The sequence below is a fragment of the Amphiprion ocellaris genome, chromosome 20, assembly GCF_022539595.1.
Source record: "Amphiprion ocellaris isolate individual 3 ecotype Okinawa chromosome 20, ASM2253959v1, whole genome shotgun sequence".
Classification (NCBI taxonomy): domain Eukaryota; kingdom Metazoa; phylum Chordata; class Actinopteri; family Pomacentridae; genus Amphiprion; species Amphiprion ocellaris.
Window position 1 is genome coordinate 15,923,386 of NC_072785.1, and position 71,336 is coordinate 15,994,721.

The 71,336-nt window shown below is 41.7% G+C and overlaps 4 protein-coding genes across 5 annotated transcripts; 1 reads left to right on the top strand and 3 right to left on the bottom strand.

Annotated features, from left to right (window-relative positions):
* Positions 1-6,680: 6,680 nt before the first annotated feature.
* On the bottom strand, positions 6,681-17,160 carry exoc5 (exocyst complex component 5). The gene is made up of 18 exons (XM_023293704.3): positions 16,957-17,160; positions 16,472-16,566; positions 14,478-14,625; positions 14,168-14,362; positions 12,694-12,758; positions 12,426-12,454; positions 12,202-12,311; positions 11,971-12,015; positions 11,726-11,866; positions 11,564-11,646; positions 11,268-11,477; positions 11,010-11,157; positions 10,812-10,920; positions 9,356-9,476; positions 9,151-9,237; positions 8,879-8,987; positions 8,461-8,676; positions 6,681-7,910 (listed from the first exon to the last, which is right to left on the bottom strand). The coding sequence occupies exons 1-18, from the start codon at positions 16,981-16,983 to the stop codon at positions 7,722-7,724; spliced, it is 2,127 nt and encodes a 708-aa protein (XP_023149472.1). The 5' UTR covers positions 16,984-17,160; the 3' UTR covers positions 6,681-7,721.
* Positions 17,161-17,206: 46 nt separating this feature from the next.
* Positions 17,207-25,558, top strand: ap5m1 (adaptor related protein complex 5 subunit mu 1). Its single transcript, XM_023293707.3, has 8 exons — positions 17,207-17,424; positions 20,404-21,064; positions 21,156-21,383; positions 21,494-21,633; positions 22,944-23,029; positions 23,125-23,237; positions 23,463-23,559; positions 23,646-25,558. Exons 1-8 carry the CDS (start codon positions 17,357-17,359, stop codon positions 23,726-23,728), a joined length of 1,476 nt encoding a protein of 491 aa, XP_023149475.2. The 5' UTR covers positions 17,207-17,356; the 3' UTR covers positions 23,729-25,558.
* Positions 25,559-25,694: 136 nt separating this feature from the next.
* Positions 25,695-29,307, bottom strand: LOC118469137 (uncharacterized). Its single transcript, XM_035940721.2, has 6 exons — positions 28,672-29,307; positions 28,485-28,567; positions 28,239-28,298; positions 28,069-28,143; positions 26,862-26,976; positions 25,695-26,758 (listed from the first exon to the last, which is right to left on the bottom strand). The coding sequence occupies exons 1-6, from the start codon at positions 28,883-28,885 to the stop codon at positions 26,571-26,573; spliced, it is 735 nt and encodes a 244-aa protein (XP_035796614.2). The 5' UTR covers positions 28,886-29,307; the 3' UTR covers positions 25,695-26,570.
* A 2,345-nt stretch (positions 29,308-31,652) lies between these two features.
* slc35f4 (solute carrier family 35 member F4) lies at positions 31,653-51,822 on the bottom strand. 2 transcript variants are annotated; one of them, XM_023293713.3, is made up of 7 exons: positions 51,396-51,822; positions 35,071-35,371; positions 34,454-34,673; positions 34,236-34,361; positions 33,936-34,128; positions 33,019-33,108; positions 31,653-32,453 (listed from the first exon to the last, which is right to left on the bottom strand). In XM_023293713.3, the coding sequence occupies exons 1-7, from the start codon at positions 51,805-51,807 to the stop codon at positions 32,212-32,214; spliced, it is 1,584 nt and encodes a 527-aa protein (XP_023149481.2). In that variant the 5' UTR covers positions 51,808-51,822; the 3' UTR covers positions 31,653-32,211. The 2 variants fall into 2 exon arrangements, with proteins under 2 accessions (XP_023149481.2, XP_035796611.1); XM_035940718.2 differs by lacking the exon at positions 51,396-51,822 and adding an exon at positions 39,562-40,189.
* Positions 51,823-71,336: the final 19,514 nt, after the last annotated feature.

A 71,336-nucleotide genomic window follows, 5' to 3' on the forward strand; every position in this document is an offset into this window, starting at 1 on the left:
CAACCGATGCTGACTGAAATTGCATCATTTGGGTAATTTGTCTGATTTTGGGGAGCTCCCTCAACCCCTGTTTTACATGCAATAAAATACCCAAAGCCCTGTAAATATTTGATGTGTAAAATTGCTCCTCATTAATAAGATATCACATGATATTGTATTTAAAGCTGTTAGGAAAGTAAAGACTACGCTGCCTCACGTGCCACCCACAGGACTCTAACACCTCTTGATTAAGTCTAATCACAGATAACTCCACCCTCAGTATATCCATACGTGCACCCCGCTGATAGAGAGTGTGACGGTGTTCATATAGCATCGGTAAAATCTAGATTTTTAGCAGAAACTGTGGCTGTCTAGGATCCCTCTTCCTGACCGTTAATTTTGCTTTTGGGGATTTTGGGAATCAGCACTTCATGAATGAGAAGGAGAAGGAAAAGAGTCGACAGGAGAGACTCTCTCCACTCTGTCGCTGCCTCTGCTGACTGATGAAGATTAAAGAGACAGAGAGAGAGAAAGATTATAGAGGAGCAGAGATTGACTGCAAGAGAGAGAGAGAAAGAGAGAAAGGGTGAAAGGAGGGAGGGAGAATGGAAGATAGCAGGCTATGACAGAGCGAGTGAGAGAGAGCATTTGCATAATGTCCTCCACCACAGTAAGTCCCTGAGGCTAGCCATGCTGGATAACAGAGGACCAATACTCTTAATTCAATCTCTTTATTTTTCTAATACTTCAGAAATTAATAATTCGTCCCCATTCCACCCACAGCCACCCCCTCTCGTCCACAAAAACCACCGTGAGCGTCGAGCTGAGCTGCCTAAGTTTGTAACTTTAACCCAAGAAATTGATGTGAGCAGGCCTTGAGGCAGACCTGCTAATGAATGGATAGAGAGAGAAAGAAGAAAGTTAAAAGATGGTCTTTTATAAAGTAATTTAAGAAAATCCTGTTAGCTGGATCAAGTACAAGAGTATAATTTCTTAAAATGGGAAAAAGAGGAGCTTTTCGCGCCTCTCCCGCACACTTAATAACAAAATTAAGGAGGTAAAAAGATAAAGAGACGGAATCAATTAGGCCAGGGCTGGTAAACAGTGCTAATTGTAGAGAGGGTGGGATGGCCCATGGAGGTGGGATGATGGGTGCGATGCTCAAGTGCTAAAAACCCTCGGGCGGCTTAATGCCACACCACCTCCCACACTGACGTCCCGGATGAGAACTGGGCTGGGTGAGTCCAGAGGGGGAGGAAATCCAGGTCACAGATACACCTGCCCTTATTGTCTTCTTAGACTTTTAAGAGGAGAAAAAGTGGGAAAGAGTTCCAGGAGTGCAGAACACTGTGCACCTTAAAAATGTATTATAAGATTATTTTTTTCTGCTTGATTTCACTTTCATTGCCTGTAGTTTTTTTTAAAACCAGTTCTTGCTCTCCTGTAGCCTTCATTCAGCCCTAAGACACCAGGAAGCTCCCTTCTTTTTCCCTGCTGCTCCTGATGACACGATCATTCCCCTTATGGCAGAGGCGTAGAGAGACACCCATCAAGTAGACAGCCTGTTAACCAGGCACTAAACACACTAGAGATAAGAGGAGATTATCAGACTGTTATTGTTCCAAAAGGGAGTCCTCTGTCACAGAGACCTGGCCTGGCTCAGTCAGTCAGAGAGATGGATTGATGGTGCAGAATGTGCTGCTGCTGCTGCTGGTGATTATTTAGGGAAGAGGATCCTTCACTATCTCTACCTTCTGCTGTAAAATACCATCTTGGTAGCTTCGCCTTGGAGGCAAAAAAAAAAAAAAATCAGCTAAATATAGATCAGACAGGTATATTTGTTTTTAAAATGACAGTGCAGTTTTTTCATGATTTTAAGTGGGTTTAAGGTTGTTAAAATCATCGTGTTCTACACAGATTCACATACATAAATCCTGCATCCACTGGTTCCAACTATATATCCTTATATGGCATAAATGCATATCATATATAAAAATATTTACACCTTTTTCCAAGTTGAGCTTGGTGCATCATTTTTTACACTTTTTCTCAGAATTTAATCTGGTATTTTTATAAATCTATTTGCACAAGTTTGTGGACTCACCAGCAGTTGCCTGTTGAAATTATATTAAAACGAGATTATTATTTATTGTTGGTAATTACAGTATTACTCTTCGCATGTTGATAATGTAATCTGCAATGATACATCCAATAATTTGTCCTATTTATTTAATTTTTTTAAATCAAGCCAGGTCACCATTAGTCATATAGCACATGTTAAACGCTATATATTTAGCCAAACTGCTTTCAATATAAACTGGCTAAAGATAACAAGAAATAATATAATTAAAAAACATTTTTTTCAAGATTGGACATTGTATACAATTGCAGATTTTTTAAAATGGAATAATTTTCCATTAAAATATGTTTCTGCATATAGTCATTATTTTAAATGGATTTATATGCTACTGTACATTTTATCCGTATTTTTAAGAGACAGTCGGCACGCAGTAAATTATAACCCATGTAAATTACTATGAAATCTAAAAAGTAAAACATTTGAATATACAGTGGCAGATTTTTGTCTGAATAAAATGAATGTATCTCAGCTTATAGATCTTTATAATTTGTACCTTTACCTCACAGAAAAGTGACCCGTTTGACCTTTTATCCAGTGTCTCACTTGTGTTCCACTTCCTCAGTAGATAAAAGTGAGGATGAATGGTCTCTGTGGGCATACCAACACTGAGCATTATTTGATTCACACTCCCCTGGGTGTTATGACTGGGAAATAATTGTACGTATTTGTATTTGTTTCTTTTTCACTGCGGTGTGCTCTGGGAGATTCTTAATACCTTCTAGAGATTATACGGTAACTCCCAAACTCCCATGATTATAATTAAGCCTGACTTGGTTATAAAATGAGCAAATAGCAATTTAGTTTTGCATCGTGTGAGGGAGCATCTCTGTGTGTTCCTCTGTGTCTCCATACATCTTTACATTTCTAAATATACTTGTGATGGTGCTTGTGAGTTGAATGTGCATCTTGTTTGTGTGTGTGTGGCTGTGTGTCAGGGGAAAGTGCTGCAGAGGAAAGCCATATATACGGGAACGTTTGCTCAGGCATAGAGACTGCTATCATCTTTCTTCTGGCAAAAAAAAAGAAGACAAAAAAAAATCACAAACATTCCCCCATCCATTCTCTTTCTCCTCCTTATTCTCTATCTTGCACTCACTCTCTTCAGCTTTCTTCCTCTCTCTTTCTGTATCACTTACAAAGGCAGCCGTTTCCTCCAAAATGAGGCCACGTACGGAAGGTATGCAAATGAAATCATTGCTCGTGGATTAGAATGGGACACCATATACCCTAAATCATGATTGTCAATCATGGCTGGGGATTAAGGGATATGGGCTCACAGACCTAAAAAAGCAACATTTCCCCCCTCAGGCAGATCCCCATTGTGAGAAGCTCTGAGGAAGAGAGGGCTCCACAGGGGAGGAGAGCAACACTGGAGCACTAGTGCCCCCTTCTGTCTGATGTTCACTGCACCGTTTCATCATCAAACACAGCCAGTCTGAACAGAAATAGAGGCTGGCACACACAACCCTATTCATTTACATTCGACGTAGCCGCAGGCAAAAGCTTGATTAGACAAATGCACATGCTTTGGTGATGCGGTGTTTCATCTTCAGTGGAGGAGAGAGAGACCTCATTTGTTTCTCTGGCATGTGTGCAGGCTTGGTTCAACATCAGTGGGTTAGGAGGGCCATAGGCCTGACAAACGTAACAGATGTTTGTTTGCCCTGTGAGTGAATGTGTTTAGCACTGAAGTCCCTTAACCATCCGAATCAATTTGTTTCTTATAATGTGTGATTTTAAGATGTGGTGCATACAGTATGCGGTTTTAGGTGCATTTGTACTACTAGGCCAGTACACCATCAGAGGTGTGTGTACATCATCATGTATTGTTTATTATAACAGCTAGAAGGCAAGGTGCATTTTGGACTTTTCATTATACCACTACTATTATTGCTAATCACAACTAATGATGCACAATAATTATGAAGCATAAAATCATCACATTCAAAGGTATAATAATATGCTATGAATTGTGTTAATATTGCTGCAAATCAGGCTTCCTGCTTCGTCTTTCAGAAGTGGTGCAGCTCCTCACACGGAGACATGTTTAGTGGATTGTGTGTGCAGACCCTGGAGCCCTCAGCTAGAGTGCCAGTCTGTTCCTGTGGAGCAGTCAACCAGACAAACCCAGCCAAGAGAGAGCAAGGCACAGGCACCGGGCCAGGAAATAGCACTGGAAAACACTCCACTACGGCAGAGAATTAATAGTGTTTTTATAGGAGATGGGGGAGGGTGGAGGAAAAAAATAGGACCAACACACTACTTTAAGCGTCATCAAAAGGACGGTTGCGTATGATTGCAGGAGTCGAGGGAGGGTTTCGTTAAGCCCCACCAGACTAGACCTCGATAATAAGAAAAGTGAGCAAAGGAGGAGAGTTGGCACCGGTCACATCCTGCACAGTGCAGCCCTCAGCTGCCCAAGACTGAAGGTGGTGTGGCACCTGTGCCTTTTTGGCCTCGGCATCATATGGGCAGGAGGTCAAGGCCAGGGCAACATCTGCATCACATCAGAGGGTCTGGCTGTGTGCCCACGCCACAGAGGAATCCTAAAGAATAGATCTGAAAATGACCACAGTGTTTTTTATGAATATCCACCACAGACGTATTTATTCACCCTTATAAACTAAACTCATCAGCATTATTTTAATGATTTGGACATATCTTACATTTCAACTAATCAGTAATCAAACAATTCTGCATATCTACATGATTTATTAATGTCAAACATTGTTAATTTTCAAAGTTTTAAGAGACATTTACCCACACACAAATCGAGTGAAGATTACGTGATTAATTTTGGCATCTTTAATATCCTCGACTGTCTCCTGCAGCGAGTCCACCTCAGTCATCTTTCCAACGGTCGGTAAAATAAACCAGCAAAATTGATATGAGCCATCAGCACACTAAAGAGCAAATCATTATGCATCATTAGGTGAAGATTTAGTTTAAACGTGTTTAGCAGGAATTAAGCAAAGCTGTTGTTGACATGGATTGACTGCTGTAATGCTTTATTGTCAGTGCTCCAGGAGGCAGAGAGAGGGCCGGCCTAGTTGGTGGAGCAGCAATGCGCCGAAAGCGAGGATTTATGGGATGTTGGGAGGACGAGCCCGGTCTGCAGAAAGAGTGGACAAACTGGAAACTATGGTTGATGATTTGGCAGTGGAGACAAATTGAGGGAGATGCACAAAAAAGGGTAAACAAATGAGGGTGCATGTGGTCAATGGAAGAGAGGACACAAATGCAGATTTCTGAACTTGAATATGGATGTAGTGATGCTTCTACAAGCTGCTGATGCCCGAATCTGCAATGAGAGAGTCCCATTTTAAACTATAGATCAGTGCTCTAAATAGCAACTTCAAAAGATTTGGGTCGGAGCCACACTGTAGCTTAAAAGCTAAATTTGCTGGCGGAACAGTGGAATTTTTACACCAGCATCCTGAATTTTCAACTTCAGGAATCAACCAGTTTTGGTAAAAATAAATGCAGCTTTTTACTGACGCTGCTGACTGAACAAAGCCTGAACTTTCAGTTATTTTCCCCCTTTCTACGTTGAAAAAAGGCACAGAACAAAGGCCATCACATTCCAGATTAATATTTTATGTGTGATGATAGAGGTCATGGTTTTATTGCTAATTCAGAGCTGCTGGAAGAAACATCCTGCAGGGTGGTGATTGCTGCATTTAACAGGGAGTAGAATCATACATGGAACAACTTGTCCGTGGTCGGCTCAACCACAAGTTTTCCTCTCCTGTCCTGACACCGGTGTGTGTTTGTATGGGCTGGAGTCTTTATGTTTCTGAATGTGTATGCAAGAGCTGCTCAAACTGACGAGTAAGAGAGGACAGTCTTATCCAGCTCTCCAGTGTTGACAGTATTACTAATCCCCTCCACCTGCTCAAACACCCACCCCAAAAAACACATCCCTCCCCCTCTTCCATGTGCCGGTGCTGGGAGTCCCTGGGGCCAGGCTGCGCCTCTGCCTTCGTCTCCACAACAGTTATCGTCTCTGGCCCGGCTCCGCTCCCCCAACCCTTTCCCGCGCCACGCACATTAATCGCCGCAAAAACAAATAGTTTTCAAATGTTTGGAAAAGACTCGCTGTTTGCATCAGGGCCTAACAAAATAATTTTTACAAGCTATCCAGTTGTGATTAGGGCTGAGAGAATTGAATTTATATGGCATTGATAATATTAATATTAGCCTAATTAATTATGTTGTTTGAACTTGCACAGCACTGTGTGTACCTTCTACACAACACTAACCAGCCGGCGCTGGAACTGAGCTCTCAGCCGTCTCTATCTCCCCGGCTCTCCCCCAGTCCATGACTACTGCACACAATTCATCAACTCGTAGATATCTAATCCCCTCTGGCTCTGCTCACTTCCTGAAGTCTAAGAAAGAACTTTACTCTGGTGGCAAGAATTCCTATGAATACTTGATGACTTCTATAGAAAGGAGGAGCATTTCATCTCACTTTGAAAGTGACATTTGCAGAGAGAACTGCCCAAACTTTCTATTCATGGCTCCACATTTATGACGGATATCCATAGATAGACAATAATAAAATGCAACATTTTTTTATTGAGTCTCTAATCAAGGTAAACAGCAGTACAGAGGGAGCAGCTTTGTGTAGGAGACGGTTTCAGGCATCGGGGACATGGTCGACCTTCTATCTTGGTGCAGAACCTCCAATAAGCCCTGTGTGAAGAAGTCCCTTCTAGTTTGTTTCCTTAATCATCAGAGGTCAACATTTCAGTGGCCCCTGACCCAGAAACACTGCAGATCAGGTCAACAATGTCTTTGGACTGTGCACACCACTAGATGAGCAAGTGTTGATCTGTGCAATTACAGTGACACATAGTCAGTGAACCATCACAGCAATCATCTGAGCCATGAGGGGACCACCCAAACCTCCAGAGAGGTTCTCAGACCTGTTTATACTTCAGATCACACTTCTCTGTGATGGTCTCTTGACCTCTACTTTGTTGTCAAGGGTCAGAGGTTACAGAGGTGGTCATGTGTCTCTCTGTTAACCAGACAGAGCTCTATCTCATGCTTGGTCAGGCTTTCTCTGCTGGGTCTCCTACAGTTCATTACAAAGAGTAGCTGTTCCCAATATGCAGCGCTACTGCAGGGCCGACTTTATAGCACGATTGTTGACAGTCTCCCTTTAAAGCAGCTTCAGGGTATTTTCCTGTGCACAAGTGCAACCACAGAATTTATATATTTGGCACAATCAAAAAAGTTGTTTTGTTTTTTTTAGATAAGCATCAGTATTGTCCATTTACTTATAATATGTTGGATATTGAAGCCACATGGATTGGTGATGGATTAGTATTTAAAAACAAATGAAATCCTACGCCAATAGACATTTAAATTTCTTCAGCTTGGAGAGATAAACATTGACCAAAAGTAAAATGCACATTTCCCACATTCAAGGAGCAGTGGCCTTTGTCTCCATGATGCACAAAGCAATCCCAGTATAGTCTGTACGCTGGGGGCACACTGATGCATTCTCTGAAGCAGTAATGGGTATCTTCAAGGTGCATCGTCTCAAAGCATAATTTACTGGACGGAGCGCAGTGAGGTGTTGAATCAGTCATTAACTGAAATGTCGGCCCAGTCTGGCTGAACGGTAGTCCACTCTGAGCTGGACAAAGGCATGCAGGAGGTTCCGGTCCAGATTGGTGAGCTGCTCTCCGGAGCAGACCTGCTTCAGGTTGTCAGGAGCGACCACCAGCAGGTTACAGAGGGCGTGGAGTGTGTCGAAGAGCTGCAGCACCAGAGGAACCTGGAGGACAGAGAGGCACAAAACGGGTTATACCTTATAAAGACATCGTAGGTTTTACACAGCATAGATGCAAACCAGTCATGACAAGGACACTGCAAGGCGAATCATAAATGTATCAGTAGGACTTTTAGTGCACTCAAGACAAAACAGGAGTTAAAACTAGTTTAACTTCATCATTATTAAATAGACCCAGTCCTTTCTGTTGACAATATGATTGAGTACTAGCAGTTGGTTTGTTATTTGAGCATGACAACTATCAAAAAACAGTTTGATATCTTATGCGAAAATGATCTTAAGTCTTTTAACAGCTGTCTTGACAAAAAAGCCACTGCACATCTTAAATTTAGGAAATTTGCAATGATAGATTGACAATTTTAGAGTAAACCAAAATAAGTGCTTAAATAATCGATGATGAAACCCTCAATCACAGGGCATTCATTTGGATCGATCTGACCAGTTTATCAATACTCAAATAACAGGTAGAGTCTTTGTACACAGAGCCACGTTTGCCCTGTGACCAGTGCATCCTGGACCTATGCCCCCCGCTCACCCTGAAGTCCTTGGCGCATCGTCGGTATTCAGCCACGTCGCAGATGGCCAGCATGCCTCCCATTGAGCTGTAGCTGTATTGCTGTAGATGCTCGTGGATGAGCCGGTGGAAACGGACGCCCAGCTCCGTCAGCACTGTGTCCACATTTTTCCCATCCATGGACTTCCGCACGTGCTCCACCTGCCGACTGACGTAGGCACATACCTTGGAGCACGCCTGGCAGACGGAAATACGCAAAGGGAAACATAGGAAACATGCTCATAAAACTGACGAGCCAAAGGCAGATTAAAATCTATCAATGTAGTCGAAGAACAACAATGGAACCACAAGTATCAGCTATTTACAAGCAGCATTCGCTCATTTGCTCCATTTTGCATATGAGCTCAGGCAAAGGTTGCTGAGGCCTTTCATTTCTTACCGTAGTGTACTGGATCATGACATTGTTCTCATCCTCAGGCCTGAAATCAGTCTTCTTCTGCTCTGTTGCCAAGATGTGCTTCATCTGTCCCACCATGCAATTCAGTGTTCTGTGTTTATCAGAAAAATACATCAGATGGAATGTCTTGTTTTAAAGACCATTTGTTATTCCATTTTAGGTTTCACATATATATAATATATATGTATAAATATAAGTTTAAATGATAAAACACTTCTTATGGGAAAGTTGTTTGCAACTTGTTATAGACTGACCTGTCAATTCCTGTGTCCAGTTTCACTTCCATCTGTTCAATCACCTCTTTCTTCTTGTGCAAACACTCTGCCAACTTTGGAGATGAGCTAGAGACAGATTTGGACAGATAAATTCAAATTCATTCCTTTCACCTGAAAATGATGAACTTTTTAAAGAATTAAACAATATAATAGGTTATATTTTGAGCTTTAAACCTCAACTGACCTTATTAAAGGCATAAGCTGGTCATTAAATTGCTTGTCAAACAAGTGGAAGATAGAGTTTGCCTGTTGAACCACATCCAGGAAGTACAGGTTGGCATTCTTGGCATCAGATGAGGGAATCGCTGCAGATGGAGGAGAGAGAGAGAGAGAGAGAAAAGTCAGGCACTAAACCAAAAGGTGGCTGAAAGCATGAATCAATATGATTCACATTGAGCAGAAAACCACTGTTGCCTGCTGTCTATGGCAATGCATGAAACGGAAATTTTCATTCACATTAATGCTCTGCTCCAGCAGCAGACAGTGAGGAGAAGGTAATCAAACCACAAGGACATCAATGATGTGTTTCTTTAATGCAGAATGTACCTTATGAATTGAGCACTGGGAGATACCAAGTACATGTTTCGTTTCACAGTTGCTGCCTGAAAATGATAAGCTGCCTCCTTATTATACAGCCCCATACAGAATGTAAAGAAATGCCAGAAGCACAGCCTGCTTTGCATCAAGGTAACTTGGGTATTTCACTTTTTTCAGTTTTTTAAACTTGTTAACTGCCATAAAATCTGTTGGTCATAGCCTAGAATTGTATCCATAGCAACAAGCTTCATGTAGTCTCTGACAAAGTAAAAGTCTACAGGCAGCAGAAGGCACATAAATGATGTCACAACTATTTTCCTTTAAGTGTCAAAGTAAAACAACTGCAGTGACGTCACTGATTTGGATGTGGCCTGGCAGGCGACATGCTTCAACTCCTACATTGAATGTTTTACATTTCAAAACCAAATAAGTCACATGACACCACAGGATCCTCCACATGCAGCCAAGAAACTGCTCACTATTATGCAACGATGAATTTGCAAGGCCATAAGTAACCAGTAAATACATCACGCAAGCTGCAAAATTAAAAAAATGCAGCAGGATGTACATAAAGAACTCTCTGTTCTGGCCTCCACTGCTGTTTACTTTTGTTTAGTTAAACTTGGGTGTCTTTATTACAGAATGTTAAAGCTAAATGGAAGATAGAAGCACAGTATTATTATTTAACACCAACATTGTCTGTTACTTCCTACTTCTCCATCCAGTTTTTGTCTAACATCAAAACTTGCATTGTGACTAGAGTATCACGGAACTTGCACTGCTGTTATTTACCCATCAGCTGTTTGATTAGAAAGTTTCTCCTATGATTTGACAGGGACTGGCAGAAGGCACAGTTAGTTTTAGATTCTTGTGAGGGTGGACTGTGCCATCTGGAGGCCAGGCTGAACCTGGCCTTGGCATTCTGGCAAAGAACACACATTTGTGGCCTGCATAACTGAAGGGATCCAACCTCTGGGTCAGCTACAGTAAGCAGCAGTGACTTTCTTCCCATTGCAGTTTATTGGATTTATGTTCCTAACAGTAGGTTAAATCAGCACACACAAAACAGACATTGTAATTATAATGAGCTTAGTTAGATGTACCTGAGAGACCAATCTCCAAGGCATAGTCAATATGTTCCACACACAGATGGTCAACCAGCAACAGGAAGATTGAGAAGGCATTCTTGGGCAGGTCAGAAGGATCTGAAAGCTGTGTAACACCAATGAATAAGAAACATTTTACTTCCACGAAGGCACTACATTTGCTCCTTCAATCTACAGAAAGCACAGTAGTCTCACCCTGTGACATCTCTCAAAGGCATGACGTGTCTCCTGCAACAGGTTGACAACAAGCTCAGGGGACAGAAACGTCTCCCCATGGGTGTCAATCATGGGGCCCAGGGGAAGGTTGGTGCGCTGACGGATCCGTTCCTTCAGCTCTTGAATACTGTAGGGAGACAGACGCTGACTATTTAATTATTCAAATACTTTTTATAATATTTAATCTTCTCTTTGTGTAAATACAAGTGCATAAAAAATGAATGCTCAAAATCTGACCTGCCAGTGCCAATTGGGCGTTTCTGGTGGTTTTTGGAGTCATAGTATCGCTGCAGAATCATGGCACCACGTGTGCGAAGGTATTCCCTCTCCATGTCAATGTAACTTTCCAAGTATGAGGAAAAGATGCTCTTTATCAGCTTGGAAAGGAAAGTGTGCTTGTCTGAGCCCAGGTTGAACTCGGTCAGCTTTGTGGCTAATGCTGTGGTCCTGGAAAAGTCAAATATTCAGACACAGAGATAAGAACAATGGCTACTGGGCACACAGGAAGTGAATCAAATTACACAATTAACTACCTGGTGTAAAGGTCATAGAGGTTCTTGAGGTATTGCTCTACATCAGAGTGTCGAGTCTCATCCAGTTTTTCCCTTACATGTGCCTGCAAACACAAAGCCAGTTAAACAGAACCACATACGAGACAAATCGACTTCAGAAATGGTTCATCGCAGTAGAATTACCTGCAGTTTGTTCTCAAAGATGTTCTGGATGAGTTTGGCCATGACAGTCTCTGGACTGCTGAAAACTTCGCCCACCTGCTTGTTGACCCTCTGGCAGAGAGCTGCAGTGTCTTCAAACACATCATTCCTAATGTAGGCACCCTGACAAGGACAGACAGACAAAGCACACAGGGAGACAAAAAATGTAAATGTTTTGTCTGCAGATATTATTGGCCTAAAGTTAAGTGGAATTTTTATACACTCACTTCCTGACACTGCTTGATATAGACGTCCACACAGTGTGCATAGCCCTTTAACAAAAGACACAGATGTTACTTTTTTGGCAACATTACAGACCATCACTGTGCAGAATTTAAAGACAAGCAAACACATGTTCCTACATCACGTATGAACTTAGTGGCAATCACATTAGCACACTAAATATAGACTAAAGATTAGGTAAAATGTTCACACTAAACATGTCTCTATTAGGTCACCTTGAAATGCAATAGAACTGCTGCAACCTCCCGCATACGTCCAATCTCACCCCTCCGTTGGGCTGCAGTGAACTCCTGGATTAACTGCCGCTCCAAATCGTGGTATTTACCTAGTTACATACGCAAACAAACATATGCAACATATAATATAATCTGTAAGAAACATTTATTATATTCATTATAGAGACAGTGTAGAGTAGCCTGCAGTTCTGTCACAGACTTACTTGCTATTTTTGCCTTGACGTCTGCAAATCTGTCATAGAAAAACATCACAAATGATCATGGAAAAATAACAAACTATAAACAAAAACAAAGTGAAAAAATGAACGGGAGTTTTTATTTTTAGAAACGATGCTGAAATAAAATCCTGCAACATTTGATATGTTTTTGCTGGGCTTACACTGAGAGGAGTACACGACATAACTAATACACCACCTTCCTCTTGTTCGACAGAGCTCTTGTCTAAAGCTGCCTCCAGGGTGCCTGACTCACCTGTCGAATGGCAGCTCCTGGGCAATGAGATGCAGCTTCTGAATGATATCAGCAGCCTCCTTAATCTGAAGAAGAGAGGGAGTGTGAGTGTGTGAGAGAAAGATGTCAGGTGGGGGACAAAGAGAAGAGAGCACGACGGGACCGTGTGAGGTGGACATCCAGACAGAAAGTGGCAGAAAGTGGGCAGGCCGCCGGCAGTGTCTCCACTTGGGGGATCATCATCTTAGAGCAGCCCTCCTCCACCTCCCCGTGTTGAACAGGGAGCTGATAACAGACAGGCTGCGCTCACCTGGGCATCGGCAGCAGCAACAGCAGCAGTCCTGACTTAGCAGCACATCCAACTCTTTATTGGCATGCCTTTTCTGAATGGGCCGTAATCCCACAGGAGTCTAAATCGCCTTCAATAATCTGTCCGGCCAGGGATATCTGTCTAAAAAAGGGGGCCCTGTCGAGAACCCCTCTCCCCCCGCCCCTCCTGACATACATGCTGGCTGAAAAAGCCCCAGACCTACGAAAGGCCCGCCGTCCGCAACTCCTCTGTTCCCGCAGATGCCTGCCTCAGCTAACATCATTACTCTGCTCCCGTGAGGAGGATCCAGCCTTTCTGCTCGGCGAAGGTTTTCTAAGTATCTGTCCCCCAGCTAAGATTAGCTAAATCCCATGTAAGTAATGTAGCCGTCTCCCTGCAGTCAGGGTTTAGCAGCACTTGTCTCCACGCTGGCGGCCCAGCCCTCCCTTTCAGAAGGATTAGCAAAGCCATCCCCCTTCAGCTATTCACTTGCAGCTTTCCTCTTTCCCCCTCGTCTGGAGGTATGCTCAGGAAAAGGAATCTGGCCAGATATTTCTGCATGCCTTTCCGGAAAACTAGCTCCATCTCCAGCTTTCGTCTCTGGGATTGACCCCCAGACTCCCTTCTCTGCATCCCCTAATGATGTTCCTAGTAACAAGAATTAATCTAAAGCATCCCGGTCTCTCTACTGTCACAGCAAAACTGTGGAATCAAACTTTTAGGGATCGCTTGTCTAACATCAACACGGCCTCTGTGTAGACAGTAACTGTGTAAAAGTGCGTCTCATCTCTCAGCATGCATGTTATCACTGCCCTTACATGTACCATCTTGCTACAAGCGCTTTCCTGCTGTAATGCGACATAAAGCTGAAGACCAACCAAATTCTTGCTCCTAGACAACCTACTGTAAATGCAATTAGGTTTGACATGAGCATGTTGACATCCATGCTAGTCAATCAGCCAGCTATTGTCAGACAGCAAATGACAGTTTATTAATCCAAATTAGCCGAGGGATCCAACTAAAGGGATAAACTTCACAAATTAATATGGATGGTTTACCTCGTAATCCTGTTCATTCTCACCTCCAGCAGTATCACAGCAGGAGCCCTCATCAGTGGTCACACATACACACACACAAACACACCTCCACCGATATGAATGAAACAAACATGTGCAGCACACTCACCTTGTCTGGGTTATTGAAGACGTCACTGCGTAGGTCTCCATCCAGGAACTCATTGAAGTAGGTCATCAGGCGCTGAGCTTCCACAGCCCTCTGGCGAGGTGTGTTCACCCCCTCCAGTTGGTCACCAAGGTGACAAACCTTGGTGGCCACATAGCTAATGTGTTCATCAAGCTCTTGGAAATGCTGGAAGGCCACCTGAAATAACACAAACAAAAGAGAATGTCAAATAAAAACTATATAATGAATTCTTTTTTTGAAGCTCAAAGATATTAAGGTGGGGTCATTGGGTTCATTTCACCAAAAAACACACCTGGTTGCTTCGCTGTAAGTCTTGCACTTTGTGAGCAAATTCCTTGGCCTCGCGATGACACTGATGCTCAAGCTTCTCCACTTTCCGCTGGATCTTCTCATCCAGTTGCTTCAGCTCCTCGATGTGGTTCTCAAACTCTTCCAGCAGCCTATCACAGAGGAGAAAAGGTACAAACATTCACAGCTTCCCTCTGGTCCCAATCACATAAAGTACATCTTCGACAAACAACAGGTTTCAGTAAGGAGTAATTGGGTTCCACAAGGTTAAATGTGTCCCACTGACCTCACAGTAACAGTAAATAGTTACAGAATAGTGCCAGATGCTTAATTCCTGGGTCCCCAGACTTAAGAAGCTCTGAAAACTAGCAGCTTCGTCAGCTGCATTTTAAGTGCCATCAGGACTGCAGAGCAAATGTTCTAAGTCAGCACCACATTTCAGAGTGGAAACATCCCAAAATGATGAGTGTATAATCTCCTGACTAATTCCCTCAGCACTGGCTATAGCTTAAAGACATCTCCCATCCCTTCCCAACAGACACTCATTCCCTAGCTGGTGACTCACAGTATGGTGGCCTCCACAGATATGTTGTCTCTGACTCTTCACTAAGAGCTTCCGAGGAGGTGGTGGCAACAGTTTGTGGAGGAAGTAGATAAGGAAGGATGGATCTACGGTATAGTTAAACTGTTATGGCATTTTTGCTTACGAGATGCAACTCTGTTCCCAAGTGTAAACATCGTAACAAACATGCAAAGGATTTTTAAACATATTTATTCCTCAATTTTCTCCAACCCATCAAAAACTCTAATTTAGCATAGAGGAGATTGAGATGAGCTTTTAGTAAATGCAAGAGGAGTAGCATCGTTTTTTTAGAAAGTTGATTTTGGCAGTTGTGAATAAATAAATCTGACTTTATATTAAAAATGTAAAACTTAAACCGTATCTAATTATTTTTCCAAAGTTGAATCTGTGTTCAGTGAGGAGACGTTGACTCTTGACCCCTTCAAATGTTGCCATAATGTCCAAACAACAGCTGCATTAAGAGAAAATAAATTGCAATTTTTGAGGTTCAGAGAAAAAAAAGACATATACATACAGATGGAAATTTTTTGGTGTAGTATTACACAGACTTTATAAAGGAAAACATTTTCATTAAAGCATCTAATTTACTTGAGAGAATATTTTTAAAAGATCAGGCATGAATTGTATTGTGGTCAGAGAGACAGTATGAAGAGGTGCTGTTGTTGTGGAAAAACATTATGGAGTTAGCGATCAGTATATATACGTGTGTGTGTGTGTGTGTGTGTGTGTGTGTGTGTGTGTATATATCAAATAAACCGTCTTTTCGAAAACTTAGTTTGTTACTGTAATATTAGTAATTTAGCAAAATTTACATTGAGACAATAAAGCTCAGGGATTACAAGAATAGTTGCATTTAATCTGTAAATCTGTGTAGATTATCAGTCATCCAATCATTGTAATGTGAATAACTTCAGTAAAAAGCAGCTGGACTTTTCGGCTCACATCCAGGCAACTTTTTCAGTTCTAACTGATGTGGAGCCATTGAAATATACCCAGAACTCATATGTTTCAAGAATATTTGGGACACTCCCAGATTAGTAATGATTCAAGATATTAACGGTGGTTAAACTTTGTGGATACAGAGCTCAAAATTGAATATAAATACTTGATCATTAGTGACATACATCCTCTCCTCTATTTAGAAATAGCCATTTCAATTTAACATAGATGGCTTCTCTGTCCAGAATATGGACACTGCGTGAATCAAAAACAGAAGCTCAGTTGTTCTTTCCTGAAGCTCTTAAGCTTATCCGTCTGTTCATTTCTATCTACGCTTAAGCAACATTGATGTGTTGCTTTTAAAGTAATGGAAGACTGCAATAAACTACTTAGTACTCAGCTGACAAATGGTAGTCAGGCAGATGGTGGTCCACTATGTCTTGACTGTAAATGTGAATGACAAGCACCTATAGTACCTTTTAGGGTCAAATGCCTCGGCTCCTCCTTTGGAGCCTCCTCCAGGAGTCCTCCATGCCAACCTTTCAATGTACTCATCTGCATCAAAGGGCTCCTAAATGGAGAGAAAGCAATGAGTGAAGTTGTGAATGCCTCAAAATACTAAATCAAATGGCTTAGCAAGAAGCAAGAATAAAACTACACTGAATGAGTTCAACCAGGAGCATCGGATGAGACATTAACGTTACATTGAAGCTACTTGTGATGATTTTACTGCGCACAGATAACCAATAACACTGCTATATCCTCGATAAGGCGGAGTCAGACAAATATGTTTCTAGTTTACGACATGAAGCCAGTTTCTTATCAGTGGCGTCGGTCATTATTAATTCCGAATGACACATTGTAAAGATAAATAAGGTCAGTACCGTTAAGCTACCGTTAATGATAGTTAGCCACTTAGCTAGCCTCGAAGCTAACAGCCGTTGCACAGCAGTCATTTTACCTCGAACAGCTGAGCGGTTGTCGCCATGTTCAAGATCCGGCTGGCGGCGCAGTGAGATTAAATTCAGGAGAAGGAGCACAAAGTCGGCACCACCGCCGACTTCTGCATGGATTTGGTGGTTTCGTGCAATTTTGTCCTTTGTTGACAGCTAACTGGTTGGTGATCCAGCTTCCTGTATGGACGAGAAGGGTGGGGACTGCTGCTGCGAAGTGCGCAGGCGCGATTGTCAGCTGATTGGTCGCGGATGTCACATGAAACAGCAGCAGGAAGGAAGTGACAGCGGTGGATATTTACAGCAGCCGGAGAAATATCACAGTTGCACGACAACATGTGAATGGGAATAGCTGAAGTCGCAGATTTTTTTAGTTTATAAATTGAGGTCTGTATTGCAGCCGGACAAATGACTATACGTGCGTTGTGGATTATTTCTCAAGAAAAAGGAGAAAATGTGTCAATACGCTTTTCAAGGTTTGTGACTGACTTTCTTTTCATAGATATCGCCTTGGCCAAACGTTTTGAGAATGACACAATTATTAATTTTTACAAAGTGTGCTAAATCAGTTTTTATGACGGCAACTTGTATATACGGCAGAATGTTATAAAGAGTCCTCCTTCGCTGTGAAAATAAACTTAATCCAACAACAGCAACAACAAAAATTCCACTGCATTCCAGCCCTGCCACAAAAGGACCACCTGACATCATTCCAGCGATTTTCTCGTTAACACAGGTAAGAGTGTTGACGAGGACAAGGCTGGAGATCACTCTGTTAGATTAACAGACTGGACGCATTAAAGGGAGGGTGGGTTTGAAATCATTGTTCTTTCTCTCTTGACCATGGTGGCCTGCAAGGATATTGCTGCTAGTCAGATTGCACCTAAATCAACCATTTATCGGATCATCAAGAACTTCAAGGACAGAGAAACTGTTGTGAAGAAGCCTTCAGGGTGCCCAAGAAAGTCCAGCAAGCGCTAGGACTGTCTCCTAAATTTGATTCAGCTGTGGGATCAGGACACCACCAGTGCAGAGCTTGCTCAGAAATGGCAGCAGGCAGGTGTGGGGGCATCTGCACGTACAGTGAGGCAAAGGCTTTTGGAGGATGGATCCCGTTTCGCATTGAGGCGTCTAGAAAAATGCTTGTGCAAATAAGAAAAGGTGAGCGCTGCCGTCAGTCCTGTGTCATGCCAACAGTAAAGCATCCTGAAACCATTCATGTGTGGAGATGCTTCTCAGCCAAGGGACTAGACTCACTCACAGTTTTGCCTCAGAACACAGCCATGAATAAAGAATGGTACCAAAACATCCTCTAAGCATCTTCCTCCAACCATCCAAGAACCGTTTGGTGATGAACAATGCCTTTTCTAGCTAGATGGAGCACCTTGCCATAAAGCAAAAGTAATAACTATGTGGCTCAGGGAACAAAGCATTGAAATTTTTGGTCCATGGCCAGGAATCTCCCCAGACCTAAATCCCATTGAGAACTTTTGGTCAGTCCTCATGAGTTAGGTGGACAAACAAAAACCCATAGATTCAGACAAACTCCAAGCATTGATTATGCCAGAATGGGCTGCCATCAGTCAGGATGTGGCCCAGAAGTTGATTGACAGCATGCCAGGGCGGATTGCAGAGATCTTTGAAAAGAAAGATAAACACTGCAAATATTGACTCTTCGCATAAACTCAATGTAATTGTCAATAAAAGCCTTTGACACTTATAACATGCTTATAATTATACTTCCATATACCATAGTGACATCTGACAAAAAGGTCTAAAAACACTGAAGCGGCAAACTTTGAAAACCAATGATTGTGTCATTCTCAAAATGTTTGGCCACCGCTGTGCATTTATTTTGATATGGAGCATCAGATCAATGGGCAAATATAACATCTACAGTAGCACTCTACTCTCATGAAGATTTTAAATGACAGTCTGCAGTGACAGTGGTTCAGGCAGCCCAACAGGTCTGATAGCATTAGATCTTCGTGCAGCATTTGACAGTATATATTATGAATAGTTCTAGATAGACTAGAAAATTGTCTCTCAGGTGGCTCAGATCATAGCTAGAAGGCAGAGGATCTGTTGTGAGCATTCATAATCTGAATCCTAATGATGTATGTAGTTATTTGTCCCTCACACCTCTCATTCCATCTGTACATGCTTCCCCTGTTTTAAATTTTCCAAGACTTTAGTGTTATTTATTAAAGCTCTGTAGATTACACTTGGAATCAGTGGAGTGCTGCAACAAAACTCTATCAACTTAATAAAGACAAAACTGAAGTAGTTCTTTTTGGAAATAAAAAAGGAAGGCTGGCAGTCATTGAGTTTTTTGAGTACTAAAAACTAAAACTCAGGTCGAGAATCTTACTGGGATCATTAATGAGAATGTACATTTCAGTAGAAACGTCAAACATTTATTAAACCATCATTCTGCCACCTTAACAATATAGCCAAAATCAGAAACTTTGAGTGAGCAAGATTTAGATAGATTCATTCATGCTTTTATTACTTGTGAAGTATGTTACTGTAATGCGCTCCTTAATAAGACTATTAGACATTTGCAACTCATTCAGAATGGTACCACTAGACTATAGACAAACACCAAGAAGAGAGAACACAATACTCCAAGTTTTAGACCCCTACACTGGCTTATAGGTAAATACAGAAGTAAATTTCAGGCCCTACTTATTATCTTTAAGTTTCTGAATGATCTGGGCCTTAAATATTTGAGACATATGTTTACTGAATACATGTCTGGTCACTCAGATGTGCAGGGACTGCTCAGACTAGTCATGATAATACAGCCTTTATTCATTATGCTGCTTAGTGCTGAAACCAGCACCCCTTAGAATTTAAATTAAAAGTTAATAATTTTGGGTGATCAGATAGCTCAACTGGTTGAGCAGGTGACCCATGAACAGGGCTATGGTCCCCAACGCAGCGACCTGGGCTCGATTCCAGCTCATGGTCCTTTGCTGCAGGTCTTCACCCCATTCTTCTCCCTACTTTCCTGTCTGCCTCTCTTCTAAACACTATCAAATAAAAAAAGCCAAAAAAAGGTTAATCATTTTTAAAAAGATGAATTCTTGTCTGAACTACCTGTAGTTTTAATAAATTTGTCTGCACTTTTATTCGCTTAATGTTGAATATTTAAAAAAAAAAAAAATCATACTTCACTTTTACATGTTCTGATTTCTCTTGTCTTTTGTATTTTTCTCTGGTTTTGGTGAATCTATTTCAAAAAATCTTTAATACAGTTTGTGTTCACTTTATTCTTCTTATCTGTTGTGTTTTTGATGTATTTGAATACATTTTATTCTGCTGTATTTTGCATTTTTTTCTTTTGCATGTTTTGATTTTTTATCTTTGCCTGTAAAACACTTACCTCTCTGGATGATGAGGTGCTACTTAAATAAACTGTGTTTTGTAATGCCTTGCCTCTCCACCCACAGGAGGTTTTCTACTGTGGAGCACCGAGCAAAGAGCCTGGCAGGTTCCTCGTATGTCGCAGTCCCAGAAGAAAGCACCGTCCTGCAGCTCCTTCTCACTGAGCTGGGACTGTCAGACCCAGACAAGGCTTATGTAGCTCTCAGAGATGATTGCCTTCACCGTCCGCGATCACCAGCGCTGGAGCTACGTGTGGATAGTCCTGAAAAGGGAATACTTTGGCCGATGTTGGTCATCTCACAAGGGCCTCTTATCCTGGCTTGCCTGCCTTTAGTGGATGTCCCTCCTGAGCCGCGGCCACCTCTGGCCAGCCTGCTGTCGGTCTCTCAGGGCCTCACGCTTCTGGCAGGCCTGCAGACTTTTCTTCTTGGCTCAGGGAGTAAGCCTGATGGTGAGGGACTGGTCTCTCGTCTGGCAATGTTGCCCTCTGTCCTCCTGCAGGTTTGTCCACTTGGCACACCACTTGATGTGCCACTCCTGGGGCCACCTGCTACACCCACAGGGCCCACTTCCACTGGGAACCAGAAGCAGCCCGCCTGGAAGACAGGCCTACACCGAGGCCGAGCTGTGGTCAACGTAGCACTGACAGAAACTGTACGCTCCATGCAGTATGGTAACCGGAGCAGACAGGACCTGTGGGATGTTTTCGGCACTGTGTTATGCAAAGTAAGTACGTTGTGCAAAGAAAACCATTAAATGCTCTAACTTTTTGTCTCTTACCTTGTATCTTTCTACTTTTCTGTCCTTCTGTCCACAGTGTGAGGTGGAGGGAGTGCTCCCAAATGTGATGGTGACCCTCTCACTGCCCCCAAATGGTTCTCCTCTGCAGGACATCCTGGTCCATCCCTGTGTCACCTCTTTGGATTCTAGTATCCTAACTGCCAGCAGTGTGGATAACTGTGACAGCTCAGCTTTCTCTGGGCCTTATAAGTTCCCTTTCTCTCCTCCCCTGGAGCCTTTCAGACTATGCAGCTATACGTCTCAGGTATAAACTTTAACACAAGGAACACAACCAAACAGCTGTATAATTACATGTATATGTATTAATTTTGTGAATAGTCCCAGCTTCAATTCCACTTTTTCATTTTTCATCAGGTGCCCGTTCCCCCCATCCTTGGTTCCTATCAGCTGAGGGAAGAGGAGAACCAGCTCCACGTGTCCGTATCTCTCAAACTTCACGAGAGTGTGAAGAACAGCTTTGAGTACTGTGAGGCACGCCTGCCATTCTTTAACAGGTAAACAGCATAAGCGTAACAGCATCTTGCTCTGTGTTAGCTTTGGGAGTGAATGTGATCCTGTCAGTAAGTGAGAAACATGGTGTTGGACAATCATTATAGTTTAGATATTTTTATATATTAGTGCCTTCCAGCATTCTTATTCAAATGGTGCGACTGTATGGACCTGCACTAATCATGGTCCAGTGCACAAGATGTGATAGTCTGGCACCTGAATCTAAAAGTCTGGATGCATTCAATTTACCATACTACCATGCTACACAGTAAACCAGAAAAATGTTTAGTGTAGTCCCAATACATAATAGGTCAAATGTGCAAAGACAATAATACCTGCATGTCTTACTACGTCTGATCAGATTTTGCAGTGTGCAAGCCAGCATGCTTTTCTGTCCATTCTGACTCACAGTCCTCTGCACAGTTACATCACATGCATCACAGTGTCTCTCGCTGGTATAAACAAGCTTGAGTCACTGAGAGCTCACAGACAGATGACAGCTCATTTCACACTACAGACTGCAATGGTAAAAGCTTAAGGCGCCATATTATGATGGAGTAGTGTGTCTCAATAATATGCACACTGCATGAAACAGTATGTAGTTAGATTTTTTTTTTAACTTGAAGTAAAAAGAAAAAAGAAATTTTTTGAAAGGCAGTCTTCATCCTGTAACTACACCACCGTTCAAAAGTTTGGGGTCACCCAGACAATTTTCCATGAAAACTCACACTTTTATCCATGTGCTAACATAACTGCACAAGGGTTTTCTAATCATCAATTAGCCTTTCAACACCATCAGCTAACACAATGGAGCATTAGAACACAGGAGTGATGGTTGTTGGAAATGTTCCTCTGTATCCCTATGTAGATATTCCATTAAAAATCAGCCGTTTCCAGCTAGAATAGTCATTTACCACATTAACAATTTAACAATTTAATATTATCTTCATTGAAAAAAAATTTTCTTTCAAAAGTAAGGGCATTTCTAAGTGATCCCAGACTTTTGAACAGTAGTGTATGTGGTAACGTAACAGAAATATCCCAAAATTTGTTCTACAAAACTCCCTTATTATTATATCAACAGGTCATTCTGGGGTCTAGTTTACGCATGTGTTTGGAAGGATCAGGGAATATAGAAATCTCATTTTTTTTTTGTCACATCTTGCACTATCTGCATGTGTGTTTATATTGTACTTTACAATACTAATGAATGTGTCTGAACGCATGCAGATGAATGTAAAAATATTTCAGAGTGCTGCAGTGTTCAGCATGATTGTTAAAATATCTGTGTCTGAGTTCTTTGTGTGTTCTGCAGGGATCAGATGGGTGTTGTGGATGTGAAGGTGAGCTATGGGCAGCTGGACATTTCAAAGGAGAAAAACCTGCTGGTCTGGGTCCTGGGTAAGCATTGTGCCTCTGTGTAAAATATCCTTTTCCCTGTAGCTGTATATTTCAAAAGGTAACTAGTGACTTCTTTTATTCTCACTAATATGTAGGACAAAAGTTTCCAAAGTCCCATGAGGTCACAATGGAGGGAAAGATCAGCTTTTCTGGGCCGACACACGGACCTTCTGACCCCCTCTGCACAGGACTCACTGCCTACATTAAAGTAAATTATTATGTTTTATAAAATATCAGCCATTCAAAGCATGTGTCAGCAAAATAATATTGACGTTCTTCAAGCCAAGAAGAATATTTATGATTCATAATATGTGACTGAGTTTGTATATTTAGAGCTAATCTCTAATAGGATGTAGTCAAATGGATGAGAAACATATTAATATGCAATCACTGTGCTGTGAAATCATTAACAATTTCACTCATTTCTTCACAGTTGTATTTCAAAGTGCCTGACATGACGCTGTCTGGGTGTTCAGTTGACCAGCATTCAGTGCAGGTTTATTCCTCTGCCAAGCCACGGATTGTTACATGTAAGTTCTCAGTACATTTAAAGCGAAAATGTTTGCTACATTTATTTCATGTGTAACTAAATGTAGTTCCTTTGTCCTATTCTCAGCCCGGGAACTTATTTCCAAAGACTACTTCATATGGAATTCAACAGGTGCTGCTCCGGTATCCTCTGGACAGATGGTGATGTAGCACTGATCCACACACAGAACCTCGGTGGGAAGGTGGACGGTACATTCATAGGACTGAAAACACTGTGCTCGGTTACATGCATTTGTTGCTATTCTGTTTTCCTGGATGGTTCATGAATAATAGAATACCGAAACACATATTATCTAACATTCACAAGTAATTCACAGTGTCCAAACTTTGGCTGGCAGAAGTGTTGATTTTGTTGATGGTTAACTATTTAAAAGAAATACCTGCCCCCGCATTACAACTTCTTTCATCCCCCAGCCTTCACCCTCCCTCACATTTATCCCATTTCAGACACAAGGGCCACCCCTTGCTCTGACAGTCCCACTTCAGTGACTCTCCATCAGCCGGATAATTAGCAGCTGGGGCCTTGTCATCAGCTGTTGTAGGCCTGGTGGAGAGGGGCGGCAGGACTGTGAAAGGCCAGGCTGCTCTGGCCAGTGTCTTGGCTACAAAAGGCTTCTCTTTAGAGCTGGCAGGAGTCCTTACCCACACCAATCACTCGCCTCCCCCCCCTCCTCTTTTGACCCCATCCTTGCCCTGTCAACTAGTGGCTAGTTCAAACACACAAGCAGGCTGTGATTGAGCGCTGACCCCTCTGGCCCTCTGAGACTTTAAAGCAGCCGGTCCCATTCAGTGAGCAGGACCTGCCTAATTGGTGAAAAAGTCACAAGGATGGTAATGGCTGGGCTGCCTGTCGAGGTTGCAGAGGTGCTTTAACTCAATTAATGTAGAACTTAAAGTCTGTGATTTTGATCTTCATTGATGTAACACAATCCGTAAAGGTTGACTTCCTTTTATATTTCATACTTAATTACAAAGAAAATCGGGTTTGGCTTCAGATGTTTTCCACAGTTTGCCATACCTGAACTATTCATGTTACTATGCAACATTTCTACTACATAAGCTCCACCTCAGTGTATTAAGTGGAATGAATAACTAGCCGATGAAGGGTTAAATCACAGGAGATTGTGCCCCACTACTCCACAGCAGCCAGACTCCTCTGAGTGGCCTCATTGTCTGCTGTTGGCCTCTTGTGCCCCTTGCTGGTCCAAATGCTACATTCTCACGTGGATTTCCACTCAGAAGGCTGACCATGACCAATCCTCTGTCAATTGGAACCAATTGCTCACACGGCATCCTTCACCTTCTTTTTATGTAGCAGTACGGAGTGGCAGACACCGAGACCTCTCGGCTCTCCCCCTCCACGATGATTTGGCTTTAAGGCCCAGTGTGTGTGGCTAGCGAACTGGAAAAGGAGAAGTTTTTTTGAAGAGTTGGGCCACTCTAAATCTCCTCAGTGTCCCAATATGTGGTCAGTCTGGCTCCTCAAGTCTGCAGTCAGTGGCCTCTCACTGGCAGACTTTGCTTTGTTGATTGAATAGCTTACTAAGTAGGTGGACTCGTTTTAATGCGTTGCTCTGCTCCAGTGCCTCCAGTCCATACCTTTGGGCATTTAATAGCACTGTTTTTCACAATCATTCATTTATTTGATCTTTGTTTCCTCCTGTTGACACACATATAATAAAATAACACTTCTGTACAGCAATCAGAATAAGTCACCTGGTCAGAATAGATTTGTGAAAGCAAGGCAACATTGTGGGTTGTTACAAATCATTTTAAAACATCATTATATTGTTTAGCTGTAAATGTTCAAAATGGTCTTTTTGTACTAAAAGGTTTTCCATACTAAAGCATTTGATTTGCTATTATACACACTGCAGCTGTTATCCACTTAACTGTGGAAGTTCTCTCCACTGTGTCCCTCAGCACAATAATGACACCCAGTGGCAGCGCACAATAAAAGTTCATGTTGGGTTGTCTTGATTTCTTGAATGCACGTTTCTTTTATTGAACTTTCTCGACGTCTGCCAGATTATCTGCGCTGATTTAATTCCCCCCGCTGCGCGATGTGATCCCAGCAGTGTTCATCTTACACATCGTGCCCGAGGACCAGGCTTTTGTCAGCCGCTGTGGCCCCAGGTGTTTGGTGGGAGTCCAGTTCCTCTCAGCCTCTCTAAGTCTCTAAGAGCCGGCCTCAGGGAGACCACTTCAAGAATGATGGTGCAATTAGCAGTTTCCTGTTTTCAGTCTGATTATTCTTCAAGAGGCTTTTTTTCCTTTCAAAAAACAGGATATCTTTGGACACTGGAGGATCCTTTTGTGTCGATCTTTTCACCCAAAGTCCAATAATAGACGAGCAGCTGCTTCAAAGCTTGCCGATCTGAATCCTGAGTCTTTGAAGTAAATCTCAAGTTTTGTTTAGGAAGTTTTTTATCAGTATTGTAGAATTTTAGATGAGCTTCACATTCACTGCCCCACCAGCAAGACTTCTCACGTCAGTGCATCACTTTCATCCCTAGAGGGCACCATAAACTTAGGAATATGTCTTCAACATCAAGAGTTTTCATCACATTGTAAGTTTATTTTGATGCCTAACCATAAAAGAAGCAACAGAACATGATCGTTTCAGAAAGCTTGAATTTTTTAATGTAGATTTGTCTTTGCCAAGTTGTGCAATAGCTATTTAGTAATTAATTGGCATCATCTGACTTTATGTTTTATCTGTTCTAATCCTGATTACTCAATACAAAGTGCTCTTGCTGCAGCTTACAGTCCAGGATCCCTGTTGTTCCTCTTATCCTCCCTGTCTGACTGCTTCAAGCAGACTCAGCTCACATCCAACTACGTCTCTGCACTTAGCTACAGCCGTCTCCTCACTGTTTTCCTTTCACTTGTCTGTGATACGTCTTTATCTAAAAAAAAAAAGTCCCCGATGTCCAGTTTGTTGAACATTTCTTACTTCCTGCTTTTAAGACCATGAGCTCAGTCTCTTCTTCTATCTGCAGTGCACGGAAGCTGTTTGTTCGGCTGCTTCTTCTGTCTCTTCATCAAAGAGAGATTCTGGCTTCAGGAGGCAGTTGGGGTCCAACCTTTGTCCTGTGGTCTCATCCCAGAAGATGTCCTTCTCTGTGGGCCTTCTCACGAGTTTCAGCCTTTGGATCCCTTCGGCATTGGGGCTTCGAACTAAAAGGCCAAATGAAATAAATAAGCAAGTGAAGCTCGAATCAATCAGTACACTAGACTCAGAGTTTGTATCGGGTAGGAAGGTAATCATTTGTGAGCCTACCAGTGGCTGTGTAGACAGCTTTATGTCTTCTCTTGTCTCTGGCTTGTCTGAGGTGAGTTTGACGATGCTGATGAGTCTGTTGAGTGAGAGATATCTGGGCCTCCAGAAATCCTCCCTAGAAAGACGGCAGTGCCACAAGAAACCAGTGTTGGAAAGTAAACGAGTTCATTTACACCACTAATGTTTTATAATATTTATACTTTTGTTGAGTAGCTCCAGTTTGATCTACATCATACATCTATTCACCTCATTTCACAGAGAAATACTCTAATTTTTACATCACTACCTTCATATGATAGTGATAGTTTCTTCATAGAATTAGATTTTATCTAAAAATATGACCATCTTATAGAATTTAATGATTTTTTTCCAGCTTAAATCACTAGTTGGTATGTGCTCCCTTGCAACAACAACGAAAAAAACAGTGTCTGGTTAGGTGCATGAGTTGTCAGTAGTTACAAAACGCCCCAAATTATTTATAACAGTAGCCAGGCAAATAACAGACTGAGCAACAAAGATGTCAAATTATCCAATATTGCACAAAAAATAACTCTTACCAAATGCATATAGAATAGTTGGTCAGTATAAAAATGCAGCTGACGAGCCGTTTCAGAACAAGTACTTCTGCTTTTTATGCTTCAAGTACCTTTAGTTTATATTTATATCAGATTTTAAATGCAGAACCTTTAATTATGTATTTTTATGCTGTTGTATAAGTATTTTTTACTTAAGTAAAAGAACTGACCACTAATTCCACCTCTGCAAGAAACACACATTTACAAATATACTGCAATACTGTACATGATTTAAGGGATTTGTAGCAGCGGATTCTTATTCATTGAAGTGAATTTGAAGCAAACTGTTCTACTGGAAGAATCATGTAAGTGTTAACACTATGCTTTTCTTGGTATCTACAAGTTTGGCTCTTACGGTAGGGCTTTTCTATTCCCTGTACCCTGAAAATAGAACCCGTTGAGGGCTAGTCATGGCTGTAGACCACCCTACTTCAGATCCACAGGGAGAGGAAGGGCTCACGGCTCACAGCTGTCTTTCTCTCTCTCCTCTTCTTCCTTTCCACTCCATCTTCCCTCAACCTCTCTCTCTCTATAGCACTGCAGCACAATTTTTCAATGTAAAAATGTATGATCTGAATTATTGATGTTACAGAAGCACTTCACCGCTTCCATACTTTGTCCAGATGCTTTACCTGAATCATTCTGCTGGTGCCTGTCTGGCCGGTTGTAAAAAACTGGTGGACATCCCCATCTCTGCAGTTCCTGCCCTACAACAAACATCAAAATTCCTTACTGGATTCTGAGATGGCATGAGGGTGATACTGGGACAGTCAGAGAGATATTTTTCTTTTTTTTTCATTACCATGGCAATTTGATTGGCAGTGCGTGTGTGGCCAATTTGAAGGGCCAGCGGTTGCAGTGCCTGAGGAGAGATAATGATGGGATGTCTGGGTAAAAATCACAAGCAGTCAGAACCAATGATGCTAAATTATGTCTCCCAGAGTCCCAACACAGGATTGAACAGATGAGAAACTTCTCTTATGAAACAGGCAACGAGAATAGCCTGTTACAGTTAAGTGTATTAGGCAGCAGACCTTGCTGAGCTAACCTGGGGTCTTCTGGGGGGATGAGAATGAATGATGCTTGAATTGTCGCTTTGTTTTGATGGGAAGGTTCCTGCAGAGCGCGGTTCTTACAGCACACACATGCACACAGTCAGTATCACAGCACAGAGGGATGGGTCAAAACATAATGAATAAAAGCATGTGGGAATGCAAAAGTTGGCACAAACTAACCTGAGAGGGAAGAAAGAGTTATTTCTTGTTTCAGTGGAGGTAAAGTCGTCTTCCTCCGTCCCAAAGGTCCTGATGGCTGCTCCGTTGTCAGTGGGAGAGCAGGGAGGGTCCACTGTGGTTTGGACTCATCTCCATTTTCTTGCAAACTATTACATGGGGCAACTTTACGCAGTCTGGGTCTGGAGTCTATGGAGCCCATTGTCCTGAGTTCCATCCAGAAAACTAACGCTAAAATACTTTTGCTCTGCTACAAGTTAGGTTTGTAAAGTTTAGTAACAAGAATATCTTTCTTAAAGTTAGTTGTTATTTAGATAAATAATAATCTCACCTTGTTATTGTTTTCTCATCAGTCACAAGAGGTCTCTGTCCACTTACATTGTTGACATGTCTCATCTAAATGTTGAGACTCTGTGGCTTTTCGGCCTGTCCAATAAAAAACTCATCAGTCACAGAATAACTTTTAAAAGTGACTCTCCACCTCGTCCCATTTGTTCCAGCGGCAAACCTCGTGCTCTTCACATCTAGCCTGCTGGCAAACTTAATGTTTGTCCCAAAGCGCTTCCGCCTGCTGCCAAAGGACAAATGCAATTTTTGGTTGTGGTTAAAAGAGTAGCGCGTACTCTGTCCCTGCTTTCATATTTGAGTCTCTCATTATAATGAGCTATGTTTCTATGGCAACTGTCCCCACAGGTTACTTTGTAACTCATAAGTTAATGCCTGAAAGAGCCTGTTATTTTCCTGCACCCCCTTTGCTATCTGAAAGCCCCGGAGGGACACAAAGAGAGGCAGGTTCGTTGGAAAGTTGCTAACTAACTGAAAAATATGACTCCAGAAGTGCTCATAAAAGCAGAGAGGGTGAACGAAGTGCTACAGTTGTGGGTCATACAACATGTATGCATGTCAGGTTGTAGTTATACAGTGTTTCTGTGATTATTTGCATGACAGTTTCCCTTTATATATTACAGTCTATTTGGTCTACAGTAGCTGTGTTGCTCCAGGGATGGCTGTGTCAGTCTATCATCCACTGTTTTGGTTAAGACTGAATCATTTTGACGACTATGAGATGGATTGCTTCCGTGAGATTTTGCAGAGACATTCATGGTGCCCTGAGGATGATCCCCATAGCGCCATCAAGAGGTTAATAGTTTTAACCAAAATATCGCAGAAATTTCAACAATGAAATCTGGTCTTTGGGTACTGTTTTACTTTGTCCTATACTAATATTCCCAGCAGCATCACTTGTATTCAGCCTCATAGAGTTGCTGGACTGTTGACGCTTTGTCTTGTTATTATCGGTACTGAAATTATTTAGTTTTCCATTTGATGCATCTGCAGTTTGGACACATTTTCCATTTCTTTGTTATGTTATGTTTCAAAAACTGTGAGCCATTTCCTACAAATAGCACCAACTGACATTTAAATCTTGTAGGAGGGTTTTATGATTCTTCCTTTATATATTTGCTTATTTCGTTACATCCCTTTCTAAGAACTTAAAAAGACAAAGCAGTATTTTACATCCACCATTTTAGACCCTTCTGATTAATGTCTTTTATCAGCATCCAGCTCGGTGCCAGTGGCCATTGTAATTAAGATTTGAATATTATACATTCCTTTGCTTCTTCTACCTCATTTATTTTAATATGTTAAAATGCCACCACAACTGTTTAACTGAAACTGTCATTTCAGCAAATGCTTCATTAGAGGTCTCGACTCACTGACTGCACTCCACCATAACAGCACTCTGGTGTGACTCTTGGGACTGTGTGTGAAAGAGAAGGCAGTGGAAAAAGACTGAGAAATGATTCCACTGGCACTGTCATCATCTCAATAGCACTATATGGACAAAAATTTAATTTTGTCTCCATGTTACGCGAGACTAGAAAGTCATTTTGACAAGTGCCAATCACATTGTTGTGCTTCGCAGACATACATGTCCTCTGGGATTTGACCATTGCTGCGCGCTTATGTGTTTTTAGTACTGACTGTGTGAAAGAGGATAAATTATAGTGAACTCTCTCTTCTGTGTACCGTATGTTTGTGTGTGTCAGTAAGTGACAGCACAGCACAGCACAGGAAGGCACGGCATAATATACTGTTGCGAGGAGACTTCTGCAAAGTCATCGCTGCTAAATCAATGCAATGCACTTTGCAGATTACTAATATTATATAAATCACATTACTTAGTTCTGCTAAAAATACTTGGCCATAATGCAGGTATATGGTTGAAACAACAACACTGTAATGTATTCTAGTCAGGCCGTGAGCCTACATTATATGTGTGTGTGTGTGTGTGTATGTATATATATGTGTATATATATATATATATATATATATATATATATAAAAATAAAAATAATTTCATTACAATAGTTATATTTGCAGTGTTTTTCCTTATCCACACTCAGAGTCTGAGGTACACTGCCAGTCAAAAGTTTGGACACACCTTACCATTCATTTTTTATTTAACTATTTTATATGTTGTAGATTAATACTGAAGACATCAAAACTATAAATGAATACTTGTGGAATTATGTTGTAAACAAAGAAATGTTAATCTTCAGTATTAATCTCCATTGTAGAAAATAATACAAGTAATTAAAAAGCATTGAATGAGAAGGTGTGTTCACACTTTTGACTGGGAGTGTATATAAAGTGTATTTTAACTGTAACAAGTGAACTTGCACTGGTATTGTGAAATCTTCGTGACATCAGTGTCCTAAACTGTAGCTAAACCTCTGGATAAAGTAATAAGCTACTGTTTTTGTATTTCTGAATCATCTTTGCTAAGTTAATGTATAGTATCCTAATGACAGGATTCCAGCTGCCGTCGTCCAGTTCAAGACATCTGAAAAGTAGTTTTGCATTATTAATGTGTGCATCTGTGTAAATTTTGATGCATGTAAAAAAAAAATATGGTGTAGAAATCAAAAAGAATTCTAAAATGTCATTAAATAACTTTAGCAACATACACACAGAGCTGAGTTAGACCAGGAAAACTCTGTTTTTATGAGGGTTTTCAGTCTTTTATTATAAAACCAAAAGAGGCTGTACATTACGCATAGTATAATTGCCATTCTTGTATATAATACTATTCAGTAAGACTTAAAATTAATACTCTTATTGATACAGATCTAAATAAATATCATAAATATGTATAAGATTGAGCCAAACTGGCCCTGCCAATATTTATATTCACAGAATACAGTCCGCAGAGCATGTCAGGGGAAGCCAGTCAGCTCTTGGTTTGGGTGCGTGCGAGGGACGGAGCGTGGCAAGTATTTCAAGAAAGTAAATAACACTTTCAACCCTTTTAAGTTTGCGTCATCCATAAATGTCCTCATTTCCCTCTTCCTGGTGTGAAGTGGCAGAGTCAGAGGTACATCTCCAGAGTGAAGTTTGAAGTTCAAGATGATACTTCTTGTCCTCCTGGTAGCTGACTCCACGTTGACTGAACATCCTGCTACACTTCCAGGTTGCTCTCTGGAGGAACGTGAGCAGACAGACTTGGCTAGCAGAGGTTGATATCAGAGCTCAGCCGTGTCATGCCAGGGGGATGGAGACGGTGCCGTTTGCTCGACTACGGCTCCGAGTGTGGACGCTGGACTCTGTGAGCTCCTCGCCGTGTTCCTCCGACTTCTTGTCCGCGATGGTGGCCAGGAAACGCAGCGTGACCGAGTCCCACTCCTCAGGCAGCAGCAGCAGCAGGAAGCCCAGACAGATGATGCAGGTGGCCGCCAGGCGCACCACGCTGAAGATCACCTCATGTTTCAAGACATCGACAGCTGCAGCGAGAAGAAGAAGGATGGGAACAAAAGAGGGAGCCAAAGAGCAGGACAGGGAGGGATGGAGGGGGGTGAAAGAAAAACAAATTGAGATTAATTACATAAAGTAAGATAAACCACAGGACACAGCAGCTGTAGGGGATAAGTTGAGCAAATGTGGATTATAATCAGCAGAAACACTCCGATTTATCATCCGTGTCTTTGCGGTCTGGAGCTCTGGGACAAGTTGCCGTAACCCACTGACCTTCATACAGTCCATCGCGGTTTACGAAAAGAACTTGTCTGCAGGCATTTAGTGTCGCCTTGGCAACCTGATCCTCCCTCAGCGAGAGGATAGTTGCAGGGTCTGTCGAGGCACACTGATGATTGGGTTTCCAGGATGAGCGAGGCAGACTTGCTGTGTAATCTGTTTGCTACAGTGGCCCTATAAGTGCTGACCTCTCAGTACAAATCCGCAGTTTGTGTGGCCATTTACTCCCTTTTTCAACGATCATATTAATTTACAGCATAATAATCAAGAAATCCTAATCAGTAAATTGGGCCTAGCACTTGAGCGAAATCTTACCTGCATTGCCCGGCACACTGAGCAGTGTCCCTATGGAGATGAGAATGGGGTACGTCAGCACCACACCAACATGGACCAAGATGTTGAACACTGTAAAATAGGAGGAAGAAGTTGAAAATGATTAGAGCTGAAACAGTTGGTTGATTAATCGGCTATTTCATGGACAGAATTGGCAGAATCAGTGAACTTTTGTACAGATATTCATAATGCTGTGTGGATGTTTCCTACTGGCGTCATGAATACTGGCTGCTTAACATCAGCATGTTTTTGATATTAGAATTTCTGTCAATGCTTTACTCTGCTGAAATACAGCCTCACCAGTTACTAACAAGGCTTTAGTTTCTCAGTCTTGTTAACATTGTCTCTACTAGGTTGTTTTTTGTATTTGCTACCTGAGAAAACATCCCCAAATTCAGTCTTCAAAACTGTGAGGCTAAATTTAGAAATTTTGGCTCTACAAATAAGCAACACTAAAATGTAATTTGAAATGTAAATAGGTTTATTCCACTTGTTTTGAAAGTTTGCAAAGGTGACTCCACTCTACTAAATCTGATGCAGCACAACAGTTGCTGCAACCATTTTAATCACAGTAATATTAGGTGGCCTATTCAGCTTAACCTTCAGAAAATGGCACTAATTTTTATAACAGGTACAACCTCCTCCTAGCACAAGGACCTTTACTGTTGATGGAGTCACTTTTTTCTTTCATGTAAAACTGAATATCTTTGCATTTTAGTCTGTTTGTCAGACAAAGCAATATTTCAGTCCAGGCACTTGGAAATTGGGTTGCCATTTTTCATTATTTTCTTGCATGTAATAGACCCAATAATAATAAAAAAAATCACTAGAAATGAACCAATAATAGTCAAGGCCTTATAAATGAATTCAACATGCTTGTTATGTATGTGCACTCTCACCCAGCCACAGTCCTGCCAGTCCACACAGGTATCCCCAGGGCAGCGAGGACAGAGAGTCCCACTGCTCCACCGCAGTGAAGTAGAGGATGAGGGACACACAGGAGATAAAGATGAGGTTGAAGAAGCCCATGGTGGAAAGAAAATGTGCCACTTCTCCAAGGCTGGCGCTGCCTAAGAACATCTTAAACAGCACCTGGAATTAGAGGAAACGTTAGCAAACTTGCAGTTGACACTATACAAGTTAAATTCAGTGCAGACAATTACGCAAAGTTGGTCTTGCAGCATGTTTAGCAGTCCGACCTTATAGAGAGCTGACGTTGAGGCTGAGCCCACAGCCAGTGCCACGCCCACAAAGGAATCACCGTGGAAACCATCAGCATAAGCCATCATGACAATACCTGTGATGGCCATTATAGCTGCCACAATCTGCAGATAGAGATTCAGAGAAATTGGTAACATTAGACATTAGTACCCTATTTAGAATTAGGAAACACTCAAAAAAGAGTTTTCATACAGACCCGAACACCCATGAACCGGTCCTTGAGGACAATCCATGACAGGAGAAAGACAAAGGCCTTGTGGCAGCAATAGAGAGCAGAGACATCAGTGGCGGTCAGTTTCTTCAAGGCTAAGAGGTACAGGTAGTTGGTCAGTGTCCACAGGATTGAAAAAGGGGCTGTCCTCTTCACGAAAAGCTTGAGAGTCATTCCATCCTCCCCAAAGAGTTTGCTGCACTCCCTGTTAGAGAGAAACAACACAGGAGAGTTGTCGTGCCATCCTTGCTTCAGAACATATCACTGTTTGAAAGATTATGTTTAGAGGATAGTGCTGGTTGCCCAGTTGTCTGGACAGTCAAGTGGTTTAAAATTTGCTCCAAGGGAATATAAAGAGCAGCAAAGAGGCCACTATTGGAGCTATTGTAGTAAACTGATTACAATAAGTAATCAATGTGTGTTTGTTTTGGTTACTGGCATTAAAGGCATATTGTAAATGTCAATATGTTTGCTAAATATAGTAGTAGCTATAGCAAGAGGGCATATTCTCTTGCAAAAGATTATTAGAGAACATTCTTAGAAATCTAATTGAGCAGATGTTGCTCTTTTCTTACATAAATAAGATTTTTAAGAGAGTTTACCTAAACTTCTGTATGGGGGTCTGTTTCTCCCGTGTGGTAACAACATGCAACGAGTAGTAGATGGGAAAGAAGAGGATGTTCCAGTTGCTGCTGAACCAGGAGATGAAGAAGGGACAGGAGAATGACTGGAAGGTCAGCTTCACCACCTGAGTGGTGCCCACCCAGGAGGAGGAAACACACAGCACCACCAGCAAACCGCCCAGCACCTTCAGAGCTGTGTTGGTACATGTCTGGTAGGACCGGCTCTCTCCACTGGTCTCACTGCCTGGCGTCTCTGCCTGAGACTCCGAACCATCCTCTCCTGATTAGAGGCAAGAGGAGAGGAGAAAATGTATAATTTGCAGGCTCAAAACTGCAAAGAGAGATATACAGCTGTTTTCCAGGATGACATAAGCACCTATAATTTTGATGCTAGATGCAAACTATCACTTTAAACATCTGGGTATGTTTTGTATTACTGTATCTACACCATGATGCTGCCTACAGGATGACTCCCTGGCCGGCGTCCAGCACATAAGCATTTATTGATCAGTCGTCCTTAGTGATCACAACCTCGGTTTGCCTTTCTTGCTGTAAAGGCACAAACGCATGAGGCAAGGCTTTGTTCCGAATGTGTCGGGTTAGCATGGTGGCATGTCATAAATAGCTTTGTCGCCTCATGATGCAGCATTTACTGTACACCCGTTGTAGTCAGGTGTGCACAGAAACCTGATGCCTAGAAAGCAAGAGTAAACCTAACCACATGACATTCCACAAGAAAGTCATGCCAACCTTGGTACACTGATGATGATACGCTGTGGGATACAGTGAAACATGGAAACAAGATAGATGGATAGATGGATGGATGGATTGATGGATAGAAATTTATTTTAAAGGCTTTGCTTTAATCTTATGCCAGTGACGCATGATACTTCTGGCCCAGTGCCCTAATGGACTGCAGGAGTAAGTGGCTTGTGGACCTTAACTGTGCTCTATAATATGTGGAGTGCTGTGCGTGTGTGTGTGTGTGTGCACGTGCATTTCCGGAGAGAGAGCTCAGATCCGTTCTTTACCTCTCAACAGTGTGATCAATTTACACCAGGGCAGGAATAAAAGATGACATGTGCTGGGTGCTCGCTGCCTGCGCTCCCTCTGCTAGCTCAGCACGTGAAGCTTTGCTGTTTCCACCATTAGCTACCATCACTAGAGAATTTGTACCAGTAGTATCTCCCCTCTACAGTAGCAGGACACCTCAAAGGTGCACATTATTGCGGCTGAGTGCCTTTTCTTTAACTGGGAAGACACCTCAGCAGGATGTCAAGCAATGGGAGTGCATGTGGCGTGAGTGACTTGTGATGAAAGTGGATTTTACCCAGAAGTAAATAAATGCAACACAGTGTGCCGAGCAGCAGCGCTTTGATTAAGTAACTAATGTGTGGCAAGATTGCTGGTGGCAGTTTTATTTGTTTGAAACACTTAGATGCTACTCTGTGCTCTCCCTGCAGATACACAGACAGGAAAATGCCACCAAAGTTTTAATCACAAGTGAGCTAATAAGCAACTTCATAAAAGAACTCCAAAGTCTTGCCAAACTTACTTTATAAGTTTAATCAATGTATGAGATCATAGCTGGCATCCAGTAGGAGCACTGCATTTAAGGGATGGCTATAAATGTACCCAGGCCATCATGAAATCTCAAATCACTGTCACGTCAGTGCAGGAAGTACTCTGATGTTTATCTAAAATAAAAATATCAATACACATAAAATATAAAAACATCCTGTGTTTAAGATCTTACATAAGTGAAATTACAGCTGAATATATTTAGTGCTTAGTAAAAGTATGCACTCTGCAAGAAACCAGTCTCTGGTAACTGATGTGGTCTCAGATTTTACATTCCAGATGCAGCAGTGTGTGTGTAGCATTTGATATAGTTGCTATTAACTTTACTTTCTATATAAAGTCACAGTTTATAGTTTAATGTAGTGATTCCCTGAGAGAGTAAATGTATATATTTTTAATTTTCTGTATTATTGGTGATTCTGGATCAGTTCAGCTTTCAGGCTTGTGATGGTTAAAGAGTTAAATGAGACCATCTGAGAATTTAAGTGGGGAATCACTCCTTGGCAGAACATTCAACAGCTCATAAACATCTGAAACATGAAAAGGAGATCATCTGTTTTCATGTGAAGCCTCATTCTAGAAAGCATCCAATGACTGAAGCTGTCAAATACACGTAGCAGTGCTAAAAATAATGAAATGCAGTACAAATATGAAGTAGCGTAACATGAAAATACCCAAGTAAAAGACAAATACTGAAAACTATATTAACCATAGTATAGTATAGAAACCATAGTTCCAACACTACTTTACATCAGCAGCCTTCAGTCTGTCCACAGTGTAGCACTGAAAATTCAGACTTATAGTACAACTATTAGTTACAATGAAAACCTTTAGCAGCCAGAAAATGTAAAAGTAGCTGCAAATGATGAAGCCAAACTCAGTTTTCTTCGTGTCAGTGCTTTTGATCACAGACTGAACATGCTCTCAAAAAACCTGCAGATAAAAACGTCAGATAAAACGTTTCACCTTACAGTTCAACCCAGATGGGAGCAGATCTACAGTATGTAGTGAAAGCAAAATGCTCAACACTGATACAGTTTTGTTTCTGCAGGATCATCGGGGGATTTGGTCTAATTACATTCTGTCACAGCAAGGATTCTCAATCAACCTAATGAGGCTGCTGGTTGCTAACTGGAAAAATTAGATCTGATATTTCTCCAAGAGAGAGGCAGAATTTTTTTTATTCCTTTTTTTTCTTTATGTCTGCTTTTCTTCATCCACCAAGCGAGATGGTTTATGTTTCATAGCACTGACAAAACCTCAAGCTTTTAGTGTTGGATGAGAGCTCTTCTGTCCTGAGGTAAAAGCCACTACAGGCTGATCTGGTGCCAAGATGCAGTAATATTATGAGTCTACTATTCCCCCGCCTCATAAAAGTAGCTCTCGTGGCCAAAATTGTATTCTCATATCAGACAGTGTTATTGCTGACTAATATTGACGCTAAAAAGTTGCAAAGGAAACAATAATAGCTGCTACACACAGGCTGACAACACCGGATAGCAGAGAAATACTTCACTAAAGCAGAAAAGAAGTATTATTTGAGGATAATTTCAGGTGAGAATAAGTGAACCTATTTGAGAAAACTGCTCAAAGTCAAGGGAAGTAGTCTTAAAGTAATTGGACTTTTAATTGAGCCGTATAATTTGTTGTGTAATTAAGAGTGTAGGGGTATTTCTTTTACATAATGATAATCATTTTGGTAGGTAACATTAAAGATAGCTGCTTAACTAGGTTGTAAGTTCTGAAAGCTTCTGTACTTTTATGATTAATGATTAAATGCATAAAGACTTAAATGCAGATTTAAAAAATAGAACTCAATATTGACAACAGCGCTGCCTGAATTTGAAACAAGCTCCGTGACACTGTGTCTAAAAAAACCCTGCATTTATATATGTTTAACTTCACATATGGGTTAGTTGAGTATTAGGGCAGAAAAAGGAGCATTTGGAGGTGTTTTCATTTCATTACAGAAAAGGTAGTGCTGCACTGGATCATTCACTACCGGCACCCATTTATAAAGCTCATCCACTCAGTGTGACGCAGTATGCTGCTCAGACCTCACATTTCAATCCATTCTGTGTTTTATCCCCGCCACTGATGCTACATGCCAGCAACACTGATTGATGGAGCTCTGCTGAGTCCAATAAGAAGCTCACAGTCACGTCTGCAGTGTATGTCAGGCGTACCACAGGTCAACAAGTCCTTTTCCAAAACAGGTCAGATGATACTGATGAAGAGTTGATTAGCGATATCTCACTGTAATCTGTGTTAGAAAAGTTAAAGGGCTTTAATGAGCTTGTACAGCGGAGAGTAAATAGTAGGATGAGGAGGGAGGACAGGCGAGCAGGATGTAAAAGCAGCTGACTTGGGCCTGTTTGCTTTTTTTTTTTTTTTAAAAAGTACTAGGCCACACGGGAGCCAAAGCAGCCAAACATATGCTGCTACTATCATGCTTCCCATCAACACATTTAGCTTTTTAACTCTGCCGTCAGGAGACTGAAATGATGCAAATGAATGTGTTTTTACAACATCCGGAGTAAAAACTGTTAGTCAATTCAAAGGCTGCTTGCTTTGCCGTCTTTATAAGATATTCATTTCTGATTTATATCTGAAGTAAATGCACCACAAGTAGGAAACATCTACTGCAAATCACACCATCTGTTTCACTCCATGTGGCTGTTCAGTGCATGTGATGCCTTAGGAGAAAAACACCATGATGTCACCTGGGGCCACAGAAATAACATCACTTCATAGTTTTAACCGTTCTATCTGAGCTAATTCTGACAGTTTTTTGTTGTTTTTTTTTAACTTCATGCCAACACATACACATAATGTATAGCCAGTCAAGTAGAAATGGCATCTTGGGCCTCTCTGGTTCTTTTGGTTTACCTTCAGAGATGGGGCAGGTCAGGACCTGAGTGCTGTATGAGCTGAGAGGAGCCACTCGGGCTGAGTGCTTCTTCATTCTCCACTGGGGGCACCACAAACTGTCCTCCCCTGGAAGGTGTGTGACTGTATTAGAGTGTAGAAGTGTGCCCGGGCTGCTGCTGCTGCTGCTGCTGCTGCTCCACGCTCAGCAGCTCGTCCTGCTAGCACCAAGCATCCCCAGACTCCTGACTCCTCCGCTTCTTCTTCACACTCTTCACCGCCCTCCTCCTCCTCTTCCTCCTCCTCCTCTCAGATCTCTGTCAACTCTTCAGTCTTCTTCCAGCACTCCAGTCCCGACTCTGCGTTCCTCTCCAGCCCAGCGCTCTCACTGTTACTGGTGCTCTATCTCTGTCTGTCTGGATAGTGACACACAGCTCAGTGGAAGTGCAGCGGAGTGGAGACTCTACTGTTGCACTGTCATGCCGTGATCCAGCGCTGCCACTGTCTCCAAGGGAGACTGAGCTTCAAGTGTGTGTGGCATGGTGCAATCACTACCCTCATCTCATTTCTATCCTCCCCCTCCTCTATTCTCTCTGTCTCGTTTCCCCTCCTCTTCGTTTGCTCCACAAATCAGCAGCTTTGTTTGGAAGGTAACCAAGCAGCCCAGGCTAATTATGCTGTGTTAGCTGCACCCCCTCCTTTCCTCCTCCCCTCCTCTTTCTACCTGACCAGGCTCTCCTCACTTCTCCCCTCCCTCCCTCCCTCCCTCTCTCTCCATCTCTTGTCCTCTGTCTTCCAATGACTCTCGCTTTTCTTGGCACATCTCCTGCTCTTGACTACTCCTTGAGAGTCAGATTATTAGTAGAGCTCTCTTTCGTTTGCCTCCTCCACCGCCACATTAATCAATCGAGCTACAAGATGAAAAAGACAAAAGCCATGTGCATATTACACACAAAGACATGACAATGTGATGGATGTAAATTCTGCTAACCTATGGTGTTTCCATATTTCACATCCACTACATATAGGGGACAACAACGCAGAACATTTCAAGAAAAATATATTTTAAGGTACTAAACCTGTGTTCAGAGTGTACTGCAGGTTTAGCAACATTTATAACTTTAAAACAAGAATCGGTTTCATGGACCTTCTCTCATTTCTCTTAGAAACAATGAGAAACAAGAATCATACGCTGCCCTGCCAATATCAACATTTTTTGCACCAAAGAACTCAGGTTCTGAACAGCAAAGGTAGAAAATAGAATTTCTCAAGCACTGTAGAGTAAATGTTTGGATGATGGTGTTTCACTGAACTGTTTCCACTTCCTATATTCTATCAAATCTGTCTGAGAGCAGCAAGTATTAAAGACTGTGAATACAAAAACTTTACTAAGCTTGACATGGCTATGGAATGGTGTTTTATCTGTACCCACAACACTAAAGCACTGCCTCGTATGTCAACAACTTGACACGTTTAAATGCAATATTACCTAAAGTTACAGCAAAGAGTTAAGTAAGCTTTGGCCGAAAACTCTCCGCTTAAGAGGAAGTTCTTCAAGAGTGCCATGTGTTATTACTTTACCCATCATTCTTACTTCTTAGCACTTGACTGGCGCTTCTTAAATATTTCTGTGCAGGATGTTCACTGTTAATGGAGATTTTTACATTAAATATTGACCATGCAGCCACTTTAATAAAGGATTTAAACAGTTTTTCCTTCACTGTTCCACAGTCAGGGGAAAACCTTCCATCAGCAGCCATGTGGGCTTGAGGAGGGTCAGTCTGGGCCGTGTGAGTCAGCCTCAGGACTGTGGTCAGGAGTTTCCATTTCAAGGAAAGCCCTCCAGTCATTCTATCTCAAGCTGTGGTTTGTCTACCTGAAGATTTAATGGACCTAAATATTGCTCAGGCCTCTACATCAACAATCAATGCTTAGTGTGTGGGGTCAGACATATGAAGCTATACAGCCAGTAATATAATCTTAATATAGCCTTCCTGCCCAGTAAAATCTATACTAGTCAGGAACAGTAGCACGGTGACATGAGAAACAGAAAGCACTTGAGGTAAACATAAAATACAGCAGATGTAGTGGGATTTTGTTTAAGTTGGTTGCTTAAGATGATTACATGAGTGCTGTTTTGCAGGATGTTTATTCCAGGATTTCGGTAGTTATATCAGCATCACTCTGAGCCCCTCCCTTCTCGTCTGTCTGCACTTTCCAGTGCTCATCAGCCAAAGTTCTGGTAACACTACAAAGAGCATAGCAGATCAGAGTATTCGTCTGTGCATTCTTCAGGCTGTGAGAGAAAACAGCACAGTTATTGTTTGGCTGTTTGTTACAATAGGAAAAAAATAAATTAAGGACCACGTTCCAGTGAAACCATGCTAAGTTATTTGCTTAAACACAGTCTTTAATTCAAGGGAAACACTTTGAAAAAACAATTCTTTGTTGTAATTTTAGCACAAAGCCACAGTGCACACACTCATACACACTTATTCCCCTGTGGTCAGTTAGTGTTGCCGAGTGATTGTAATACTAATGCAAATGCATTAAGTGATGACATGAGAGCAAAATGTTGCATTAACTGCGTGTCTGCATGGCTGAATAATGCTTGGTCAGGTGGAAGCAGGGGATAAGCTGGGGGTATGGATCCACAGAGACAAGCAGGGTTAAACTTAAAAATAGCCCTGCTGATGAGAGGAGCCAGCAACTAGATGAGGAGAGGACAGAAAAACGATCCAGTCAGCAGAGCCCAGGATGCTAATCGCTATCCGATTAAGAGAAATACCTTGAGTACAGGCTCTACAGGAGGCCGCGGTTCAATCTCAAATATTAGAACAAGCTCACAGTTTTGAGGTGATTATTTCTCTCTCTGTCTTGTCTTTTACAGCTATCGCTAGATTAAAGCTTTGTAAATTAAATCAGAGTAGAAGATGTTTGTTTGATTTTATTTCTTTCACATAATTTATTTCAATGACACACTTTTCTGTCTCTTCAACACCTCTACATCCCGATAGCATCATATACAATATCTACAAATGTACAATTCAATAGAAAACCTGCTCAGAAATGAAGTTGAATCAACACCCCTCACAAAAATTAACAAAAATTCCAACCTCATATAACATTTTTTTGTGTAACTAACTGGAAACTGGGCGTATATTGTTCTGCATGTGTTGCAGATCAAAACACAGTATAGTACAGCATCCTCCTCTTTACCTCCATAGCAACAGTGGGGGTCCTGCGCACACTGACGCACTAAACCCATTCAGACTCTTTTGTCATTTAGATTACCCAAAGCTCCTCAGTTTATAGTAAAAGGCTCTTTGTCTTTAGCACCTCTCTGTTACTCATCACATCTCGACGAGCAGAGGAGGAAGAAGAGGGACACAGGATGCAGGTTTTAGCTGAAATGGAAACTGGACAACCTCTAAATAAATTTCTAACTGTCAGGTGTGTTTCCTGTACCTCACACCACCAACTCAAGCCTCAGTAGTAGGAACATTGGAGAATGAGGACACCTAGTGGTGGATATGGTTAACTGCATTACAGGTACATCAGGGAAACTGGAGGAGATGTTTGGCAAAGGGCCATCCAGTTTCAGAGTCAGTTCCACCAAGATTTATGTAGCAAGGTTTTGAGATGACCACACTGCAATCAAAGTTAAAGAGATTTAATCTGTGGCATTCCAAAAAGTAAAAAGATGCATTTGAAAACATGAATAGCAATTTATCAATGTCAAAGTTGCCTATTTACAGTCGTTAGGATTTATCCTCTGGGGACATGGAATGAATTAAACAATTATGCAGCTGTTAATTGATGTGGAGCAACATTTGTAGCTACATACAGCTCGACACAGCTTCTCTGTGTGTGTGATTTTGGCAGCATGATCTTTTCATTTATGAGAGTTTTTCTTCTTGATTTTGTTTGGTCATTTTTATGTCTCTGTTGTCAGTGGCAGTGGAGGAAGTTTGGAAACCAGGGTAAAGACATGAAGCAAATGGTTCCCAGTCAGGAATCAAACCTCAAAGCATCTGTGCCCTTAAAGTTTGTGAACTTCTTTTCAGAAAGCAGAGATTCACCAATTAGATATGCATGATTGCATATCAGCACCAGTACAGACTTTCATAAGTGGATTGTATATTATCCAATACAGGACTGAAACACACATTAGATGCAATTTATTTCTGAATATAGTAAAAGCAGTGTTATTCATTGTCGTCATTAATACCTGAAATCATGTGTCCTGACACATATGAACACAATGACTTCCGTACAGTGGAACGTACAGATCTAAAGTCTGCAAATAAAGATAGCACTGGTTTGGTGTTGCTGTTTGGTTTTCTCTGGTGGATGTGAAAGGGTTTTTGTTGTTAAGGGACTGACAGATCACAAGAGGGCAGTGTTAGGCTGCTGAAATGAGTGCTGCTGTGGAGATACACTTGGCATAATGGAGAGGCCATTGCAATCTGTACACCTATTGCTCGTGTATTATGTAATATTACTTTCGGATTACTTGCAAGACAAACTTCTTCAGAATGAATTACCAGGGCCAGCCAAATATCTAATCACCTGAAAAACAACATCTGGCCCATTGCATTGTGGTGTGAGCACAGATTCTGTAACCCATGTGCAGAAATATTGCATCCATTAGTTGCAGGGTGTTTCTGCTCATTCTCAGGAGCGTGTAAGACTAACAGCACTCCAGGAGTCATTCAGGCAAAGCTCATATCCCATTCGTTCGTTGGCCTGGTTATAAATAGCACAGAGTGAGCAGGCATGGGAACGGGACAGTCCAAAATAAGTATGTGCACATACAGAATGTCAGAGCAGGAAAACGAAGATTCACCTGTAGTGAACACTGTTTGTTAATGGTCTAGAAATTGCAAAATATCAACACAAGCATGTGTGGATTTAAAAGTAACTTCTATTGTCTTCTTTGCATTTGTCTCTAGACTTTCTTTGTGGATGGAAATACAAATACAAACACAATGCACTGACAGAAATGACTATCTCTCCTGCCCTTTCTACATAATTTCCCTCTGAGTGCTTGGGTGTGCTGCTGTCTTGCGGTGAGTGGAACTGCCACTACAAATCCCTGTTATCTCTCCTGCATCCTACCTATTTACTCAGCAGGGGAGCACAGAGGTTCCACACACTTTCTCTAAATTAGCTACCTAAAGCAAGACACACAGCAAATTAGTGTAATGTTCTCCAGGAGATGCTGAGGAGGCATTTGCTGTAAACACAATTGTTGCCTGGTCCAACAGGAGCCTAGTGAGCGAATACGCTGCCCTTTCTTTTTCTGATTTCATTCTACTTCAACTTTTCTCTTGAGCACATTTTAGTAGTTGTCTACATTATCTACGTGAAGTGGGGTGAATAGGAAATTATGCTGTGACTTGTTTGGAGTTGCATGTAAGTAAGTCATGACATCGTGACTGTACTGTATGCATCACACCCTGGACCCTGTCCTCAAATGTAGTCCACAATCCCCCTCAGAGCATCTTCTCAATTCCACGCAGATGGCATGTGGCAATAACAGCAAACTGGCAACAAGATCTTACTAAATATATCATTACCCCATAGGCTTGGCAGGATGAGCCCACTGTTCTATTTACGTGCTCCTTTGTCTTTTCCTTTATGGAAAATGATACTCGCCATGTGATTGGGGGCCATGTGATTCCTGAGTCAGAGTGTAAACAGACCAAGGAGCATGAATGTGATGCTGCCATACACCAAGTAGCGCTCAGAGAAAGCGACTTCTCACAATAACATTCCTAAGAATTCATTTAAAAAGGAACATGGGCGTGCACATTAGCAATTTAGTCAGACTCTCTCGCAGTGACAGCAACAGCAACAGCATGTTTAATAGCTGTGCAAGCAGGAAAAATGTTGACAAGTGCTGCCCTGAGGAATACCTTCTGTTGACTCTGGCATGCACAAAATTCTCTTGTTTGGCAAGACGGAGGAACACAGGGCTACAGATGGCATATTTTTTCAGAGAAATGGGAAACGTCCTTCAAATCAAAAAACCCTTCAGCTCCCAGATACAGTAGTTCCTATAGGCTTGATACGGTTATTATGATCCACACCTGCTCCCTTTACCTGAAATTACACCACAGACAACAGCCCATCTTTCATTTTCTCCTGGTATAGTGCGTAGTAGACAATAAGATTGGATGGGCAGTGGAATGGAAACTGGAAACTAGGCGTGCAAGTACCAACAAGTTTCATTTTATTCTGCAGGTTTTTTCTCTATTAACTGATGAATCATTTAGACTCTGTGCAACGTGTGTTGATTGAAAATAGTAAAATATCAACTATATAGTATTCAGATGCTTCTTTTTATGCAGATAAATGGTCCCAAAAAACAAATATACTGACCTCACTACTATAAATGACAAAGCAAAGCAGATGTGAGAAATTTTATACTTTAATCCATTGCAGCATATTGAGATATATGCTTGAAAAATTACTTTAAGATTATTCAGTTATCAATACTTGCAGATAAATTGTCTGTTGATTCACAAACCAAAAATATTACCTCATGATATCAGTGCTCCATAATATTGATTGATTTACATACTTAATGTGGTCATTCAAGCATCAGTAAAATGCACATAAAATAGCAATTAACTCTGTGTCAGTATTGACTCAGTCACAATTTGTGGCTGCGTTTTCAATTGGCTTTCATATTTCACATTATTAGCAAAATGCACAAACAAGATAGTAGAATTCTTCATTTTCACTTTTATAGTTAGAACCAGTCAGCACTGGTTACACAATACTGTCATTGTCTCCAAGGCCCTTGAACTGTTCAATCTGCTTTCAATTTAAAGTTTTTTGGTACTCCATATTAATCAGGTGTTCTTTCAATAGATTAATCTGGTCGGGTAGATAAATTCTCAAATGAAATGTCTGATTGCATTCATGCTCAATCTACTGCAACTGACACCCCTGATAAACAGGAGGCAGTTAGTGAGAGACGAGCTCATTTCCCTTTTCCTCAGCCTCGATTGCGGGGGATGGGGGCCCTGGGAGTACTGCGCTCACCTGGGGCCTGGTGCGGGGGGTATGCGGGGTGCCTCCCTGTCGGCGTCGCCGGGCCCCACCACACTGTCCATTTTTACCCTCTGGACTCACATCGGGTCCCGGCTCCGATTTCCTCTGGCCGGCTCCCGGTGGCGGCCTGCCTTGTGATGGGCTGGTTGCCATCCCTTCGGTGGGCCGCTCGGCCCCTGTGTCTGGCTTCCTGGCTGTGTGGGGCCGTTGGCCCCCTCGGGGGAGGGAGAGGGGGTGGGGGTGGGCGGGTCGGGTGGTGGGGTGGGGGGTTTGGTGGGGACTGGGGTGGGCGGGGTTAGGGTTTGGGTGGCGGGTGGGTCCTCGTGCCCCGGGCCGCCTGGGTCGGTCTGGGCGCGCAGGGGGGTGTCAGTAGCTGCTCCCTCTTGTTCTCCGGGTTCGCGTCGTTCACGGTGGCCCCGGTGGCTCTCTGGGGGTGCCGCCCTGTGGCTCCTACGGCCCGGGGGGAGGGATGCCCTGTTGACTTGGCCCTGCCTTGCCGTGACTGCTGTTCTGGGCTTCGGGGTTCTTCACACTTGCATGTTTGATCAGGTCTTGCCAGCTACTGCCGAGTCCCATTTCAGCGATTGATGGGTCCCGCCAGAATGTGCTGAGAATTTCTCCAGTCTCTACCCTAAACTCATTCTCTCTCGCACTAGTATCCTTTTCTGGCCTATTCTATTCTATTCTATACTATCAAGACACCCACAATTATGGTGCTCAGTACCATTTGTTCATTTATTATTGAATCTCTTTTTCTTTTGTGTTGGTTTGGTTTTCTTTTCTTTTTTCAAATTTTTATTTATTTATTTATTTTTTTTTATTGATGGGCAATTAGTAGTTGGGCATAACACACCACCTTACAATCTTTAATTGCAATAGCAACGCCTGTTATTTTCTATCCCTGTTCATCCTGTTCGTCCTGTTCGTCCTGTCCAGTCTTTGTTTCCCCCACACATCACTGAGGTGTAGCACTGCCCTCCCTGGCTCATAATAGGGAATTCTAATAAAGAATATCTGCTTAGCTTTCAGGGAGGGCCGGTGATGGTCACACACATGCACTAAATATTAAAATATTTGGCTGCAAGACTAAAATATGCATCAATCTCATAAAATGTTGACTCCCCTTTCGTGGAGTTAAACAATGAGAACAAATGCAGACAAAAAAAAAAAAAAAAAAAAAAAAAAAAAAAAAAAAAAAAAAAAAAAAAAAAAAAAAAAAAATAGAAATTGCAAAATATCAACACAAGCATGTGTGGATTTAAAAGTAACTTCTATTGTCTTCTTTGCATTTGTCTCTAGACTTTCTTTGTGGATGGAAATACAAATACAAACACAATGCACTGACAGAAATGACTATCTCTCCTGCCCTTTCTACATAATTTCCCTCTGAGTGCTTGGGTGTGCTGCTGTCTTGCGGTGAGTGGAACTGCCACTACAAATCCCTGTTATCTCTCCTGCATCCTACCTATTTACTCAGCAGGGGAGCACAGAGGTTCCACACACTTTCTCTAAATTAGCTACCTAAAGCAAGACACACAGCAAATTAGTGTAATGTTCTCCAGGAGATGCTGAGGAGGCATTTGCTGTAAACACAATTGTTGCCTGGTCCAACAGGAGCCTAGTGAGCGAATACGCTGCCCTTTCTTTTTCTGATTTCATTCTACTTCAACTTTTCTCTTGAGCACATTTTAGTAGTTGTCTACATTATCTACGTGAAGTGGGGTGAATAGGAAATTATGCTGTGACTTGTTTGGAGTTGCATGTAAGTAAGTCATGACATCGTGACTGTACTGTATGCATCACACCCTGGACCCTGTCCTCAAATGTAGTCCACAATCCCCCTCAGAGCATCTTCTCAATTCCACGCAGATGGCATGTGGCAATAACAGCAAACTGGCAACAAGATCTTACTAAATATATCATTACCCCATAGGCTTGGCAGGATGAGCCCACTGTTCTATTTACGTGCTCCTTTGTCTTTTCCTTTATGGAAAATGATACTCGCCATGTGATTGGGGGCCATGTGATTCCTGAGTCAGAGTGTAAACAGACCAAGGAGCATGAATGTGATGCTGCCATACACCAAGTAGCGCTCAGAGAAAGCGACTTCTCACAATAACATTCCTAAGAATTCATTTAAAAAGGAACATGGGCGTGCACATTAGCAATTTAGTCAGACTCTCTCGCAGTGACAGCAACAGCAACAGCATGTTTAATAGCTGTGCAAGCAGGAAAAATGTTGACAAGTGCTGCCCTGAGGAATACCTTCTGTTGACTCTGGCATGCACAAAATTCTCTTGTTTGGCAAGACGGAGGAACACAGGGCTACAGATGGCATATTTTTTCAGAGAAATGGGAAACGTCCTTCAAATCAAAAAACCCTTCAGCTCCCAGATACAGTAGTTCCTATAGGCTTGATACGGTTATTATGATCCACACCTTCTCCCTTTACCTGAAATTACACCACAGACAACAGCCCATCTTTCATTTTCTCCTGGTATAGTGCGTAGTAGGCAGTGGAATGGAAACTGGAAACTAGGCGTGCAAGTACCAACAAGTTTCATTTTATTCTGCAGGTTTTTTCTCTATTAACTGATGAATCATTTAGACTCTGTGCAACGTGTGTTGATTGAAAATAGTAAAATATCAACTATATAGTATTCAGATGCTTCTTTTTATGCAGATAAATGGTCCCAAAAAACAAATATACTGACCTCACTACTATAAATGACAAAGCAAAGCAGATGTGAGAAATTTTATACTTTAATCCATTGCAGCATATTGAGATATATGCTTGAAAAATTACTTTAAGATTATTCAGTTATCAATACTTGCAGATAAATTGTCTGTTGATTCACAAACCAAAAATATTACCTCATGATATCAGTGCTCCATAATATTGATTGATTTACATACTTAATGTGGTCATTCAAGCATCAGTAAAATGCACATAAAATAGCAATCAACTCTGTGTCAGTATTGACTCAGTCACAATTTGTGGCTGCGTTTTCAATTGGCTTTCATATTTCACATTATTAGCAAAATGCACAAACAAGATAGTAGAATTCTTCATTTTCACTTTTATAGTTAGAGCCAGTCAGCACTGGTTACACAATACTGTCATTGTCTCCAAGGCCCTTGAACTGTTCAATCTGCTTTCAATTTAAAGTTTTTTGGTACTCCATATTAATCAGGTGTTCTTTCAATAGATTAATCTGGTCGGGTAGATAAATTCTCAAATGAAATGTCTGATTGCATTCATGCTCAATCTACTGCAACTGACACCCCTGATAAACAGGAGGCAGTTAGTGAGAGATGAGCTCATTTCCCTTTTCCTCAGCCTCGATCTAAAAATCCATTGAGGTGCTCCCAGCTCATCCAAAAGAGCCTCAGCTGGAACAGTTTCTGATCGAATGAGACTCTATCTACGCATTTCCTTTGAGATTTTAATGCACTTTGTCACAGGGTGTCACATTTTGGGAGTAGATTCAGGTATGAAAGTCATAACACTGAGATTACATCTCTCTCCTGTACATGCATTTCAAAGTCATGAATTTGTAGTTGAGCTTTTATGTAACAACTAGAGGGAGATGTTGGGGAGATTGCGTGACAAGTCTAATTCCCTTGAGGTGAAGGGTATCAGCATCTGAACCTCCAGATAATCACATGTAGATCTTTCTGGACCTCACTGGGCATTTATTCAAGAAAAGTGCCAGTTAATTCCTACCTACAACAAAGAATGATCAGACAATGAAATGAACAGGCCAATTATGTAACACAGAGGTGAGAATCTCTGTTAGCTCTAATGCTTCAGGCCTTGTACAATCCTGCTGTGCACACCTTGTTCAATCTCCATAAACCCACCGACTGGTGTTTCACAGAGTGTAGTTCAGGTTAGTTTTTCCTCTTTATAATCCCACTGGTGCTGGCAACACTTCCACAGAACTGGAGGGCAAGTTTTTAAAGATCATCCCTGAGCAAAGTGCACCATCAGCTCTCCCCACCAATCCAAGCCATTGTCTCAGTGTCAGCAAAAACTCACAGCGCTGCCCTACCAATCAACAGCATGTTGACAGAAAAGAAAATTATAGAGAAGCTTAAGGTACTGAAGTGCTGCTATATCTCAGGCACGTCGGGAGACAGCAAGCAATATTCACACGCATCACATGAGGAGCTGCTGGTGTTTGTCATTTTAGAGAATATATTGTTTTAATTAAATACGTGGAATAAACACTTCAGTATGAGGCTGTCATGTAAGTGAGTGTTTGCAGACTTCGGCAACATAGATGTGGACAACATTGCAGTTCAAACAATCAAGTTTTGCAATTGAATTAGAGAATGGCAGCATAATTTGTGCAGGACACTCTGCTGTGTAATTGCATTGCCAGATAGTGTTAAATGTGTTTTGTGTTCCTCGCTTTTCTTTCACTCGCTCTCTCTCTAATACTGTGTCTCAGAGATGGATGGACCAGCAGCAGCATCACGCAGCCTCCAGCTCATACTGGCAGTGATTGACATCATGCTGCTCCTTAATAGCCATAATTAAACCTCAGTTAACTGTGTTTGCAGTGACAGATTGTGCAATTCCCTCATTTAAAATGAGAAGCAATTTGCAAAGCAGGATTGAAAGATTCATGCTTCCTTCCTCACACCTCTGAAACCTGATTACCTGCAATCTCCAATTTTTCCATCACTGTGTTGCCACAAATGCTGCCTCTTTAATTCATCTCACACCTGGCAAAGAAATCCACCAGTGAACCCGTCACTTTTCCCCACATCTTTTCACTCACTTCTATGACTGGAGTATCCCGGGTTGTATCCATAGTAGCCGGTGATCCTCAGGATGCGGTCCTCTATGTCGTGCACTCCGTTGGCTGTCACTTTGGGGCTGCTGCTGCCCGGGAAGACGGAGCGGCTGCCAGCGGTCGGCGTCGCCTTGCCCGGCAAGTGTGTGCTCTTCAGGGGCTCCAGCCGGATGCAAGGCTGCTCCCCACTCTCCAGAACACTCTCCGCGCTTATCATCGTGGGTCCGAGATGAGAAGAGGCCGGGGATGAGCCCTGATCACCATGCGAGAGACCCTCGGGGCTCGCAGCAACAATTAGCAGCCGAGAGGAAGGACATCCAAATCCACATTCACATTCCTTCAGTGATGCTCCCGGACGCAGAGCAAGGTTATCAAACTCCAGCAGCCTGGCAGGCATGAGACACTAGGGGGCGTGTCACTACTATCACATGCTTTGTATCTGGATGCAATTAAACGGGGAGAAGAACTTGGCTCCAGTCAGCAATAGGGAGCAGAGGAGCCCATATTCATAGCGGCGTCAATAAAACATGCGCATAAACACAGAAACCCTTATAGCAGTTTAGATCATGTATGGCAGGTCTTAAACATCCAGTGAAATAAAGCCTCAGTGGTTCTATGTGTAGATATGTTTACTGTTTCATCAAATATTCCATTCTGTGATGTTAATTTGAAGAGCAGCTCTGTGGTATTTTTAATCTGACACTCCTGTAATATTTTTATAACCTCCCAGCAGGTGATCCTTTGATTTTAAAGTGGCCTTTGGTATCAGTGTAATATTCCTGTCACATTTCAGTTGGGATTTGGTATCTGGTTCTTTTTGAAATGAGCTTTACTGAACTATAAAAAGCTCCTCTCTCAGGTTCTTTCTGTCACAAACTCAGTCACTGAATGACTGCAGGATAATCAGTCTGAAATAATCCTGTGTCCTTTTTCCTGGATAGACACATAAGAGACAGATTAAATCAACCTTAACGTCTCACAAAAATATCCCAAAAGATGACTAAGAATGTATTTTTACGACACCGTTTTCAGCTGCTTCCTGCTCTCTCATAGTTGTGGACTAATACTGGACCTCTCAGTCATGTTTCCATTTGTTGGTCACAATAAAAAATGCATGTGTTGGAGAACAGGTTTGTCTCACACGCTGGTTCACAGCTATTTACTTCTCTCTACACTCGAATGTGGGCCACAAGTGTTATTTTATTTTATTTTCAGCCCTCGTTTGAAATGTTTTTCTGTAAGTATAATAGCTCCCAGATTAGGAAGTTTGTGCACAGTGCTGCACGCCACACCGAATAAAGTTTTTTTCTTCTGCTATTCTCAAGCACTTATTATGAATTTTATTCTAAGGTAAACCCCAGAACAATCTCTTTTCCTCAGCTGGCCACAGGTTCTTGTGCTGGCTCAGGGAAGCTCCACTTGACTGGATCCCCCAGCTTGCAGATGCTTGGAAATTTAGTTTTTTAGAAAACTGGGCTCTAAATCCAATAACACAAGATGCAGTATTTCAGTGTCTCTCCGATACGCCTCCTTCCAAGTCCTCTCCTCTCTGTGTGAAATTGATTCCCAGTGTGTGGAGAATTTGTGCCCCTATTGGCATTGTTGTGCAGACACATGCTGGGGTTTATGATGCCCTTGGACGCCAGAAGTGCTTCCTCCCCCTGTCTTACTTACTAAACCAATCTCCACCTCATGTTCTTTTGTTTCAGTTTGTTTGCGCTCCAAAGCACTTATCTCACACATTCAGTTCAGGGACAGCTTTGTGGCTACAACAATGAAATGCCAGTGCCCAGAAACTATCTCCCCGCCTTTTGAGAATTGCTAATTTATTATCGGACACTTTCTTACAAGTCTGTGCAGCTACAGTCCAAAAAAGTTTTCTTCGTTGGTTTACTTTTGTTGTGGCGTTTTACTTTAGTTGCCGTTCTACATGGTTCATGCAGTAGGCTGCACAATGTAAACAGCTACACTTGCAGATGTGCATTGGTTGCTCTCTTTTATGCCTAAGGTGCTCGAATGAGTTGCTGTTTTCCATCAGCTGCTAGTGCATTAAAAAAAGAACTCAGCTCAAAGGGAAAATTGCTCTTTGACAGCAGTGGGCTTATTAACAGTCTTTGCAGCTATAACCCACATTAAGAAAGCAATTTATGCATGAGCTGTGACAAGGCAAGTCCTGGCTTTTTAAAGATTTTAAATGCTCGTGCTGTGTTGTATGAAACAGACATCGCAAAGTGATCTCCAAAGAAATCACTCAGTCCTTGGAGCAGGATCTTAAAAGCTATCATGAAAAGATGATCCTCGTATCTTCTTTAATATCTTCTCTAATTGTCCCCCAGCAACGAGGCCGACTTCAATCTCAGACAACTTGATTATCATTCAGAGCATTCCCAGACGCTCCCTGCATGATGAACATGGCCTCACCTTCCTCTCCGCTCACCTCTACTGTTTCTGAAGGATAAATCAAAGCACTTGAGCCAAAAACTGCAATTATCATGCTCATTAGAGCCTCAAACATTTGCCACTGTTTGTTTGAGCTGCTGCGTGACGAGGGATTTTACTGTTACTGTACTGTGGAGGGGCTTAGTTACAGTAAGTCTGAGCAAAGAGTGTGTTTTCTATTTTAAGAACTCATTTTTGAGCATTTCTAGTCATTAATCTTAATTACAGTTTGACCATAATCAGGCGACTGACTCTTCTCTTCAGTGCTTGTCGTAGGCATTCGACCACAAAACATAATCTCTTTGCCTAAGTGGAATAAAAGGACACAGTGAGGAGACAATATGTCCCATGTGACTTCATCCCAGGCCAAACCCAGCACACCAGCACCCCCAACAGAGGCTCAGCAAGTCACCTTAGAGATCAGTGACCGACTCCCCGGCCACCTGCTGTATAAATATTCAATGTGCACTAAAGATAACCTGGCTTGTGCAGTGGGGAGAGAGAACGGCTCGGCACAAGAAGGGCTTGTTATGTGAATATAGTGAGCTCAACTATGGTTGCATGGTGTCTTGGCCTGCAAAGGTCATGTTTAAAAGCTTGGTAAAAAATGAATAACTTTGATCACCAAGTCTCTGTGGTAACGTTAATTAGAGAGAGAAAGGAATATCAACAAAATGAGAACTAAATAATTTCATTAGCGCGGGTTTGAATTTTGAATCATGGCATTTTAAGGCATTAAGTGAGTGAAAATGCCAGTAAAAGGTGATATTGCTCTTGTTACTGTAGAGACTGTCCTCTTGCGCAACAACAGATGAGTTTGATTTCTATCCTTATCTATTGTGGCTGTGCACAAGATAAAATAACCTAATGTCTTTTGAAGCCTCGTATGACCTTTCTTTGTTGTCTCCATGCAAAGGAAAACAGTTACTTGCTTATGAAGTCTCACAACACACTGGACAGCCTATAGGATCTCTTCCTCCTCCTCCTTCTCTTCATCAACAAAAGTTGATTTTGCCTCGAGAAAGTAATTGGCGAACAAGTCTTCATGCCAGTCGGCTCATAAATAAAATACACAATGGCCAGACTGCATTTTTAAAAATAGACGATCCACAAAGCTTAGCCCCTCCATCATGCCAATCCACGGCCTGCTACTGTATATTTCACGCCTGTTTGAACACGCTATTACTGGGAGACAATTAAACTGCGTACACACTATAAACTGCAGTTCACAGCGGTGCTTCGAGCCACCACAGTCACATGAACCTCTGCAGGCAGTTTGCGTCAATATCACATGCCTGATACATAACTTTGCACATGAAATTTTCATCAGCAACCGTCCAGGTATCACTTCACTGAAGGTCATTCTCTCCATATGTGGTGTGCATGGTAAAGCATGTACACATGATTTAATGTTGCCTGACAGGGGACGCAGAAGCACATCACTGTAAGTCAGCAAAATGGAAATATGTCTTCAACATGTGGCTTGTACATGAGAAAGCACTTAGCCTTTGACCTTATACTTTATAGTTAATGGACAATCGATACACCAATCCAAATAAATGTTTCAGAAAGTATTTGCATCTCGTCAGGACGCTGTCATCAATCAGATGCAGGTGGAATATGTTACAAGCTTTTTAGCTCATTCATTGTAATGTATTATACAGATTGTTTGTTCACAGACATTCTGTGTGTTTGTACAGGAGGTGTATTTTATGTCTCAGTCAAGATGCAAGAGTGTATTTGGAGATGTACGGATTGTCTAAAATTCTCGATTTTGAAGACAAAAAATATAAAGTGTCCTTTTGGGATGGGTTAAAAGGGTTTCTGTCCATTAGGCCACATTGTTTGTCAAGTTAAGGAGTGGTCTAGATGATTTTATTCATCTTAAATGATCTCATTTATGTCTGAGTTATCTTAAGTACTTAAAACTAGATTGTGCATAAACCTGCCCATGTGCATTATTCACACCGAACAAGATATAGCTATTTGTCATTGATATCTATTCTTCCTTTCTGTTATGCCATACATTCAATCATATGACACTGGCACAAAGTCTTTGGTGCTTCTTTCCTAGAAGTAGATGAATGCTGGATTCATCCAAATGAAGCTAAACCTGATCTCACCTTCTGTATCTATGAGATGGCCACTGGAGATTTGTGGTGTCTGGAAGTAACAAAGTTAAATCCCTCAGTGTAGCTCTTCTGCATCCTCCATCCCTCCTCAGTGCAGTCATGATGATGGATTAGGCTTCCAGCGTGAAGAGGGGCAGGATGAGGAGCAAAGGCTGGACGACAACAGGGACGGGACATTTAGTGTGATTGACCAGGAGGGATTGAATAATGTTCACACCGATATTAGCTTAGAGTCTGTCTCACGCTCAGTCGCTCAGGATTCATATCATTCCAGGACGTTTTTTTATAAGAGATGCTGTTCAACAGATTGCACATCTGCAGATATTTCAGTTCAACTGTACCGCTGGGGTTTTGACAGAAACACGGCTGCACATAAAAATGCTTTTTTGAGCTATAAGAGAATATAGGATATTGCTTAATGAAGAACTTTTTAGTTGCAAATGATTTATTAATGCTTTATAGATATAACATTTTAATTCAAACACCATTTTGGTTGCAAGGACATGAAAAATTCCTTTCCCTGCTCCATCTCTTTGGCAACGGGCCTAATGCAGATATAAATGTTGGTGATTCATTAATAATTGATCATGGGTTTTTTCACTTCATGATAAAGAATAAGGACTAAGCTGACGATGTTAATAAATAATTAAGAAGGAGTGAGCTTTTAATCTATCAAGTCTGCTCTTAGTCATGTTAATACGTTGTTAATGAAAGGATTTTTCCAACCAATCGCAGGGATTTTTCACAATTTGCCAACTGCTCTTATACGGCTCTATTTCTAAATGATCTTTAAAGCTTCACTACATTATCAGCTCTTATAAAACAGTGATAACATGTTAATTTGGCCATAATAACACTGAGTACAATTGAGGCTGAGAGTTTTCTGAACCAAAGCAGGGCACAACTATAGAGGATCACAAGAGTTTTCGCAATTCCTTGGGGATACGTGGTTGTCACAGCAATACATACTTGTTGACACATTTCACTCAAAACGATGAAAGTCACCCACATGGTCACAAGATCTCAGGGGTCATCATGAGTCATCATCTTGTACGTGGGATACCAGCTAAAATTGCCATTCATACAGTCACACCACAAACCCAAAAAGGCTGAAAAAGAAGTTACCAACACTGCAACTCATACACCCACATACATTTACACACCAAAAAGAGAAGGATTTGCCTCAAGAAAATCTTGTTCCCATTATCCTGCTATCAGGGTCAGTGGGACATCAGCCCCAGAAGCAGTTAAATAGATGAGCTGCAGTTCAACAGGTAATCCATCAGGGCTTAGCCATCAATCCGACACACAGCAGCCATGGAACCACATCTGACTGGACGATGAAAGGTCACTTTTTGGATTTTGTGACGTTAACACCGTGCATCTGCAGAACTACATCATCTCCGTTACAGATGACTATAGACCTAGGTGTCTCTCTCCTGCTCCACAGGGAGATAAATGGTCCCATCGAACTCTCAGCCTAGAGCTTCTCTTCTCACAGCTCATTAAGTGCGATCTAGTCAGGAGGAATATCAGCCAGGTGGGTCAATTCTCAGAGTCAAACTCGTTGAACTCTGATCTGACACAAGGACGCTGATGCTGGGAATTCAAGGTCATGAGTATTGACTAAAAGATCTGTTCATGGGTTTAGAAATTCTCCGTAGGGCCCTCCGTAGGCTACCAGCCACTGTCATTTGTCCTTTAATTAAGAATGATGCGGTAGGTTGCCATTGTTGTCTCCTGTGGTTGGTGCCAAGGGAGTGATGGTGGAGACGCGTGGCAAGAACCAGCCTCTCCGAACATCTCCAGCTGTTAAGCTCTGTCTATCATCATTCATTAAATGCTGGTAATTTATGGTTTCCCTCTCTCTTACGCTCACACCCACACACATGCAGGAAGTAAGTCTTGTAAGGAAGTGCTACTCAGCAAACACTGCTTAAATAATGTAACAAGGCATCCTTTCACAGCGTACAACAAGAAAACAAAAACAGATGAAAATCGATGTGATTAAAGGGCTTTTGCAGGATGTTTTTCTTGCAGTGACAGAAATGAAGCTGCTCATACTTTCCTTATGTGTTTTCCCTATATTATATTGCTTTTTTTCATGAAGATAGCTGGTTCTGCTGTTCTGTGAGGTTGTTGTGCCACAAAAACAAAAGAACAGTGCAGCATTTTGTGCTAGTTTGCTTTCTTGAAGAGACAGATGTTTGATCATTTTTACATCTGTATGGTAAATATGAGGGTACTGTAGTGAACCAGCAGCTGGTTAGTTTCACCCAGTAAGACTGAGAACTGGATGGAAACGGAGTCAAATGTACTTACTTCCTGAGTTCTCATCTTTTGCCTGGCAACCTCACAGTAACAACAAGATGAAGGTTTAAAAAAAACCCAATCATAAATAGTCATTTTTACACTTTGTTTTTTGGTATAGATCAAACAACCAAAATATAGCATGTCCACTTGTGAAATGTGGAGGTGCTGGTACACACATTTTCTCACGTACAGAGCCAGGCTAGTTTGTTGCCGCTCTTTGCACTAAGGTAACCTCGCTGCTGGCAGTAAGTTGAGCCGATATTTATTGCACAAACATGAGAGCAGTATCAATCTTCTCGTCCAACTCTGAGCTTATTTCACAAAATGTCAAACCATTCCTTTAATCTTCTACTTACACGCGTCGAAATGCTTTATGATCAAGTGATTTTACGACTGGTTGGAGAGTCACAGTTGCATATCTTCATGGGAAATTCCACTGGTTTGCTTGCAAGTACAAGTTTCCAGATCAAACCCTTCAAATATTGATCTACAACCCCTCTGACCTCATGCACCCTTGAGCATCACCCATAACGGCCCTTGTTTCCTCAAAGGACCAGGTTGATTAAACCACCTACATCATGGAGTGGTGCAGGGTCACACTCTCTCTCATGGACACCGTCTCAGCAGAGAATCGATGCTCGCTGATGGTTAACTCCCGGAGGAGTTTCCTGAAAAAGAAAATGGTCACTTAGTAGTCTGCAACCGACCAAGAAGGCTTGATGTTGATGAGGTTCTGATGGATGAGTTGCTTTGAGCTGTATTTCATCAGCATTGACGAACCGTAAACTGCCTCTTCTCTGGCTGACTCACTAAACATACTAGACTAATTGATGTGTTGATTGGAAATAATGTTGCAACACCATGTTTTTAATTGTCCACACAGAAGAAGCCTGAGCGAGATACATGGAGGCATGAAACTAATTTACATTGTTATTTACCTGATATGTACTGTATACATTCACCACACATTTACACTTGCATGTCAAACACATTGAGTGCAAATAGTGCAAACATTCTGAACAGCAGTTCCCTTTGTAGTTCAACACTAACATTATAATTCAGCATTAAAATTTGAGGTGGACTCTGAACAAATGCAGCCATTACTGCATGCCACCACATTAACTTTAATGAATAATGGTAGTGAGATTTTTTTTCCCTATCACACTGCTGAATCTCAACACCAGATTAAAGTCTGTGATGGAGACTATTTTATATTCATGCATGACAAGGATTACCTTATTAGTATCAGTATCACGTATATGTAGTTTATTCCACAGAATTCAGTACTACAGGTGTGTTTGGGTAATGTAAGGCACAAAATACATCGATAAACGTTATAATTAGAATGGCTTGATGTCTAAAGTGTCTTAAATGTAAGTGTTAGTAATTACACTTAATTCAATCTATTCAAAACTGACTATAGTAGAATATGATTGCTCATTCCTCAGACCAGATCAGTGACTGTCTTGTTCCTGCAGCGTGCCTGGGAATTAATCGGTGCCCATCTTGCTCTCAGAAACCAAGTTTCCTAGATACATCTTGGTTCAATAGTGTGAATATTTATGCTATTTTTATCCGACCTCCCTTATACAAGATTATGATTTTTACCACCATTCCACTGCTGTTACCAGAGTGCCACCCTCTGGTCAACCTGCCAATATCACAAATAAGTCTGTTCCCAGGGGCACTGACTGCAGATATGCTGCAGACGATAGTATATAGGAGGGGAAATGGTTTGGGCTTTGTGAAGAAGAGGTTCAGATGCAGGAAAAGCAGAAAAAGTTGTGTCCTGTTTAGGCTTTGATGTGTTTTTGCACATATTTTGGACGGAGCACATTCATATAGAATTCTCTAATGGGAGCTGCACATTACAGACAGATCATCAAAGGATAACTCTGCTGTTTGGTCAGATGTTTCTCCTAACTGCATTCATTTGCACTATAATCAGACACATGAATAATTCAATTTAGTTTTCACTTATGTAAGTGACATTAATGCAGTATTCACAGACAATGATGCGTTTTACTGCTTGAGCTTTGACTTCAAGTGTGCAGATGAAATACAGCATCATTTTAACCAAATGATACAGTGTCAGGAGATCAGATAACTGTGAGAGTTGTTTTATTGCCTGCAATTAAAAACACTGGTTACTTACAAGAGATCCCACTGCCTTCCAGAGGGTTCCAAACAACCAGTGTTTTTAATACGCATTTAATGTTGGTCATCTTTGATTTCTAGGTTTGTACTTAATGTGACACTCTCAGTGTCACTTGGAGAGCATAACACAGCAGCACTAAAAGCACTTCGAGCAATTAATTATCTTGTTTTTCTCCATTAAGTGCATTGTAATTATTGATAAAAATCTGAGTCCAAATTTTTAAAAAAAAAAGCTGCTCGCAGGAGGCTGAAGCGTGTCCCAGCTGACACTGGGTGAGAGGGTGAATACATCCTGGACAGGTACAGTTCATTAAGGGCTAACATAAAGAGACAAACAACCATTCACATGCACACTCACACCTACAGCACATTAAAATTAATTATGCCTTTGGACAGTGGGAGGAAGCTGAAATACCACACAGGTACAGGGAGAATATACAAACTCCAGCTGACCAGCAGGTTCAAACCCAGAAGCGACTTCATGTAAGGCCACAGTGCTAACTGCTTTCTCAGACATTACTGTTTCAGCATCACCAGTAAGACTTAATATATGTGCAGCAGTCTGGCGTACAAATGCAAAACCTACTAATACCTGTCATACTGTTCTACTGCTGTAATTAACTCATTAACACACCAGGCGACTTCATGTGTAAATGATACACACAGGAGACCTTGATGTCTTCAGACAGGCTCTATAAGACAGCTGCTTTACAGTCAAGAGTCAGAGAACAAATGCTCAGTTCAAACTTGTCAAGCTTGAATTTGTCATTAAAGCCTGATTTCAATTATCATATTCAGTTTCAAGCATTTTCATTAACACAGAGTACAAGTATTAACAATTCAAAATGATGTTTCTTTTGAATTTAGTAGCTCGTGTGGGCATTAAAAATTCATATCCATGCAATTAAATTGCAATCCATTCTTGTACGATGAATTGAAAAAGAACAAATATTCTAGAGGTGTGTGTGGCTTCTGGGCATTGAACAATGGGTCTGAGGTCCAGCATTAATTTACACTGGAGACAGACACAGTGGTTTGCAAAGAGGAAAATTTGGATCCTGCTGGCAACTCACAGTATGGATAAATGCTCAACTCGGCTGCACAGTAACTTCATCCACATGATCGGATTATAACCGCACAAAGACGGTTTTATATTTTAAAATATATGGCAACAGGACAACAGAAAATGTTGCTGAATCCTATATAACGCTCTACCATGCAACACCAATATTCCCATGATATAAATAAAACTTTCATCTTCACTATCACAGACGAGACAAGTCCAAGTGAAGGTCAACATTCTTCTGAAACAACTTAATACAGAACAGCAGACTCACTGTGAGACAGAGACGACTGTGTCGGGATAAATAGCCCGTCTATACCTCCTTTGGGGGATTAAGATTTAAAGCTTTCATTTTTCATTTTATGAACTGGAATAAGAGCTGCTTAAATGCTGAAAGGACAGAGCACAGAGGGCGTATACGACATAGTATTAAAGACTGGATTCAAGGTGAAATCCTTGTGTTTAGGCACATCTTCCTCTGGCAACTTCTATCACTAATTAAAAAGACTTGGTTATAGTCCTGTTTTTCTCAGATATTTGCAAATATTTGCTTGCCACTAGCTGCCTCTAAGATTAGATTAAATTTACTCTGAACCCCATGGCCTTTTCACAGACGGGTAAGATGAACCTCTCCTTGAGTTGCTCAGCCAGGAGTCTCATGACTTCGTCATCCGAGAGAGAAACGCTGCGTCTCACTTCTCAGCCGGCAGCGTCAGTGTTCACAGCAAATTGACCAGAATTCCTGATGCATGCCAAAAGTTATCGCATTGGCACCTCATGAAAAACATGATTTACTGGCTGAACGAGTCAGGTTGCTCCAACTGCACAGTGAGGCGGCATTTCCCAACCGCTTTCTGGGAACCGAGATTAGGTGTAATTTCAGATGTTATAGCGATTGCCAGGTCTCCCAGAGCTGAATTGAGTCCAAACTCGACGAGAGATAAAAATCTGCCTACATAGCACTGCTCATACAACAGACTGATCAGCTCAACTTGATCAATATTGCTTATGACAGATTGGGATAATTACATGTAACGCACAGCATATCTGAGCTGGTAAAAGTGACCTCAAGTTGAATAATTTGAGGCAGATTGAGGCTGTAACTATCCACAATAGCACAATTTCTCAAATCTTATTCAGATGATTTAAGAGTGATGCATTCCAGCTGTGAATAGATGTGCTCATCAGTGATAACATCATTCAGACTGAAGACTTAACTTATGTCCTGCACAGCATTCAAATTTCATTCCATATCCTGAATACAAAAGACTTCAGATAATCTTTATTGTTATGTTGTTGTATATTTTGTTCTATTTGTAGCATAAGTACAGGTGTTAATGAAACCCGGAACCTCACAATGTGTTCTGTCCCTTAAGGCTCGTTATGAATTCTGTTATTAACTGTTGATATATGAGTATTTTCTTTGTTGAAAGTGTCTTGAGAAAAATGCTTTACCAATCTGATAAGGTCTCGTTCAGCTTTCATGTCCTCACAGCTGCTGCTTTTCAGAGGCTTTGAAGCTATTGAATTAGTTGTACTGCTGGGATCACATAGTTTTTATGCTTCAAAAAGATGCTTGTGATATGATGTTCTTTTTTTCAGAATCACCAACATCTCACTGAAGTGTTAACAGAGATTTCTTCAGAACAACACAAAAACAAAACCATCAGCGACACAGACGATGGCTGCATACTTTCATATTTTAATCGTATTTTTTTCAAAGATATTTTCAAAAATCTTGCATTCTACTTATGCTCCAAAACTCAGTTGTTCACATATGTTTCTTGTTGTGACATCCAGTAAAGTACTGCTAAGCGTACAACGTTTCCCATTTTCTGTTTGCCATTAAAGGCAAATCCACTCTGAAAAGCAAACACACAGTTATGATTGCTGATTTTCAACACAGACAGGAGAAAACTGACCCAAACACACACCAAATTGAATAACATCTTTTCCTCCACAAGCCTTTTCCTGGGAATGACCTTTTTTTTTGTTAATTTGAGGTTTTTCACTTATTTCACATTTCTCAGGAGATTCGCTCTTGGCTTGCATGCATCACATCAGATACCATCTGCTTTGGATGGGACAATGAGTGTAGTATTTTAGTTTCCTATCTGCCTGCATCTTTGAAATTACAAAGTGCTCTCATCTCTTCCCCTGCTCCACTTTCCTCAGCTTCCATCTCATTTCCACTGCAGAAGTAAATATTCCGCCGGTTGTGCCCTTTTCAGGTCTAGAATAACCCCATAAAAAAAGAAAAAAACTCTCAGAAACAGGAACAGTTAGGATTACTTCTACTGCAATTCTCCATTCAGAAATATAATTTGTTGCTTTCAGTTTGCAGATTCATACAGTAGCATTCTGTCTCGCAGGCTAATACATGTAAAACTCCGCAGTGTGAACTGCATGCTATATTTCATGATCACTTATTTCCCATGCTGCAAGTTTCTGATGTCTCCCAGCTGTTCAACATCTGCAGATTTGTGTTTCCTGCCCAGAGTAAAAAGGTCTGTCCATTCATGAGCACATTTCCCAAGCTTGCGTGCTCAGCCTGTTCCTGTTGCTGCTTCTATGATCTGTGCCATGTCTATAAGGCCTGTAACTCGATCCTGGACCCAGCAGAGTGCACAGGTCAGATCTTGTATAGTGCACCGTCCACAAAGCCACAAGGCACCTTGTCTAATAGTTACAAGACATGCCGCCTCCCCCCCTTCCTCAGCGCCTGCAAGCCAAATCCCTTGTCACTGTAGACAGGAGATGAACAGCAGCGTGCAGACTCCTCAACTTAAGCTGGCATTTCCTTCAGTGACTTCTTCACATTGATAAGAGCTTCCCAGGAGAGCAGAAGGCCGGAGGGGGGGGCACACACGTATAATTGCTGGTATCATGTGAGTGTGTAAAACCCACTCACCAGAACTCCTGTCAGACTTTATCTGCTGTGTAGACTGGACAGAAAAGGGACAGCGGTGGAAGGCGGCGGTCCCTTGAGACGACGAGCCCCTTGTCCCTCTAACCTCGGCCCGGCAGAGCCATAAAGCTGCTGGGTATCTCTGCGGTGAAAGTGGACAAAGTTACGACAGAAAGGACCCAGATTCCTTCTGACTACAGTGTGGGAATATGTCCTCTCAGGAGGAAGCAGGAATAATAAGAAGAGGAGGAAAACCACAGGGAGGAGGTCAAGAGGGCGGGGGGAACCACTTGTAACTGCACCATCAAAAGCGGCAGATGTGGGACTTCTCTTTCCCCTCATTTCCCCCAGTTAAGAGAACCCCCTTTGGTTTGAAACCTAGCATTGAATTCCAAATAATGGCCCATTTAGTCTCCTGCTGCAGCGTTTCTTCAGGCCGTCCCGCATATACTTTCCTGTGTGTTATGACCGGAGTGTCACAGTTTCCCATAAATCACCTGCATTCATCTGCGGTGTGATTAATCTCTCCATCTGTGGCGTGCTGGATGTGCAGGTGCCTGTGGGCTGGTGTTTCTTTACAGCCAGGTGTAGTGGAGTACGAATGCAGAGACCCCAGAGGCTACAGTGGAACAGTGGAGCAGAGTGGCAATTGTTCAGCTCCAAAATATGTCAGAATGATAGATGACTTCACGACTAAGTGCTTGCTCTTGTATGTTGGGGGAACACGGGATCAGGTGTAAACAATAGACGGTGATTCTTCTCTGGTCACTGGCACAAAGACACTTGATGATTGTCTGGCTGTTTTTCTACTAGATTTTTTTCTTTGAAGTGTCATAATTCGATATTTTTGGATTGCATTCTCACCAACTGTTTCAACCTGTCAAATTTCTGCCACTATTTCTTTCATTCTGCATTATCAGGTTAAGAATGTGGGAACCTGCCATTTCTCCCTGCTGGTGCAGAATCCTTATTTTAAGAAAAAAAACGTCACATTCACTGAAATAACACCACAATTATGTTTTTTAGATAGGCAAAAGTAATCAGTGGTAATCAAATTTAAAATCTGTTGCCCAGAATACAGCAGATTTATGCACTTCCACTGACGTTATTATGTATAAGAGGAGGTCATATTACTTTTATTATAAATCAGGTTGCATTTGTCAGTTTAATTTTCACTGGCAGTATTGTATCCAATGAGATTCTGTTTTTTTCTATATTTGCAAAATTGATTTCAGTAAATCTAAATGTAGGTTGGGTTGTCTCAGGTTGCATGTGATCAGTATTAATTAATCAAAATTACAAAATAGACAACGATAATCAGCCCAGATTACAGATGAAAAACATCCGTCTGGGGTACAGTTCTCAATTCCTATGTGCTTGATTGCAATTTGATTGTGTCTTTAATAATTAACAGTCGTCAAATTATTTTTTCTTTCTGATAATCAGTACTATTAACTAATGAAAAGCACAAAATAACATGCATGTTTTCTTCGGCAAGTGCCGTACTTTATTATGTACGAAAATCAAACAATGTTGAGCCCAGATGGAAGGCTCGAGTAGCAAAAGTCCCACGAAAATCTTAAAATGTCTGGCAATGCCACAACCACTCTGATTTCGAAAACGTGCACCACAAGAACATCTATGTCCAGTGGAACTTGTACAAGTCAAAAATAAAGTTGCTGTCACCCACAAAGACGCCAACATTAAATCTGAGGCAACATGTAGAGGTTTTTTGCTGAAGGCTGAACATTTTATTTGCATTTAAAATATTTTGAGACGCTTGAAGAGAAAGACAAGAGTGTTTGTGGAACTTAAAATATTGTGGGTACATGCATTTTTTTAGTACAGGTTGCAATGTTTTAAATATTTGATGATGAATTATTCCAGAAGCATTCAAATTATATCACCTTTTTTTGGAATCCAATGGATCACGTTACTAATTAGAAAAACAACTGCCATGTCATTTGTATTCTGCAACATTTTAAGACAATCTGACCTCATCTAATTTATGAGGAGGCAGTTCTGTGGCTGATGCAGACATGTGTACTGCTGTAGCAGTCCTGCTGATATGAAAGTGCTCTCTCCGTCTTGAACGCAGCCTTTAAACCCCCATCGGCACCAGTTTGTCATCTCTGTGTATGTGTGTGTGTGTGTGTGTGTGTCTGCCATCTAGCCACCGCAAGCCGCCATTTAATCCTGGGTCATTCAGGTCTACTTAAACACTGAGCCATAGAATGTAAACACAGCCTTATTAACACTGCCAGACTCCGTAATCTTCCTCAATAACCTTCAACCATGACTCGAGCTTTGGCCTCAGATGTGCTTTGCTCATTATAGCGCAGCATAGTGAAGTTTTAGTTTTCGTTTTTAATTGACATCAGCATTTTTGCACTTCACACACACCCAGCACTGGGTTAAAGCTCTCATCAAACAATTTGAAAAATGCGGTTTTTGAAAATTGATTAGATGGATGAGCATTAGTGAGGAGATAGCTGTGGTGTATTTACATAATGTTTAATGGAATGTAACCAAGGCCAGATGTTGACAAGGATTATAAATAGGTTCTCTAGCTTGCAACTCCAAACACTATCTATAAAGGTGTACACAAGAATGTTCACATTGCAGATGTTCCCTGATGTTCCGCTGAAAATGTTGAGAACTGTTCTGTTCTGTTTGCTCTGTGAGAGTTTTTCCCACATGTTTATAAGTTCACTCTGTTCTCTTGTTAAATTGTACACTCAGATTGTCAGTAATGATGCAGCAGAACTGGAGATATCATCGCTTTTGTTCCAAAAATTCTTTGTCAAAGCTTGGTGTCCGCAGTATCCACAAAGCAACTCAACTGCCAACATTTTGGTCAGAGATCCAAGTGTGTTATGCTTGCGGTCAATGCTGCCTTGAAATAGCCTCAAGCAAAATTTAGTAGCAGGTTACAGAGGTCTGGTAAGCTCACTTATTTCTTTTTTGTTTTCAGTGGGGTAAAATAAAGTTACATGACTTGAAGGAACTTATCAGACTTCCCTCAACTTCCTCATTGACATTGTGCAGTAGAATCCGTACACAGTATGTGCAAAATCAGTGGCATCTCCCTTTAATTGCATTTATTTAAATAATTTATTTTATTGCTAGAGTTTGTACTGAACAAGATATTTATTTATCTCCAGACAGTTCTTCTCTTTTGCTTGCTCCCCTCCTTTCACACTGCAGGTCAACTACAGAGCAATAGATGCTTAAAGGGATTCTGGGTCTTGCTTAAAGACACTCCAGCCGGTTACATTTTTTTTGATAAACTGGGGGTTTTAACCTTCGTGCTTTGGTTGAAGGATGGCCTTTCTAACCAGTAGGGCTCCCTGCAGGCCTAGCTAGCGAAACAAGCTCATACCAAAACCCTTATCTTGGTTGATGGCATGGCAACTTGGACATTTAACAGGCAACCATAAGCCTTATATCTTGTCCCTTTGCTCTCCCGCCTCAGGATAGTCAGTTAGTCTCATCTCCACTGGGAGCTCCTGTTCCTCCTCTTGCTGATCTGTTTACAGACCACAACCAAACACCCGGTGACTGGCCAACAGTTCGTCTCTGTCTGTTTACGCTGTGAGCCACAGTGTGCACGTCAGTACTGAGCCACAGGAGCCAAAGAGCTGGGCTCTAGGGAAGCTGGAGATAGGGCCCAAGGGAGTTGCAGGTGCATTATGTAGAGCCGGAGACGATTTATTGCGAAAGTACCAGCTCCAGAGACATGACGAGAAGAGGGGGAGTGGACCAGACTCTCCCATCTGATGTCCGTGATTCCTCTTCCCAGCAGGAGTCATGGGTCGCACCCTAGATCAACACTGGGAACCAAACAGTGAAGCCAGTGTAACTCCAGTCCACCTAAAGAAAGCCGGCCAGCCAGCAGTTGTCCATCTTAAGTGGGAATCGTCACAACATGACGTTTTTATCAAATCGTCTTGTTTGCCCTTTTCCATGAGAAAGTTGGGAGCTCTTGGACCGGCTCCATGAGCTCACAGCTCAGTACCTAAAGGCAGTGCCTCCCACAAAAAGGGCTTCCTAGTCATGTGATTGGGCTAAAGGACAGCTACCCTTCCCATGGTGCTCATGTTCCTCCCCCATCCCTGGGGGGAAGGAGGGCCAGGTTTGACTGTACGAGGCAGGGAGACAGAAACAGAGTCTGTGTGACAGCGAGAGTGAGACCGAAAAAGAGAGACATCTGCTTCTCATCTCTATGGGAAATTTCCCCAGATCTTGGAGATTGTGATGGAGTCCCCCAGACAGCGTACACTGGCTCCTCGGAGGCTCACCATTTGTAAGCAGACTCCCTCAGGCCTCGTTGGCTTTAATCCAGAGTAATCCGTTTGAGTGACTGAGTGAGCCTCTGCCCCCAACCAACCAGTGATACATACATACAAAATAATACACAATTATTGACGTAATTGTGTTCGTGCTCATATTGTGAGCAAATGTTGACATTCTTATAATTCAGGGAACAAAACTGCCATGAATGTGGGTTAACCATGATGTTTAGGCCTCACCATCCTGCACTTTTTGTTAGCAAGATGCCTGGGGGTGCGGCTCTGTTTATTTTCTCCTGATTAGCGCTGCACATTTTCACTCGTTCACAGCTTGGGGTGTGGGGAGACAGTTAGTGGTCTGTGTTCATTCAACACCAGCTCTTTGCACTGCGGTTCAAAGCTTATCACAACACCTTCTAACCCCCCAAACAGCTCTTTCAGATCTGCTCTCCAGACAGTACTCATGATCTGAACTTTGCTGTTCTCACTGCTGAGGCTGGTTTTAGTTTTCAATCATTTTCCAAGGCAATCATAGAGGAGATTAAAAGCATTTGCTCTTGGTGGCACATGTTGTATAGTCTGAAAGCAATCATGCCTGTAATCACAGCTGATATTTCTTGGATGTCACAGTCCTACAGACAGGATGGATGTTCTGGTCTTCATCAGAGATGTATATTGGAAAGACCTCACACAGTTTCTGAAGAACAGAGTCAGATCCAGCTAAGCACAGTGGATTACTGAAATCTCTGCAAATGTATTACAGGAATTAGGTCTTATGGTGTAATGTGAGAGCTGTAGAGGTCAACGTTATATTCGTGACCAGCTTTTATTTGTGGATGGAACCCAGCTTAAAAATCACTCAAATTCAATCACCAAATCAGTATGAGCTAAATAATTTATGTCTGTCATTATCTTCAAGCATTTCCAAATATTTGAGGGATACGTGAATGGATTAACTGATGGTTTGTTCCTGTAGCACAGAGATGAAATCAGAAACTGCAGAGCAAGAAAATAGCTATTTCTAACCTCCTTTCTCACAACCCCAACCTCACCATCCTGAACTTGTGTATTTATTTGCTTATTTTCGTTTTTAGGGTAATGGAAAATTACACTTCGGCCACTGATGATGTTTCCTTTTCATATTTACAGTCTCCAGATATTGCCACAGTGTTCATGCAGTTGAGTAAAAAGAGCATCATGTGAGACACACTGGTTCAGCTTGTCTGCATTTGCTTTAACTTAAGTGAATTAGTGCATGTTCATCCTACAGACCCAGTGTCACTGTCTGGGTGTTTTATCCACCCTGGTGGTCCTCGGTTATCTGCCCCCTTAGGGCACAGCGCCATCTGAGATTGGTTGTCTCCACCATCTCCCTTACGGCAACACTTGAAGATCAGACACTCAATCGCAGGAGTAAAACTGCAAAAATGAACATTGTCTTGAGTAATTAAAACTTCCGTCTGAGAAAGTGTACAGTAGCCACAGTGTGGCTCAATGAGCTGCTTGGCTATTTTTTTATGAAGCGAACAATCTGATGATCATAAATTGCACTGCTGCCAAATTCCCATCAGTCGGATGTATTATTTATTATTTCAAGTTATTAACTTTCCCTAGCTCTTTGACCTCCACCCACCCTCTCACTGCTCTGCTCCCATTTCCTTGTTCCTTGTTCTACAAGCTATAGCTATTTGAGTAAATGTATTTCTCTACACATAAATAAATCTCAGTGCGCAATTTTGCTTGGCTGCAGTTTGTGTAAACAATTGCACACAGATGAACTTCACCTAACACTTGCTCAGGCCATGGCCTGCTTCTGTACTTTTCCTCTCATGATTCCTGTCGTTTCATACCTTTACGTCACGGCCTTTATAAAGGAGTCTCTGTGGGTTCAAATGCCTTTTTAAAAAAAAAAAAAAAAGTAGGTCATTTCATTTTTTAATTGTGTTGCTGATATGCTAAAGATCAAACCTTGTGCAGTCATAAATATCTATCTGGATAATTCCTCTAAGCAGGATCCAATCATGTATTCACTTATTAGATGAATAGTTTGACATCCTGAGAAAATATCCCTGACAGTGCTGTTTTTAAATTTTGTAAGGGTGTGTGTGTGTGTGTGTGTGTGTGTGTGTGTGTGTGTGTGTGTGTGTGTGTGTGTGTGTGTGTGCGTGTGCGCGTGCGCGTGTATTAAACACACAAGATGATGAATATCGTCACTTTTGACAGAGCCAAGCTGTTTGTTTTCCCTGTTTCCAGTCTTTATGCCAATCTAAGCTCTACTGACTATAGATATCTACATACTTATTATACAGACATGTGGATGTTATTTATTGTCTTATCTAAGTTCAGCAAGAAATAAATAAGTGTATTTCCCAAAATGTATTCTGGCAGTAAAGGTGTCCTGGGCCAAGTGTTTAGCCGGACACTGCAGAGACCAGTTTGTTTGGGTTGTTTATTTGAATTATCTCCATTTTGTTAAGGTTGAGGTAATGAGTAGCCATCAGGGTATTAAAATAAAGCACAAATGGTCAGTGTTGCTGCTCTGGAAATAATGCCGCGCCTGCATGTTCTAGATCCTATTTGCGTCCACATGGCTGCACATGTGACTCGCAGTCTTTCTTCTAG

Coding starts and splice junctions, on each gene's coding strand:
- slc35f4 (XM_023293713.3), bottom strand. CDS start 51,807: ATGCCTGCCAGGCTGCTGGAGTTTGATAACCTTGCTCTGCGTCCGGGA. Junction 33,109..33,935: donor ACTGGCAGGACTGTGGCTGG/GTGAGAGTGCAC, acceptor CCTATTTTACAG/TGTTCAACATCTTGGTCCAT. Junction 32,454..33,018: donor CAGTGTGCCGGGCAATGCAG/GTAAGATTTCGC, acceptor TTCTCGCTGCAG/CTGTCGATGTCTTGAAACAT.
- exoc5 (XM_023293704.3), bottom strand. CDS start 16,983: ATGGCGACAACCGCTCAGCTGTTCGAG. Junction 12,455..12,693: donor CAGGAGCTGCCATTCGACAG/GTGAGTCAGGCA, acceptor TTTCTATGACAG/ATTTGCAGACGTCAAGGCAA. Junction 8,677..8,878: donor TCATGATCCAGTACACTACG/GTAAGAAATGAA, acceptor TCCGTCTGCCAG/GCGTGCTCCAAGGTATGTGC.
- ap5m1 (XM_023293707.3), top strand. CDS start 17,357: ATGACTATACGTGCGTTGTGGATTATTTCTCAAGAAAAAGGAGAAAAT. Junction 21,384..21,493: donor TATGCAGCTATACGTCTCAG/GTATAAACTTTA, acceptor ATTTTTCATCAG/GTGCCCGTTCCCCCCATCCT. Junction 23,030..23,124: donor CCTGCTGGTCTGGGTCCTGG/GTAAGCATTGTG, acceptor ACTAATATGTAG/GACAAAAGTTTCCAAAGTCC.
- LOC118469137 (XM_035940721.2), bottom strand. CDS start 28,885: ATGGAACTCAGGACAATGGGCTCCATAGACTCCAGACCCAGACTGCGT. Junction 28,299..28,484: donor ATCCCCCCAGAAGACCCCAG/GTTAGCTCAGCA, acceptor ATCTCTCCTCAG/GCACTGCAACCGCTGGCCCT. Junction 26,759..26,861: donor AGCTGTCTACACAGCCACTG/GTAGGCTCACAA, acceptor TTGGCCTTTTAG/TTCGAAGCCCCAATGCCGAA.